The sequence below is a fragment of the Geotrypetes seraphini genome, chromosome 5, assembly GCF_902459505.1.
Source record: "Geotrypetes seraphini chromosome 5, aGeoSer1.1, whole genome shotgun sequence".
NCBI classification, from domain to species: Eukaryota; Metazoa; Chordata; class Amphibia; order Gymnophiona; family Dermophiidae; genus Geotrypetes; species Geotrypetes seraphini.
This window is the reverse complement of record NC_047088.1, coordinates 23,318,221-23,390,309: the sequence shown is the minus strand read 5'-3', so window position 1 is coordinate 23,390,309 and position 72,089 is coordinate 23,318,221.

The following is a 72,089-nucleotide window of genomic DNA, read 5'->3' as shown; positions in this document are numbered from 1 at the left end:
ATGATTAAATTAACTTGTCTCTTCTTTGATATTTCTGGGTCACAGACTTTAAAGTCTACCTGGTATTGTCCTAGGTTCTAAATGCTGAAGTTGCCATCTAATCAAGCCATTGTGACATCACTGCTGAGGTTGGCTCTTAGGCAACACGAGCAGAAGCCAACAGTAGGGAGAAACGAGCAAGGAAGGAGGAAGGAGCGGAGAGAGATCTAGGGGCAGCGGCGAGAGTACGCTCCGCCCACCCCCACCGCTACATCTGAGCTCCCCCTTGAAAGGAGAGGAGCCAATGGCCAACTAAAGGCTCGGCAACACGAGCAGGAGCTAACAGTAGGGAGAAACGAGCAAGGAAGGAGGAAGGAGCAGAGAGATCTAGGGGCAGCGGCGATAGTAAGCTCCACCCATCACCACCGTGTTGGAGTCATCATCCGAGCTCCCCCTTAAAAGGGGAGGAGCCAATGGCGCACAGCCGTTTGGCGCGCGGCGAATGTGAGCGTCAAAGGAGCTCGCCTTAGCGAGAGCGCCTTTGCGAAGGGCCTCAAGAAGGGCAGAGTCACCACACCCAAGGACACCAAGGAAGGGCAATCAAGGTAAGGAAGCCAACAAACAGCCAAACAAGTGCACATACATACATACCAACAACAGGACACACTCATACATACGTAACAACAGCAGGACACACTCAATCAAGGTAAGGAAGCCAACAAACAACCAAACAAGTGCACATATATACGTAGCAACAGCAGGATACACTCAAACTGCTATCCTAAGTTTAGGAACAGCAACCAACACATAACACCACAACACTAGTCAACAGTAGACAAACGTGGCATGTTAGGAGTGGATACAGGAAAAAACATATAACTGGGGAATAGGGAAGTAGCAAGCAGCAGGCACAGAAGAGAACACATACTCATACAAGCAAAAAGGAACCGGTGAAATAAGGCAGTCATATGTATGCGGTCGGTGTCAGCAGCTGAAAAGCTTGAAGAGGGAAGTCAGGCAACTGAAGGACAGGATACATGAACTGAAAGGACTCTACATCACAGAAGACCCACTCAGGACTTCATGAGAGGGAGACACATTGAGGAAGAAGTCAGAGAACTTGAGGAATTCATTGAGGAGGCCTAAAAGGAGGAGGGTAGAAGAACACGAACATCAGAGGAAGGATGAAGACACACCAACATAGAAGGGAGAACAAGTGGAAGATGACTCCAAGGAAGATACCCACAGAGGAATCCCGCAGGAAGGGGAGGAATGGTCTAATCAATGCCCAGAAGAAGAAGCAGTTAAGCACACTGAGGACATAGAAGAAGAAGCAGCGAAGCACTCCAAGGACTTAGACCTGCGACCAAAGCGAAAACTGAAGAAGGGAAAGTCTGCGATCCTAGTGGGAGACTCAATCCTTAGGCAAGTAGACAGCCACATAGCAGGTGGGAGAAAGGATCGAGAACAAAGGACATCGTGGACAAAATTGGAAGGATCCTAGTAGGAGCGGAGATGGAAGAGACTACAGTAATGACCCACATCGGGACAAATGATGTCAGCAGGAGGGACTACAATAGAAGTGCACTGATAGAACAGTTCAAGATTCTGGGTAATAAGTTGAAGATGAGGACTCAGAAGATAGCATTTTCAGAGATCCTACCAGTACCGAGGGCAGATGTGAAGAGGCAGATGGAACTACAATCAATAAATGCATGGATGAGGAGATGGTGTGAGGAAGAAAGGTTCCACTTCGTGAGGAACTGGACAATGTTTTGGGGCAAGAGCAAGCTCTTCAGGAGAGATGGACTCCACCTAGCAAACAACGTCAGGAGAGGAATAGAACAGGCTTTAAACTAAGAAGGGGAAAGCCGACAGTTGAACAAGTGTCGACGATTCAGAAGAAGGTATCCTGTGAAGATACTAAGTGGGAAGAATGCTGGGAAGAAACAACGGGAAAAACACAGGAATCGACTGATCCAGAAGAGGAGGATAAGAGGATAGTAGCACAGGAGAAGAAAATAAAGATCAAAGCACAGGGAAAGGAAACAAGGACAAAAAAAATACCAGGACTTAAATTGCATATATACTAATGTAAGAAGCCTAAGGAACAAAATGGGGGAATTAGAAGTCATGGCTAAAACTGAGAACCTAGACATCATTGGGGTCTCCGAAACATGGTGGAATGAAGAAAAAAAAATAGGATATAGCACTGCCGGGGTACAAACTCTATCGCGAGGACAGGTCAGGTTAGAAAGGAGGGGGAATAGCCTATATATAAAAGAAAGCATACACTCGATCAGAGTGGACACAGCAGCGACGACCAACAAATTGGAATCACTATGGGTTAAAATACCGGGAAGGAAAGAGCCCGAGATAAAGATGGGCCTATACTATCATCCACCTGGGCAAACCGAAGCTACTGATGAAGAAATGGAAGCCGAGATGAAACAAGAATGCAAAAGCGGTAACACAATTATTATGGGAGACTTCAACTATTCCGGGATAGACTGGAGTCTTGGAATCTCAAAATGCGCCAGGGAGACCAGATTTCTGGAGGCTATACAGGACTGCTTCATGGATCAGCTTGTCAGAGAACCGACGAGAGGGAATGCCAGTCTGGATCTAATCCTTAATGGGCTAAGAGGACCTACAAAGGAAGTGGAAGTAGTGGGACCGTTGGGAAACAGTGATCACAATATGATCAAGTTCGAAGTTGAAGTAGGAATACCGAAGGGAAAGAGAACCACAGCGACAACTTTTAACTTCAAGAAAGGAAATTATGAAGCGATGAGGGTAATGGTAAGGAAGAAACTTAGGAACAACTCAAAGAAATGGCAGACTGTAGAGAAAGCCTGGTCTTTATTCAAGGACACGGTGAGCGAGGTGCAAAATCTATATATCCCCAGATTCAGAACAAGGGTGCAAAAAGAGCCGAACAAAAGACCCGGCATGGATAACTAAAGAAGTGAAGAAAGCGATAGGTGATAAGAAGAATTCATTCAAGAAATGGAAAAAGGGCAAAACCGAGGAGAACTGGAAAGAACACAGGAAGTATCAAAAAGAATGTTACCTTGTAGTTAGGATAGCAAAAAGAGAATATGAAGAGAGGCTAGCCAGGGAAGCACTAAATTTCAAACTGTTCTTCAAATATGTTAAAGGGAAACAGCCGGCTAGGGAGGAGGTGGGATCATTGGATGACAGAGATAGAAAGGGAGTGGTGAAGGAGGAGAAAGAAGTGGCGGAAAGACTAAACATGTTCTTTTCATCAGTATTTACAAAAGAGGACACATCCAACATACCGGAACCTGAACAAATCTTCAAAGGAGATCAGGCAGAAAAATTAATATCCATGGAAGTAAGCATTGAAGACGTACACAGGCAGATAGAAAAATTAAAAACTGACAAAACACCGGGCCCAGATGGAATCCACCCCAGGGTACTGAAAGAACTAAAGGAGGAAATAGCGGAACTACTACAGCAAGTCTGTAATCTATCCCTGAAAACAGGCATGATCCCGTAGGATTGGAAGATAGCCAATATTACGCCCATCTTTAAAAAGGGATCAAGAGGTGACCCGGGAAACTACAGACTGGTAAGTCTGACCTCGGTTCCGGGGAAAATGGCGGAAGCACTGATAAAAGATAGCATCGAGGAGCATCTAGAAAGGAATAAACTTATGACAACAAGCCGACATGGCTTCTGCAAGGGAAGATCGTGCCTGATGAACTTATTGCACTTCTTCGAAGGAATTAACAAATGGATGGACTAAGGGGACCCCATAGACATCGTATACTTAGACTTCCAAAAAGCCTTTGACAAGGTACCCCATGAACGCCTATTTCGGAAACTGAAGAACCATGGGGTGGAAGGAGACGTACACAGATGGATCAGGAATTGGTTGGCAGGTAGGAAACAGAGAGTAGGAGTGAAGGGTCACTACTCAGACTGGAGAAGGGTCACGAGTGGTGTTCCGCAGGGTCGGTGCTTGGACCGCTACTATTCAATGTATTTATAAATGATCTAGAAACAGGGATGAAGTGCGAAGTAATAAAATTTGCAGACGACACCAAACTATTTAATGGGTCTAGGACTACAGAGGACTGCGAAGATTTACAAAGGGACCTGAACAAACTAGGGGAGTGGGCGACGAAATGGCAGATGAAGTTCAATGTAGAGAAATGTAAAGTCTTGCATGTAGGAAACAAAAATCAGAGGTACAACTACACGATGGGAGGGCTGGTAATGGGAGAAAGTAGCCTAGAGGACTTGGTGGTACTGGTAGACAAGACAATGAAACCGTCAACACAGTGTGCAGCGGCCTCTAAGAAGGTGAACAGAATGCTAGGTATTATCAAGAAAGGTATTACAGCCAGAACGAAAGAAGTTATCATGCCGTTGTATCGGGCGATAGTGCACCCGCATCTGGAGTACTGTGTCCAATATTGGTCGCCGTACCTTAAGAAGGATATGGCAATACTTGAGAGGATTCAGAAAAGAGCAACGAGATTGATAAAAGGTATGGAAAACCTTTCATATGCTGAAAAATTGGAGAAACCGGGGCTCTTTTCCCTGGAAAAGCGGAGACTTAGAGGGGACATGATAGAGACTTACAAGATCATAAAGGGCATAGAGAAAGTGGAGAGGGACAGATTCCTCAAACTTTCGTAGACTACAAAAACGAGAGGGCATTTGGATAAATTAAGAGGAGACAGATTCAGAACCAATGCTAGGAAGTTCTGCTTCACCCAGAGGGTGGTGGACACCTGGAATGTGCTTCCAGAGGGTGTGGTAGGACAGAGTACAGTATTGGGTTTCAAGAAAGAATTAGATGTTTTCCTGAAGGAAAAAGGGATTGAAGGGTATAGATAGAGGATTAATATGCAGGTCCTGGACCTGATGGGCCGCAGCGTGAGTGGACTGCTAGACATGATGGACCTCTGGTCTGACCCAGCAGAGGCACTGCTTATGTTCTTATGAATGAGGCATTATGACATCACAATCTCAGCTCTGGAATGTTGCTACTCTTCGGGTTTCTGCCAGGTAACATAGTAATAATATAGTAAATGAGGGCAGATAAAGACCTAAACAGTCCATCCAGTCTGCCCATTAGTTATACCCATTAAAAATACATGATTAAATTAACGTGTCTCTTCTTTGATATTTCTGGGTCATAGATTGTAAAGTCCACCAGGTAATGTCTTTGGTTTCAAATGCTGAAGTTGCCATCCAAGCTCACTCCAGCCTATCCAACCATCCCGTTGTTTGCAGGATATCTACCGTAAAGTCTGGCCAGTAACATCCTCATGTTCCAAGTTAGCAGAGTTCCCATTGATGCCCTCCCCAGCCCATCCTACCCCCAAATCACCACTAACGCCGCTCGATGAATTCTCCCCCTATTGTATTTAAGTGTATATTTTGTCATTTTCGTTTTGTTATGCTGTTAATAAAACGTAGGGCTCTTTTTAAAAAGCCGTGGTGGTAGCTGTTGCCGCGTTAATTGCTCCAACGCCTGTAGCCCTTAAGCTTTATGTGAAACTGCACCTGCTATAAACGCCTTGGGAGAATCTCTTCAAAAAGGTGGTTAATAAATCCCAATGCATAAATACAGTAAATATGCAAGGATTTTAGTACAGTGCACAAAAGCTTTTACATTTTCTCTCATTTAAGAGATGCTTATCCAGCAAATCATCTTCCTTAAGGGAGACTAAAGGGGTGTGTGTGTGTGGGGGGGGGGTCTGGCGTTCTGTGATTTATATCTCCCAAGGTTTAGGCGTTACAGGATGGTGTCTTGTCTTCGAAGCATCGGAGGGCTGACACGAGATACAGCAGATGCACTGCAGCTCGAAAGATCAGGGGACTTGACTTCGTGTGGATTTGGAGCCGGTTATCTTCCTATCTTCCAGCTCAGAACTATAATGGCGGTGCACTCGCACGTCTACATTTGCGAGCATGGGATTTCTATAATGTATGCACGCACACCTGCTACACACATAAATGTACCCTTGTACAGGGCTCAGGAAACCAAGTGAACAGCAGCAAACGTGAGATGGATTTCTTGTTCCCTGATGGTTGCTATGATGAAAGATTGCTTTACAGCCAAAGAACAGAAATAACAGAAGGAAAACAGTGTTTGTGTCCAAAACGTATCTATTTGGAAAAAAAAAAAATACCGTGACAGAGAAGATCAAGTGGGAAAATAACAAAGGCAGATAAAGAAAGAATATATTGCAGAGAAAGGATCTTCGCACACTGAGAGTGGGGAAGGTGCTTAACCCGCGAGCACAAAAGCGCAACGGAGTCTGACACTGATTAAAGACAAGCATCAGACTGACCAAAAGAAAAAAGGAACCTCAAGGGTTTAAAATAATAAAAAAAAAAATCTTTATTCATTTTGAAGCCAAAAATAAGTGCAACAATATTATACAATCATATTACACTATGGGGTCCTTTTACAAAGGCGCGGTAGCGGTTTAACACACGGAATACCACGCGTTAAACTGCCTTACGCGCTAGTATCTAGCGCCTCCATTGATGAGGCGTTAGGATTTTAGGCTGCTGTGGGGGTTAGCGCGTGATGAAATGTCCGACACGCTAACCCCCGTATTGCGCCTTGATAAAAGGAGCCCGATAATAGCACCTAAATTTAATCAAAATTGTAATCCATGACAAATACATATATCACCCCCCCTCCACACACACACACACACATCTTCATATTCAAAAATTGCACTCAAATTAAAAATATTTGCCAGCCCCCCCTCCCACCCACCCACCCTGGATGTGCGTGATCAAGGGCCAAATTCAACAATCACTCTTTGCAAAATTTTGTCAATGGCTCCCGAATATCCAGAAACTTCTTATAATGCCCCTGTTGTACAGCCATAAGGTTTCAGGGTTTATTAAAATTTGATTCTCCGCTGTATCCAAATTCAATGCGGATTTACAAAAGTAAAATAGCATGTTTACAGCAATAAATAAAAAGTGGACAAGAACTGACTCAGCAGAGATGGACGAAAAGCCGCGAAGACTAATTGGAACGAGAGGAAAAAGGGGGGGGGAAGAGCTACAATATTTAGATAGTAAAGAACAATTGAGGGGGAAAAAAAATGAAAAGGATGGGTAAACAGGAGGAGCAGCCTGAAGGCCAGAACGAATATTGTCTTCACCTGTCCTTAAAAGGACGGTCAAGTTTCGAAAGCGTCTTTCAAAAGAAATGCTTTTAGACTGGGGACCTTAGGGGGCCCTTAGATCCATTAATCAGAATTTACTGACACTCCCCTCAATCAAGGACTTCTATTATACAAGAAACACCATTTATTTTTTCACAGTCACGCCCTCGCTTTGGAACGCAATGCCACCTCACCTTCGCACTGAAAATTCTCTCAAGTTTAAAACACACCTTAAAACATTCCTTTTCAAAATTCCAATTAAGAACCCGAAAAAGGAAAAAAAATAACTAATAAATAGAGAAACGCTTTCAGGAAGTGACACTCCCCTTCTCCTCTTGTTTTATCCCATCTCTCTTCAAGTTTCAAGTTTATTGTGGATTTGATTAATCGCTTATTCAAAATTCTAAGCGATGTTCAAAACAGAAAAATTACAAGTTTTAGGGAAAACAAACCAAATAAATACGACTGACCTGACAAAACATATAATACGAAAGGGAAAAAAGGGGAAAGAAATACAAGTTATTGATAGTAAAGAAGACGAGTAAGGGAAAGAACACTGGGAGAGGGGAGAGAAGTGAACTTAAAATAAATTAGGAAATAAAATTCATTTGATGCTCCTAATCTAATTTTCTAGTACCTCTCATCTTCAACCCGTCTTAATTTTGTCCTTGTCTCAATCTCGCCTATTTTTATTTCAATTTATTATTTTTCTTAAGTGATTTTAAATATTTTTTTTAATTTTTTACTATTGTAAACCGACCACATACTTGTGATGGTCAATATATCAAGCTTTAAATAAACTTGAAACTGGATTTAAAGTTATTGAGATGTTGCCTCTCTTAAATGCCTTCCATCTGGATTGCCTCACATAGAGCCAGTGGCGTAGTAAGGTGGGGACAGTCTGCCCCGGGCGCGATCTTTATACGGGGTGCATGCACCTGTCCTCTTCTTTCCCGCTCCTTCCATGTGCACCCCCTTTCTCTTGCTTCATACCTCTTGCGCTCGCAGCATTAATGAACTTGCTGCCTGCATCGGTGTCGTCTCTCCCCGATGTCACTTCTAGGCCCCCGCACCTAGGAAGTGATGTCAGAGGGATGACCGACACAATGCGGGCGGCAGGTTTGTGATGTTGCTCGCACCCAGAAAATTAAAAAGGGGCGGGGCAAGGGAAGGGTGCGTTCATGCGGCAAAGGGGGGTTGGGAAGGATCACCACCGTCCCGGACGCCATTCACCCTCGCCACGTCTATTCAAAGGGATGAGAGGAAATTACTATGACACAATAAAAGTGTTTAGCAAAAAAATAAGGAAAAGACGTCAAACACCCAACCCCCGCCTTCCAGGGAGAGTCTGACTGGGGTATGATTTATTTTAATCTTTTAATATCATTTGTTACAAAAAATTAAGTGAATAATTTCACCAGCAATTAATGCTACATATTCTTAAATAAACCAAAAAGAACTTGTGATGGTCAAAAGCCGATGGCTATCAGAAAACCTTGAGGAATCTATTGGACAGTCCTTTTGAAGTCCGACAGTGGCTCAACCGTTTCACAAATCGAATGCTTCATCAAAAAAATCGAACATGTAGATTTTATGTCAATGTCTCCGCTTTTCAGCGATTTGTTATGCCCATACAGAGCATGATCCTGCACACTTTGTTTTCTTAATGTTTTGTAACAAATAATATTAAAAGTTTAAATACTTGATACTTGACGTCACCTTTCATTCTAGGCTAGGGTGGGAATAGGTGGGATGATAGCAATATGTATGGTATTATTTGAATTGTATTTTTGTTTAATTCATTTTGGTGTTATAATTATAATTAAAACAATGGGGGGGAAAAGGGGGGGAGGTTAATGGGGGAATGGGTAGGGGGAAGGAAACAGGGGGTGTGTATTGAGAGATGTAATGGTTAATATGGAAATACATTTTGAAGGAACGATAGACATATGAAAATTTATTTGGTGAATTTAAATGTAATGACTGTTTTATTGTATTATTTTATTGCATATTTATTTGATTCCTTCAATAAAATGTTATAAATCATACCCCAGTCAGACTCTCCCAGGAGGGCGGGGGTTGGGTGTTTGAGGTCTTTTCCTTGTTTTTTGCTGAACACATTTATTGTGTCATAATAATTTCCTCTCATTCCCATGGGAGATTATTTATTCAACTGAGGAATTTTTTTCTTCTCATTTGATAGCTAGAAAGCTTGATTAGGAGCCTCAATTGAACCCTATTTCCCAACTTTTCTGAAGCACACTGCTCTCTCCCTTCCTGTTGTTTTTTCCCCATACGTGTCTTTTATTTACTATCCAAGTAATTCTTCAAACTCTTGTGAAACACACTGAAATCTTTGAGACTTGGCTAAAACACAAGTCTGTATCAACCCAAACTAGGTACTGTAGAGAGGTACTGGGGGGTCTCTAGTGCTCACAGCTATAAGCCCGACATTCTTTTCAAGGCTAATAACCACAAAGTGAGCTATCATCGGTCCCATACACTCTCTTCTTAGGTGATTTTTATAAATTATATATTTTTAAATAGTTTAGTGATCTTATTTAGTGATCTTAATTTCTTAAGCAATACTCTCTCATTATGGAATATAATCATGAAGTGCTTAGCTCTCGAGACTACGTTGGGAACTCCCTACAGCCAATTCCTGATGGCGATCTGCATGGGGCAGGAGCATAGGAAGATCGCTCCTGCCCCAAAAGCCCTCTAGACCACCGGGAAGGCGGCAGGGAGGTGGGGGTAGGTCAGAGCCAGATAATCACGGCTTTTCGGCATTCGCGGTCCGGCTCTGCCCGTATCCCCCGCGAATGACGAGGGAGAAGTGTATATTTCTGTATCTTGTTGGCCACGAATTTGGACTAGGAAGTTGAAATGTACAGCGTCAGCATCTATGAGGCAAACATGGTTATTTTTATTACATATGATTTTCTGGACCCTAGTTCGTTTGCAAAAATTAGATAGTTCCAAATCTAATAGATGCTGGCACTATATAATGCAGATATAGGGACTTTAGATCATTTGTTAATTTTTTGTCCACTGATATTTAGTTTCTGGTAGTCAATTTGGGGACAAATAAACATTGTTTTAGAATTGGATATTCCCTTAACGTATGAAGCCATAATTTGTGGTACTATGTTACACGTTAAACCTCCCCTTGATAAATATAAAAGCTGTCTTTTCCTGGTTTTGACTGGAATAGCTGTTCAATTGATCACGAAAAATTGGAAAAGCCATGATAGATTAAACTATACATTTTGGTGGCAAATGTATGTAATGCATACAAATAGGAGACAATGAATGCAGAATGTTTGGGGTCAAGTGCTTCATTTAACAAAGTATGGAATCCATAGTCTTTATTTGCTGCATCACATTAATGATTTATGCATTTTACTCTAAGTTTTTCCTTACACATCCGGGGTAGGGGAGGGAAAGGTAATTGAAAAATTGATATTAATTCTTTGTATCAATGTAATAAAGTTGTCTTGTATTATTAATAATTGATAGAAGGGTGGGTGGGTAAAGTTATGGTTCTATATACTAAGAGGGGCATAATCAAAAGGGACGTCTATGTCCGTTTATGTCCATCTCGCAGGTCGTCCAAAGTTAAAAAGAGCCTACGACACATTTTTGGAAGATACGTCCAACTTTTTTTGACCTTCGAAAATCGTCTAATTATACGTCCTGCCGATCTGATCGTCCAAGCCACTAAATCGTCTATCTTTATACCACATTACCATCCAACTATCCGTCCAAGTCCAAAACGCCTAGAACAAGCCCTGTTGGACGTGGGATTGGTCTGCAAAGTGATGGACTGCACACCCAGACATGCCACCTAAATAGTGGGGTACCTTACAGGGCACTGCTGTGAACGTCACAAAAAGGGTGCCATGGGTTCCCCTCACTACAGCTCCCTTACAGGTTATGGTGAGCCCCACAAACCACTTCCAGAATCCCCTAGACCCACCTATCTACCACCCCAATAGCCCTTATGGCTTCAGGAGCCACTTATATGCCAGTAAAAAAGGGTTTTGGGGGTGTATAGGGCAGTGCACATGTGTAAGTATCAATGCAGTGATTACAGGGGCTTATGGGCATGGGTCCTCCTCTCCATGGGTCCCTAACCCACCCCCAAGACGACTTCAGCTGCCTCTGGGCTGGACGACTAGGCTTTCCTATGCCAGGCGGCCAGGTGATGATGGTCTGGAGGCTAAAATTTAAAGTTGTGAATAAAATTTTTATGAGGGTGGAGGGGGGGGTTGGTGATCACTGGTGTAGGTTGTGTGGGTCTGTGTTATGTGTTTGCAGTGCTTATCTGGTGAGTTTAGTTAGTTTTTTGTGACTTAGACCATGTTTTACATGGTCTAAGTCACAATGTCCAAGTTCCATCGATCTGGGCTGTATAACTTTCGGTTATACATGCTGTACAACTAAGTCTAAGCCAGCCCACGTCCCGCCCAACTCCCACCCTCACAACGCTTCCCGAAATGCCCCATTTAGCTTTGGACGTTGAGCGGCACTATGAAGGCCTAGGTCGTTTAGAAATACGTCCAAAACCCAGTTTTATTATCGGCGCTTGGACGTTTTTGAGAAATGTTCATCCAAGTGCCGACTTAGGCCGATTTTTGGACGTTTTTCTCTTTCGGTTTTGAGCCCCTAATTGTATAAAATGGTGTAATCTCTGCAATATTTTTATGTATTCAATCAAATGTATTACACTGTTGTAGTTTATAAAATAATAAAATTTTTACAAAAAAAAAATAATATGCAAAATGAATATTCATGGGATAGGTTTGCATGCAGTACCTCCACTGTATGCAAAGATGCGTATTCACTGTGCACATCTTGAAAGTCAGACTGAGTCGGGGTTCCCAGAGGAGTGGGTAGAGAAAGGCTCTCTTCTCGAAAAGAGTTCAGCCTAGGCGGTTCTCTTGGTGTTTGGGAGGGGCTGGGGTTTAAAATCTGGCACTGGGAGAGCGAAGGTTATCAAGATCATTCTAGAAGGCTCTAGATTTGAAACAGGATGACTGCCCTGCACTGGCTTTCCTAATTCAAGACTCTTACCCCCTCTTTCACTAAGGTGCACTAAACGCTAACGCGTCCATAGGCTAACATGCGCATGTTAGCGGTGAGCGCACACTAGCGCACCTTAGTAAAAGAGGGCCTAAAACACAGCACCTGAAGAATCAGAGATCAGGAAAGCTGCTTTAAGTCTAATGGTCATCAATACTAAGTAGAACCTCTGTGGGTCATATGCACAAGGGGAGCAGGCAAGTGGTGGGTGCACAGGGAAGGGGGGAATGCTGCTGCTGCACAGGGAAGTGGGTGGGAATGCTGCTGCTACATAGGGAAAGGGGGAATGCTGCTGCACAGGGAAGGAGGGAATGCTGCTGCTGTACAGGGAAGTGTGGGGGAATGCTGCTGTACAGGGAAGGGGGAATGCTGTTGCTGCTACACAGAGAAGGAGGGAATGCTGCTGTTGCTGCACAGGGAAGTGGGGGAGGGGGGAAAGGGAAAGGGGGCCAGGGAGCAATCTTGGTTTGCTTTGGGGGGAGACAAAAGGGGGCCATGGAGAGAGACAGAAAGATAGGCAGGCAGCGCACGAGAATGAAAAACAGACACACAGAAAGACAGCAGGCAGGAAGAGAGACAGAAAGAAAGAAACACAGACAGACAAAGGGGGCCAGGGAGAGAGACAGACAGAAAGAAAGACAGACAGTGGGAGGGAGAGAGACGAAGAAAGAGACAGGGGCAGGGAGAGACACAGAAAGAAAGAAAGACAGATAGACATATTCTAGCACCCGTTAATGTAACGGGCTTAATGACTAGTTAATAATAATGAGCGAATAATCATTCTATTATACTGTCATTTGCATTCCTCTTAGTACGTTCTACTGGCAGCAATGCTAACACAGGTGCAAACAATAAGCCTTCTACTGGCAATGAGGACATTACTTCACATTTAATACAGGCACTAATTATGGACCCCTTATATGAAGCCGCATTAGGCTTTTTTTTTTTTTTTTTTTTTAAATCACCGGCCACGGCAGAATTAGCTCGGATGCTCATAGGAAGTCTAGGAGCTTCGCGTCCGGCGATAAAAAAGCCTAATGCAGTTTCATAAAAGGGGGAGGGGGGTGTATCGCCACTTAATTACATAGGCCCTAAATTGCATAATCGTAATGTATTATTCTTAAAGATGGAGTTCAACAGTATTCAAGGCTGTGGACTTGAGTCGAATCGCAGATACCATAATTAAAGGAGTCGGAAGGTTTAGCCCTGATAGCATTCCTAATGTTGAGACTAGAATCTCAGGTTCCTACTGATTGTACAAACTAGTAAATCAGCTTCTCTCCTTTATCTAAGGGACATGCTTTTGTTCCGTGTCATCGTCAATGACTAGCAATGATTTTAGCTGCCTTCTCCCCCCCACCCCCCCCCCCCCCCCTTGCATTCTATAACAATACAGGTTCAGATTCACCTTGGGAGTTTTCCCCTAAGCACAGAATGGGAAAAATAATGCTTTGATGAATCCGGTCTATAGCTAGATTAATACCCTGTCACACCGTAACTATGGACAAATCTACCATATACTCAATGCATTCTCCAAGGGAGATTTCATTGGCATAAGCATTAAACGTATTGACTTATGAGGCTCACGGGAGACATTTTCTTCTGTAACACGTATCCCTTTGTAACACAGGCAAACAATCAAATAATAATCAAACTGAATGCAAAGATACGTTAAAATGAAAGCTTGTCCAATTAAACAATTTGCTGACGCATCTCCTATACACGGCGATGCAGACACTATCCATTTAACACCGGCATGGCTAGAGAGTGTGAGGCGTAGCGTTCCGCGAACACGCTGGATTAGGGTGACCCGATGCCTGGATTTCTCCGGACATGCCCTCCTTTTGAGGCCATGTCCGGGGATCCGGACTGTGTTTCAAAAATCCGACACTCTGTCCGGATTTTGGAAAAGCTTCTGGCAACGAGCGAGGTCGGGACGGCTTTCGCCCACGGGCGGACGGAATGCGGTGATATCATGCACATCCACGTGACGTCATCGTGTCACACCAGTGCATACGTGAATGCCGTTCGATGTCGCTTCTTGCTCGCGCAGTTCGAAGGGGGTGGGGGTAGAACGCGGTGTGGGGCAGGCCTGGGAGTGGGGCCATAGGTCTGAATTTTCCATTTGGAAAATCGGGTAACCCTACACTGGATGCTAGTGCTGTCAGCTTCCTACCCCACCCAGTGTGATCTTCCTCCCCCTGTCTTGCCAAACTCAGGAATCCTTTTGCCAAGCTGTGGTAGGTCCCGGTGAACACTTCCATAGCCTAGGTGCTCAGGCTTCCTGCACATTTTTGGGTTAAAGGGAGCATGTCCGGGAATGGAGAGTAGTCATTCCAGCGCTAATCAGCATGTCTCCATTACTGTGCGCTAAACTGTTACAACAGGGGTGGACAACTCCGATCCTCGAGGGTCAGAATCCAGTCATGTTTTCAGGATTTCCCCAATGAATATGCATTGAAAGCAGTGAATGCAAATAGATCTATTTATTTAATTTATAACATTTTATTGAAGGAATCCAATAAATAGACAATAACATAATACAACAAAATATTCATTACATTTAAATTCACAATATTAATTTCCATCATATGTCTATCATTCCTTCGAGATATATTTCCATATAGCCCATAACATAACTCAATACATTCCCCCCTGTTTCCTTCCCCCCTTCCCTTTCCCCTCTTCCCCCCCCCCATTGTTTTAAATTTAATTATAACATTGTAATGAATGAATTAAACAAAAATACAATTTAAATAATTCCACACATATTATTATCATCCCTCCTATACTTACCCCTACCCCTCAATGAAAGGTGACACCAAGTATTAGAATGCATAGAATGTTTCCAAAGTTTCAATGTAAAGTATTAAGAATCATACTTCTTGCTCTAGAGCAGTGATTCCCAACCCTGTCCTGGAGGAACACCAGGCCAATCGGGTTTTCAGGCTAGCCCTAATGAATATGCATGAGAGAGATTTGCATATGATGGAAGTGATAGGCATGCAAATTTGCTTCATGCATATTCATTAGGGCTAGCCTGAAAACCCAATTGGCCTGGTGTTCCTCCAGGACAGGGTTGGGAACCACTGCTCTAGAGGACAAATTTTGTATATAAGGGTCCCAAAATTTTTTTTTAAAACCGAGTTCGTCCAGGAAATTTATGAACCTCCCAAACCTCAAATAAAATTAAACGATGAAATTGGTTTCTCCAATGCCAATAACTAGGAGGATCTTTCTGTAACCCATATTGAAAAATGCATTTATGACCAATCATTCATGCCTTTTGAAATAGAATACTTCTTCCCTGTCCAAAACCCCCACAATCCGCAGCTTTGCCAAATATCACCCCCCCCTTGGAGATTCCACCAATTGACAATTCCATAATGAACCTAAAAATAATAGGATGGCAGACCAGAAGGATTTATAAGATGGCATTGCCACAATGCATGAGATCTATTTATTTAATTAAAAATTTATATATGGCATAAAAACTATGCGGTTTACAAAATTACATGCATACATTTTTAAAATGTTTCGACACGACAAACACAATAAAACATTAACTAACGATATCATTATTAAAACCTTGGGGAAATCCTGAAAACCCGACTGGATTCCGGCCCTCGAGGACCGGAGTTGCCCACCCCTGGCCTACAAAATAGGTGTCAGTTAATGCTGGCACAGTAATTCTCGTTAATGGTCACATGCTAATGGCAATATAAGTGCACGGCAATGTTTAGAGAATCCAGCCCTAGGGGCCCTTTTACTAAAGCTTAATTTATTAATTTATGCATTTATTTAATTTGTTTTCTATTCCGTCTTCCCCAAAGAGCTCGGAATGGGTTACAGGTTAACATATATAATACACAGTTAACAGGTTACAATTTGCCATAGTTATAGTACAAGAGTTTTTGGTTTTTTGGGGGCACATTTTTATCCTAACTTGACACATACTATGGATCTAATGCCAAAATATATAATATACAGTTTTACAGCAGGGGTAGGGAACTCCGGTCCTCGAGAGCCGTATTCCAGTCAGGTTTTCAGGATTTCCCCAATGAATATGCATGAGATCTATTTGCATGCACTGCTTTCAATGCATATTCATTGGGGAAATCCTGAAAACCCAACTGGAATACGGCTCTCGAGGACCGGAGTTCCCTACCCCTGCTTTACAGGTTGCAATTTGCCATAGTTACTGTGCAAGATTTTTCAGTACATGTTTTTATCCTAACTCGACACATACAGAGGATCTTCTAGATCGCTAGACTCACTAATGACCTTCCGTAGAGCAGTAAAGACCTTCCACTTCCGCCAATTGGGCCATTAAAAACTGCCTCCTCAATATATTTCTCCTAGTACTCTTCGCTATGACCAGTCTGGTCTCTACAATAAGCTCTGTTACTGTCTACTGTAACCTATTTGTTGTAATGACTAGTCCGTCTTCAAACGATTGTGAATGTCTACTTGTAACCCGTTCTGAGCTTCTGGGAGAACGGGATAGAAATCGAAATAAATAAATAAATATTAATATACATTTCTTTGTAATCTATCTGTCGTGGGCAGGGAAGTTAAGTGACCAGTTAAGCTATGACCAGTCTGGTCTCTACAATAAGCTCTGTTACTGTCTACTGTAACCTATTTGTTGTAATGACTAGTCCGTCTTCAAACGATTGTGAATGTCTACTTGTAACCCGTTCTGAGCTTCTGGGAGAACGGGATAGAAATCGAAATAAATAAATAAATATTAATATACATTTCTTTGTAATCTATCTGTCGTGGGCAGGGAAGTTAAGTGAACAGGTATGTTCTTATTGCTTTACTAAAGTTGAGTAGTCCTTCAAGGGATCTAAGCTGTGGGGGCAGTCGATTCCAGTGGTTCAGTACGAAGTGGAAGTAGGAATGTCGTTTGGCGGTTTACAGTTGAAAGGCACGACCAGGGGGCATTTTGAGGCGTATTTCATCCTGGGAGCAGAGGGACGTACAGAAGAAGCTTGGCCATCATGGAGTCTGGCACCATGTCATGCAAGGATCTGAACGCTAGCATCAGGCACTTGAAGACACAATGTTTGACTATGGGCAGCCTGGAAGACAGAGTTGCAGGGATGGAGTTTTTTTAGAAGTCTGATTGCCACATTTTGTACATGCTGGAGACGTTGAACGTTCTTTCCTATGAGACCGTTGAATAGCACGTTGCAGTAATCCATGTGGGAGAGGACTAGGACGTAGAGTAGCTGGGTGAATTCAGACTCAGAAAAGAAGTTCCTTATTTTTCGTAGCTGTCACAGGCAGTAAAATGAGGAAGATACCACCTGAGAGATAAGACTGGAATGCGATAGATAGGCTGGCGTCACGGAGTATTCCTAGGCTGCACGCTTAGTCTTTTGCAGTTATGGTAGTTGAGTCCCAGCATAGCGAGGGACGGGCACGGTTGCAGTGTTCTTTGCAGATCCAAAGGAGATCCGTTTTGGAGGCATTTAGGCCCGCTTTTACAAAGGCGCGCTAAGCGTTTTAGCGTGGATTTAGCGTGTGCTAAATCAATGTGTGAACTAACCACTAACGTATCCGTAGGATATCATGCTCGTGTTAGCGTTTAGCGTACGCTAATATTTAGCGTGCGCTAAAACGCTTAGCGCACCTTTGTAAAAGAGGGGGGTTAGTTTATTAGCCATGCTAATAAGCATTAGTGCGCACACTGAGGCCCCAAAAACTGGCACTGAAAAAAGCGCTATTGCATAAGCCGCAGTTAAAATTAGGCATGGTTTATAGAATGACACTTATACCCAGGAACCTGACTAAATTTAGGCGTGGTCATTTGCACCATGAGGCAAATGTCTGTTTCAAAATGTAGGCGTGGATGTTAGATAGCATCAATATAACATCTTAATATTAGAACTCAGCTCAACCAGAATACATATTTCCATTTAGTCCTGGCCATCTAGATGCTCGGAATCCATTCCTGGCATCGTAACACCTCTTGGCATCTCCTGGCCTAATCCAGAGACCCAGGGGCAGGTCATACACCAAGCTAGTCTGAATTCATGCATTCCTGGCAGGGAGGCACACGGGAATGATTTCTTTAAATGTTGTTTTGTTTTTGCATTGTTTTACTATTCTATTGAAGGAGAACACTGGATTTACTTGTTTGTTTTTCCTAATATAGCACGTTTTAGATAAGAATCAAAGTTTATACGGCACAGCTAATGTAAGCATTTATTTTTTTCCTCAAAACGGGACATCTACTAATTTTTAGGTAATAACATTGCAGATATCTGTCTTTCTTTCTTTCTCTCTCCCTGCCCCCTTCCCTTCCCTTCTTTCTCTCTTCCTGCCCCCTTTATTTCTTTCTGTCTTTTTTCTCTCTCCCTGCTCCCCTAACTTTCTTTCTCTCCCTTACTCCACCCCCCCCCCCCACCACTGCTGACAATTTCTCCAAGCCACTGCTGCTGATTTCTTCCTGCTTCCCCGACGCCGATGCAGCAACAGGCCAGGTGCGTGCAGTGACTTTACAAGCAGCGGGCCCACAACACTTTCCCCCCCCCCCCCCCCAACATAAATTCTGATATCTGAGAAGAAGTTCCAGGCCAGCGAGGCAGAAATTGGCTGGCCCGAACTTCCTCTCTAATGTCAGAATTGATATGGGGGAGGGGAAGGCTTGTAGGCCCGACGCTTGTAAAGTCACATCCCGTCATCTCCAAGCACAGCGCCTTTTTTGACATTGTTACAGTGGGTTGCTCTCTTTCTGAAAACGGGACATTTCGGCGTCCTGAAGCTGTGCTTGGGGACAACAGGATAGGCCACCTAAAAACGGGATGGTCCCGTTCAAAATGGGACGTATGGTCACGTTAAGCATAGCACATGTTATTGGAAACAACTGCCCAACTTCCAAAATGCAAGCCTTTTTTTCTTTTGTTTTTTCTTCTGCCGTTTTAAAAAATATGAAATGACAAATCAACAAAGTGGAACATTCTGGAGTGTGATTATTTTATTAGCTACAGCTCATTTTCTGTGATTAGTTCTCTTTTTGAACTGTGTTCTAAACATCAGTTGATATTAACTCGACCTCCGAGTTTGTAAGGTAGGGGTGTCAAAGTCCCTCCTCGAGGGCCGCAATCCAGTCGGGTTTTCTGGATTCCCCCAATGAATATGCATGAGATCTATTAGCATACAATGAAAGCAGTGCATACAAATAGATCTCATGCATATTCATTGGGGAAATCCTGAAAACCCGACTGGATTGCGGCCCTCCAGGAGGGACTTTGACATCCCTGTTGTAAGGCATGCTTTCCTTCTCCCTATAAAGGCTCAAAACCCGAAACACGGCCGTGTTGAGAGAAAGAGACTGCTTTGAACTGAGCTTATTCTCCCAGAGAGCAACTTGTTATTTGGACTGTTTTATGCTTTATTAAAGATGCTTTGGACTTCATAGCGTTCCACGTTATTTGTTCATTTGTTGACATCCCGTGAAACTATTTCTGCTCCTTTTGTTTGTTGGATAGAATATGGTGTCAACATTTCCTACATCGCTTCAAATGAATAAACCTCCGGAACAATCCATGGATCTGTAAACAAGACACCGGAATGAACTAGGCCAGGGGTAGGCAATTCCGGTCCTCGAGAGCCGGAGCCAGGTCAGGTTTTCAGGATATCCACAATGAATATGTATGAGATGGATTTGCATGCACTGCCTCCTTGAGATGCAAATCTATCTCATGCATATTTATTGCGGATATCCTGAAAACCTGACCTGGCTCTGGCTCTCACAGACCGGAATTGCTTACCCTTGAACTAGGCAAACCTCAATACAAGGGCAGCTGTAACATCCTTTACCCTTAAAGCAGACATACTTTTACCTGTATGAGCAGCAACACAGAATCGCTGTAAAGTGCATGCTTCTCCCTAGAATTGCAATTCCACCATCCTCCTCGTATGAACTTAGCATATTTACAGTAAGCCTTCCCAGTGAAAAGAGTAGGCTTTTGGGAATGCTGCTTAAGGCAGACTGTCTCCATATTAGCCAGACTAAGCGATTATCTGAACCAGTGTTGTACAATTGTTTTGCATCTGAACTGAACTCCATGCACCACAGGACATTTAGAACAATGAGTGTAAAATATCTGATGATTGTGGTCTATTAAAATACTCTGCTTTGCCTTAACTTCTGGGAACCAGGCTTGGATTCAGCAGTGGCAGTAAATCAGCCTGATCTCTGCACAGCTTGTAAGTACACAGGGACGGCCCATAGGAAAATGAAGCAGTAAACTCTGAACATGAATTAGCTATGTAGCTGAAGGCAGGACCCCCTCCCTGCTTATCTTCCTCGTTATGCTAGAGCTGTAAAAGCAGGGAGAGTATCAGCAGTGCTGTAACTCACTATTTCCTCATACTCAATGTACAAATACAGAGCTAAATGTATAAATGTGAGTAAATGTGTTATTTAGTGCAGGTCCCATGTAAGGAAATTCTTTATGGAGAGGGTGGTGGACGCCTGGAATGTGCTCCCGAGAGAGGTGGTGGAGATGAAGACGGTGACGGAGTTCAAAAAAGCGAGGGGATGAACACAGAGGATCTAGAATCAGAAAATAATAGTAAATATTGAAGAACTAAGGCCAATACTGGGTAGACTTGCACGGTCTGTGTCTGTATATGGCCGTTTGGTGGAGAATGGGCTGGGGAGGGCCTCAATGGCTGGGGTAGGGAACTCCGGTCCTCGAGAGCCGTATTCCATTCGGGTTTTCAGGATTTCCCCAATGAATATGCATGAGATCTATTTGCATGCACTGCTTTCAAAGCATATTCATTGGGGAAATCCTGAAAACCCGACTGGAATACGGCTCTCGAGGACCGGAGTTCCCTACCCCTGGTTTAGATGGACTGGAGTGAGCTTTGACGGAGACTTCAGTTGTTGGAACCTAAGAACAGTATTGGGCAGAGCTTTGGATTCTTGCCCAGAAATAGCTAAGAAGAAGAAGAAGAAAAAAAACCCCTCCAACAAATTTTTAGATTGAATCAGGTTGGGCAAACTAGATGGACCATTCGGGTCTTTATCTGCCGTCATCTACTATGTTACTATGTTATTGTCAATAAGGACTTTTTACTAAACAATACATGTAAAATCCAATTAAGAGATATTAATATGCAATAACATACATTAATACATGTTAGTGAATCTAACCCACAATGGAGGGAATTATATAATAGATGCTCAAAATTGGTACTGGAAAAGATCAGCGGTAAGCTGTTCTGTAGAAAAATGACAGCAGATAAAGGCCGAATAGCCCATCCAGTCTGCCCATCCACAATATCCACTATCTCCTCCTCTCCTTAAGAGATCCCACATTCCTGTCTCATGCTATCTGGAATTCAGATAGTCTTTATTTCCACCACCTCCATCGGGAGACTATTCCATGTATCCATCGCCCTTTCAGTAAAGAAGTATTTACTTACATTACTCCTGAGCCTATCACCTCTTAACTTCATCCTATGCCCTCTCCTTCCAGAGTTTTCTTTCATTTGAAAAAGACTCACCGCCTGTACATTAACACCACAGAGATATTTAAATGTCTCTATCATATCCCCTCTCTCCCATGTTTCCTCCAGAGTATACATATTAAGGTCTCTAAGTCTGTCCCCATATGATTTATGACAAAGACTACTAACCAATTTTGTAGCAGTTCTTTGGACCAACTCCATCCTCTTTATATCTTTTTGAAGGTGGGGGTCTCCAGAATTGCACACAGTATTCCATATGGGACCTCACTAGGAACTTATACAACGGCATTATCACCTCCCTTTTCCTACTGGCGTTTCCTCTCCGTATGCACCCAAGTGCCTTTTCTACCTGTTTTGCTACCCTGAGATCATCAGACATAATCTCCCCCAAGTCCAGCTCTTCTTCTACGCATAGAAGTTCCTCACCTCCAGTTCTCCTGGATTTTTGCAGCCCAAGTTCATGACCATGCATTTTTTAGCATTAAATCTTACCCCCTTTTTTAAAAAATATCATGTTTATTGAGACAAAGGACAACTGGACAGCAAGAGCCCATGACAAAGCATCAATATAAACATGGCGGCAAACAGTAGCAGAATGGTACAAGAAATAAGAAAGAACTCACAAAGCACTCAAAAAGTGCACGCCTAGTAAAAAAGGGGGTGGGTTGATTGCCCACCCCCTTTTTTACTAGGCATACACTAATCGAATTAGCGCACACTAAACGCTAACACATCCATAGACTAACATGCACGCATTAGCGTTTAGCACACACGAATCGGTTAACGCACCTTAGTAAAAGAGGGCCTTAGTTGCCAAATTTTTCCAAAAGTTTTGCTTCCTTAAAAAAAACCTGTCGATTATGATAGACCCGTTCGAAATAAACACAAATATATTTTCCCACCGACTGTATCACTTAAGAATTTTGAGGAACACGATGGTATCTTTAATTTATTACGACATGTTTTAATGCACAAAGTTTCTGATACGCTGTGATAGTTCGCCATGGCTAAAAGTGTTTTCCTGCTGATTTTTGTTTGCCCTCAGTGTCCAACAATAGCCGGCATTGTTGGATTCCAGTTGCCCTGATATCTTTTTTCCATGGTGGCAATGTCCTGGTGGAACTGTTTCAAAACAAAAAACAACTCGGAAATGTGAAAAGCCAATAATATTGAAATAAACACTTTCACCAATGCAATAGAATGGAATGTCACAAAGATCAGTGCTGCTGCAGTTTCAATATAGGGAGTGTCAAATGACTGGAGGAAAAAGCCTCAGATTAGAACCCTTCCACCACCACAATGGTGGTCCAAGGTGGTTAGGCGAACACCACTGGCAAAAAAACCTCCAGACTAACTCCCAATAATAGTAAACTTGAAGCAGGGCTGTTGTGCAAAAGATAGAGGAAAAATCCACTTATCTATTTTCGATCGGTACACCAACGATGGCCAGCGTTTCACATATCTGCTGCCTCAGGGTGTAGAACAATCCGATCACACTGAAACCAGAATTGAAGCAAAGCTTTAAAGTCAAAAACTGGACAGTTGCACGGCTTCACAAACTGAAAAAGAAGCCATAGGGACATACCTTTAAGCTGGACGCAAACCGCATCTCAAGATCAAAAGATGGCTGCACCGCGACTGTACTGGGATATTTATAGCACTCCCGGGTGACAAACCCGGAAGTGAATACGTGGCAAGAATTAATGCTGCGGTGGTAAATGCTGACACATGAAAAAAAACTGTTTGCCATGTTTGTCGCTGACAGCACCAAGATTTGCGGGCAAGAAGTCCAAATGTGAATGTAGAAAGTGCCTTTTCAGTGACTTATTGCACTTCATGGTTTTGTATGCTCTAAGAAGTTTGTCAACCAGTTGAATATAGTTCGGTGCTCTGCAACAGCCAAGAAAATTCTCAATGACATCCGTGAATGCTTTCCAGGCAATTTTCTCTGGCCCGACAAATCTCTCGCCATTGATGACATGTGTGATCTGTGAACCAACAAAAATGCCTTCCTTAATCTTGGCGTCAATTATTCTTGGAAACATCTGTCTTAGATAAAGAAAACCTTTGCCTTCCTTGTTCATCGCTTTTACAAAATTTTTCACCAGTCCAAGTTTAATGTGAAAAGGAGGCAAAAACATCTTTGTTGGGTCAACAAGTGGTTCATGTACCACATTTTTCTGTCCTGGAACTAAATTCTTTATGGAGTGCCCAGTTCTTTTGAATGTAATGCAACTTCTTAGCATGGCCGTCCCATTCACAAATTAAGCAATAGTACTTGGTATATCCAAGCTACATTCCAAGTAGCAGAGCTACTACTTTAAGGTCACCGCAGATGTTCCAGTTGTGCTTTGTGTATTGGATATGCTTTAACAGCAGTTCCATGTTTTCATATGCTTTTATATAGCCTTTTCAGGCAGCATCCATCATGAGCATGTACAAGCATGCCCAGGAATGCCCATCCTTCTTCATTTCCATGGACATTATGCAACCTGCCCTGAATGTATGCCTGGGCATGCCCACACTATATCCAGCAAGGTATAACATCAGCCATAGGCAATGGAACGGGAGGGGGGTCACAGGGGCTGTGGCCTCCCTAAAAATTGGCACTGCCCCAGCCCCAGCCCCCTTCCTTCCCTCCCCTGTCAGGCTCTTCACCCGTGGAATCGGGTTTCTTCTGCTGCAGAGTGGCAACGAGTAGCCCCAGCCCCCTTCCCTCCCAACCTCTGTCAAGGTCTACACCCACGGGATCGGGTTTCTTATGCCGCTGAGCGGCAACGAGCAGGAGCACATTTTGGTGCTCCTGCTTAGCACTGAGCGGCTTCCTGAATGGTTCTGCAAATTCTCGTGAATCGGCAGGAAGGATTGGGTACGAACTGAAGCTATTTTCTGGTTCTCTAGCTAGAAAACAGGTATCATTGAAAAGCTACGCGAGAAGCAAGGGGTACAATAAAGATTCATGGAGCTGCAAGGCAACCAAAACATACTGTTTAAAATAGGGTTAAAAACAACTGGAATATCTTGCAAGCATCCCCGAGCGACATCATAAACCAAGAGAAATTGTGACAGATTGATAGAAAAAGTGCCAAATGTTTTATTACAGTAATTTTATCCATCTCATTAGTGGATGGCACTTTATTACAGTATAAATCAACAGAAACAACACCAATTTCAAGGAAATTTTTGAACAGGAGGGTCATATTGGCAACGCCAGTTTTAAGAAAGGCTTAAAAAAAAAAAAAGAAACCTTTTCAAAAAACCTAAACCAAAACAGGATCCAGGAACATGCTAACCTTTCTTTTCATCCAATTTTTCTTCCTGGCCTTATATTGTGCATCTGCACACATTCAAAATGTTAATGCAAGAAATTGGGTCCTCTCTCTTTGAAAAGATAGATTTTTCTTTCACTTAATTTGCTTGCAATATGCCTTTCTATGCCTGCAACCTGATGAGTCCAATAAATATAACGTACAGGCTAATCAAGTTCTCAACCTATCAGCTTCTAATGTTCTTAAGTGACAGCTGCTCCGTTAGGTTTCTTTGCCCTGTTTTAAAGATAAATATCTATGCCATTGCTGAATGCCACACGTAGCCTACGAGGGGGTGGTGAAAAGTTCTCAGCCCAGCCAGAATGACGTGGGTATCGTTCAATGAATGATCTGAAACAATGTCAAAACAGAGAATTTTGTCTCTGCAAATCGGCACTTAACGAAATAAGATAACATTCTTTTCAGCTACAGTGGAAAAATAATGCTCCGAATTTAGGAAGTTGGTTGGTTGGGCTGAGAATCTTTCAGCACCCCCTCGTACTATTTGGGTTTCTGCCAGGTACTTGTAACCTGGATTGGCCACGGTTGGAGACAGGATACTAGGCTAGAAGGACAGTTGATCTGATCCACTATGGCTGTTATGTTCTTGCGTGAGCCAAGTATAGGACAATCCAGCCATTGTGACATCACTGATGAGGTTGGCTTTTAGGCATTGGTGGAATGAGGCATTATGACATCACAATCTCTGCTCTGGAATGTTGCTACAAGGGGGTGCTGAAAGGTTCTCAGCCCAACCAAGAAGAGAATGACGTGGATAGGGTTCAATCAATGAATCTGAAACAATCTCTAAATTTAGAATTTTGTTTCTGCAAATTGGTACTTAATGAAATCAGATAACACTCTTTTCAGCTACAGTGGCAAGTGGTTGAAGCTACAATCTCAGCACCCTGAGGTTGTGGGTTCAAACCCACGCTGCTCCTTGTGATCCTGGGCAAGTCACTTAATCCCCCTATTGCCTCAGGTACATTAGATAGATTGTGAGCCCACCGGAAGAGACAGGGAAAAATGCTTGAGTACCTGAATAAATTTATGTAAACTATTCTGAACTCCCCTGGGAGAACAGTATAGAAAATTGAATAAATTAAAAAAAAAAAAAAAAAAATTTAGGAAGTTGGTTGGGCTGAGAACTTTTTAGCACCCCCTCGTATATTTTCAATATAATTTATTTTAGGCCCGCTTTTATCAAGCTGTGCTATAGGTTTTTCATGTGGGCTGGCACGGTAAATGCTCTGACGCTCATAGAATTCCTTTGAGCATCAGGGCACTTATCTCGCTAAAAACCTCTAACGCGTATTTCCCTGTAAATCATCAGATACATAGAAAATAATCCAGGCAGAGCGGGGTTCGCTGGAAGGAGCATGCACTGATTCCGTGGGCTCCCCTATGGCAGCACTTCTCATTGGCTTCCTGGACAAAGAGCCAATCCTGGAGGCGCTTCCTTGCCAAGCAGCCAATCACAGGAAGTCAAGCTGAAACAGAAAAGGAAGGGAAGGAGAAGAAATGGCGGCTATGTGGGGAGTTAAAAATTAAAGGTAACTTGAGCAATTAAGTTTATTAACCATGATTAATAAATATTGTATTAATGCCCTAATGTATCTTTAAAATGCTTCCAGATAAATTTGACTAATCTTAACATGCTAATGTAATTTGAAAGTCTTTTTTGTAACATCGCTGTCTGTATACAGTCTCTTCCTCTGTAAACCGCTCTGAACTGCTTGTGATATTGCGGAATATAAAAAAAAAATAAAATAAATAAAGTAATCTTGAATACAAGAGGGAGTTAATGATTTTCTCTAGCATACTTATTTACAGACGTCTTATGTTATATTTTTTCTCTTTCATCGCACACTGATATCTTTACAAATAATGCTGTCTTCACAAACCTTTACTATGAATAAGTTTAAACATAACGTAGGAAAGAGGTTTTTCTCAAGAAATTAAAGCTGTGGATTATGGAGAGCTTTGTCCAGGATTTGCAAGCAAGGTCGCCTCAGCAGGGGAGAAAAGAGATGTGCAAAGTATTAAGATTCATGTCTTTCCAGTCTTCCGGTTGAGAACTGCATTTCATAAGGTGGCTCAGATTGTGCAGGGTGGTTTCCGATCACAGCTTTTGGATGGAACAGCGGATTTTAATTACCCATATGATACATTTTAAGGTGAATAGAATATTGTAGAAGAAATTGCTCATGAAGTATCACTAATAATAAAACCCTAAGTGCGCATGAGCACTCCTACCAGCGTGATCCGTGCTCTGTAGCTCCATGGCTTCGCATGTGCAGTAGGAGTCAGCGGTGGTTTCTTCTGCACATACGGAGGCACCTGAAGCAGGGATGCACGGAGGCGACTCCCCCCTCCCGCCCTGACTCCATCTAACACAGCGCAGCCCGCGGTCTGGCCGGCTCCCTTACAGTCCCTTGCCAAAGTTATTTTTAAGTTCAAAGCCGCCGCCGCGGCACCTCTCACGAATCGCACCTGCATCGGAAGCCTCTCTGACGTCACACGGCGGCAGCTTTAAACTTAAAAATAACTTTGGCAAGGGATTGTAAGGGAGCCGTCCAGAAACAAACAGAAATGATGCTGCACAGGGAAGTGGAGGGGGAGGAAATGCTGCTGAACAGGGAAGGGGGGGGAGAGGGAAATACTGCTGGTGAGAAAAGGGGGCTGGCGCTGGAAGCTGAAAGGGAAAAGATGAGAGAAGGGGGCTGGGAAAGGGGGGGTAAAAATGGGGTTTGGAGCTGGGGCTGAAAATAGGGGACATGTGAGGGAAGAAGGCTTTACTAGTTAGGTATATAACAATAAGGACCACAGACTCAAATACATTAAATAATACAAATGATAAAATACACTCACATGATTGCATATAATGTTCATACTTATGAGGTAATAACATTCAGAATTCATTTACAGTGGTACCTAAGAATCCGAACGTCCCAGAACTCGAACAACTTGGAATCCGAACTATTTTTTTAAATTAAATTTTGCCCCGGAATCCAAACGTACGGGAACTGCAAGCATTGCTCAGCCCAAAGCTTCCCCTCCGACTCAGCTTCCTGATTCCACCTAGACGGTTCGCATCAGAGGGAAGCTTTGGGCCGAGCACTGCTTGCAGTTGCCGTTGCTAATCTTGCTGTCTATGCTGGTTGGGGTGCCCGATCTTGTTGTCTATGCCGGGGGGGGCCTGATCTTGCCGTCTATACCAGGGGGGCCCGATCTTGCTGAGTTTGTGGGACCAAGGAATGGATTAATCCAGTTTCTATTATTTTCAATGGAAAAACTGTCTTGGAACTCGAACGCTTTGGAACTCGAACGGGGTTCTGGAACGGATTAAGGGCTCCTTTTGCTAAGCTGCACTAGCGGTTTTAGCACGCGCGAGACGCTAACGCCACCATTAAGCTGGCATTAGTTTTTGGCATGTAGCGCGGGGTTAGCGTGCACGGCAATGCAGCATGCGCTAAAAACGCTAGCCCACCTTAGTAAAAGGAGCCCTAAGTTTGGATTCCGAGGTACCACTGGATTTAAAACTGGATTTCTGTACTGCCCATCCACCATACTACCAACAAAAAAAAATCTTAATTGCTGCCCTAGAAGCTCGAAAGAGCAAGAAATAAGCAGCAGTGCCAACGACCGGCGTCCTGCACCTAGAACTAGCCCCAAAAATTACTTATTTAATAATTCAATAATAATAAACAGAAATAATAAGAATTTATGTTTCACAAACCCTCAGTGTGAGCTGTCAGCAAAAGGAGACAGCAACAAAGTCGCCACGCCAAGGCTTAAATCAGACAGAACGGAGAAACTTCCTAACTGCCGCCCACCATCATCGGGTATGTGAGTGTGCTACCATAGTGCAAATAAATAGTGTAATAACACTTAGGGCTCCTTTTACTAAGCTGCGATAGCAGTTTTAGCACGCGCTTAGCACACGCAGAATTGCCGCGCACGCTAGACGCTAATGCCAGCATTGGGCGTTAGTTCTTGGCGTGTAGCACGGGGTTAACATGCCCGGCCATGTAGCGCGCGCTAGAAACGCTAGCGCCCCTTAGAAAAAAAAAAAACCCTTCATTGAAAAGTAACACAAAATTTTGTGGAGCAGTTCAAAGACAATTTTTATTTAAAGGCAAAATTCTCTCCTGTCAATTTTATAAGCAGTGAGCGAACGGGAGCCAGCCCAGCCTCCTCCGTGGACGTAATGGCACAAAGTACTTGAGCTTCTTCAGCTGTTCAGTCCGTTAGCGCTGAAATGACGGAAGTTGCTTCGCTGAGAGAAAAACCTCACAGAAAGTTCAGCCAAGCACCGTTTCAGGAGCTACAGAGAGCAGTTAGGGAGTTTCTCCGTTCTGCCCGATTTAAGCCTTGGCGTAGCGACTTTGTTGCTGTCTCCCTTTGCTGACAGCTCACAATGAAGGTTTGGGAAGCATAAATTATTATTATTTCTATTATTATTATTGTTGATTTATTAAGTAAGTAATTTGTGGGGCTAGTTCTAGGTGCGGTGTGATGTCATTGGCACTGCTGCTTACTTCTTGCTCTTTCATCCACCATACTAGGCAGATTATAATAAACTTAGGAAATTATTTAATAAAATAAAACTATAAAATAGCAATAAACCAACTAACAAACACCCTGATTCTCTAACCGGCACCGATTTTTTTAAGGCGCCAGTAGGCACTCAAACTCAGTTAAAAATGCTGTTCGAAAGACGCTTTTAACTGAGTTTCAAGGCGCCTATTGGCACCTCATAAATTCCTACATAGGCGCTCTGGGCCGCCCAATGCCACTATGGGTGCGTCTAATGCTGGAAGTGGCGTTAGGCAGCCTAAAGCGCCTAAGTAGGCATGATGGACTGCAAAAAATAGGTGCCAGAAATGTAGGCCCAAAAAAACCCTGGCCTACATTTCCGGCGCCTATCTTTCACGGCGGGGCAATTCTCTATATGGCGCCGTCGCGTGATTGACACACAATTGGCGGCCGCTTTTTAGGTGGCTGCCGATGCCGGCACCCTATAGAGAAAGTGGACCAAAACCCGAATACGTCAAACAAACCACACACACCTACCACCAGCTCTCTTTCAAAGACAAAAACATGGAGGTTTGATATTCAAAGTGATGTAATCAGCCAGAAATGACTCTTTGCTGGTTAAATCACTTGTGCAGAGCTATCCACTGATATTCAGCAGTATTTGCACGATTAGTGCTATTCACTATCATCACAGATTGATAAACTGGCTATTTTGTGGGTGATCTGAAGGTAGAGTCATCCCTTATGCGGTTAAGTGACAAAATTCAGGTCTTAACCACCTAAAGGCACCATTTATGAAACTTCGGTACAGTGGTACCTTGGTTTGCGAGTGCACCGGTTTGCTAGTGTTTTGCAAGACGAGTAAAACATTCGCAAAATCGGCGCCTCGGAAACCGAGCGTGCCTCGATTTACGAGCGCCCCCTCTCCCCCCCCCCCTCGCACGATCCGACACATTGTGGATATTCTGAAAATCTGACTGGCCAGGGGGTACTCCAGGACCGAGTTGAGAAACGCTGTTTTTAGGTTACCTGTTTGCGGTAGGACGTTGCCTTCTATCTCATGACGTTTCAATTTTCCGAAGTGGCTTTTATGAGTAATTTACCAAATGTCTTATGAAAATCCAGACACTTTCGCACATATATATTGATGCCTGCATTAACGTGAACCTCATTTCCATTTCATAATCAGCTGGTAACATATTTTAAAGACAATGTTAATGGTCACGAGCAGATGGTAAAATCAATTTAGCACATTGTACACTGTGCGACAAGTGTTTATTTCTTATTAAGATCAGTTCTCTCCTTTCCAGTGCCATTCCGTTTATGTCATTTCTTGAGAAGGAGGCGTACATCTTGCTTTCTCCGTGGCGAGCAACAAATGACTTGATTTACTGAAATTCCTTTTGGCCTCTGGAGAGAGAAAATGGGAGGGGGGGGTCAAAATTCAAGTCCCATCAATGCTCCATATGACCTTAGTCACCTGGGGTTCCTTTCTGCAGTGCTGGTCAAAGCACATAAGTAAAAAATAAGCCTAAATGTGTATTTTAATACTTAAGTACAGTGAAGAACTCATTTAAAAATGTATTTAAGTGAAAGTAAGAAAAAAGTTATTGCCTAATACTTGTGAATAAAAATTAAAGTGCTACAATATGAGCGGCCTCTGAAATGTTCTCAGCCCAACCAACAAAGTTGGTGCAGTCTCCATTGAGGGCTATACACTTAGGGGGAAATTCAATAAACGGCATCCAGATTGTAGGTGTCCTACTGCTGTCTAACCAGCCAATTAGGATGTATGTTTTTAAAAAAACACCCTAAGGCAAACAGCCTACATTTGACACGCAGCTCCTGATTGGTGAGGCCTGACTTTAGTGCAGGAAGAGGCGGTATGAGCATACAGCGAGTGATTTCCTTCACTCGCTGGTGCTCTGGCTGCTCTCTCCTGCCTCTCCAGTTGCCCTCTCCTGCCCGGTCATTTGCAGTTGGAAAATACCACGAATGACCGGGACTGTGAATCGCAGACTGCGAATGACCGGGGGAGCACTGTATACTGTATTAGTACTGTACTTTTAGTCTGTGGCCCGGGTATTTACATAGGGGTTATCTGTGTTCTGCATGTGTGACCAAGGCCAGGTGTTCTGGTAGGAATGAATGTTGAGAAGCATACAGCGTGCTTTGTGTAGTTTAATTTTGTGGTTAACCATTTTGTGTTAACAAGATTATATTGTGTGTATATTGTGGGACCGGGATCCTGGCGAGGCCTAGTAACTCCACAGAATCCCAGTCTTGGCTCGAGCGTAACCGTGGTGGGCCACAGCTGGCCTGGTGCCTCCCATAAACTGCACACCACACTGGCCGGGTTTTTGTCCAAATATATCACTTTTATTTATCCACAAGAAAAGTTTCCAACAAAAAAAGGTCAAAATTTGGCATTCAAAGTAAAAACCCAAAACATTCCAATTTTCTCTTGTTCAGCTTTCTTTCTCTTATGTGCCAGTTCTTATCACTGCACCCTTTAGTGCTGGCCAATTTAAGTTCACAAATTAAGAACATAAAATACAGTTCCTGTTAGGTAGTATTCCCACAAGCAGTGCTAGAACCTTGCCTTGGCAATAGTTAGGCTACCTGGTTCTAAGCACTAATTAGGCTTCTGGTAGATTTGAGTGGCAGTTCCCTTTTTCCTAGGAGCAGAGGGACTTGTACCCCCACAGGTGTGGCCACTGTTCCACTTATCTAACCCAACAGTAAATTCAGCAGCTTCCAGCCCAGGTTGAAAACAGGATACAAAATCCTTCACAAAACATAAAACTCAAAAAGGAAGAAACAAAACCAAAAACCCTTTTACCAAGGAAAAAGGACATTCAGGTTTTCCTAAACCTATTCCCATTCCATAGGGTGTTCTTCCCCAGACATAGCATTACTCTCTAACCAGTCCATGTCACAAACCTCAGATTGTGTTTCAGGGTTTTGCATTTCCCTATCCTGGTGAGAACTTCTGAAGGCTGGCCAAAAGTTAGCTGCTGTAGCTGGTTTCCTTCTCAGCTTCCCCTGAGCTTCCAGTCCCAGCTGTCCCTCCCCTCTCTCTGACGAGGGAGCTTCAGAAAAAGGGAGACTCGGCACATAACCACGCCCCCCCACAGCAGCTTTAGCTAATTCCTTAAAGAGCCCTGTCCTTCCCGTTCCAGCCTGAGCTCTGTGAGCTTTTAAAGGGACAGGCTCCCTCTTAACCCTGTGCTCAGGATTTTCCCTATACTCAGGATATTTCTTCTCCTTAGTCCCTGGCACATTATCAATGCTTCCCTGCTCTTTTCCCTGGGCTTTTCCCCGGGCTTTATTAGGACTAGCCAGATCCCTGTCACATTCCCCCACCCTCAAAATCTTACCCCGGGTAAGAGAAGGATTCTGTGACGATAGTTCCGACAGACGCGACAGAGTGTCTACATTAGTATGCAGCTTCCCTGGCCTGTGAACCACCTGGAATCGGTATCCTTGTAAAGCTAAATACCATCGCGTGAGCCTAGTATTGTTATTCCTCATGGAGTCCAACCACCGTAAAGCAGCATGATCCGTGACCAAGGTAAAAGCTCGTCCACTGAGGTAATGGTTGAGACTGGTCACTGCCCACTTTAGGGCCAAGCACTCCAATTCGACCGTAGCGTAATTACGCTCGTTTGGTAGCAACTTCCTACTAAGGTATAACACTGGATGTTCAATGCCCCCTCGTTCTTGTGACAATATAGCTCCTAAACCTGACCCCGAAGCATCAGTTTGGAGTACAAATGGTTGTCGGAAATCAATGCCCGCCAAAACAGGCTCCTGACACAAATCATTTTTGAGGCTTTCCCAGGCTCTTCTCCCTTCAGAATCCCATTGTAACTTCTCAGGGCAATTCTTTCGGAGCATGTTGGTCAAGGGTGTGGCCCTGGTAGCGAAATTAGGAATGAAGCGCCGATAATATCCTACCAGACCCAGGAATCCCCTCAGCTGCCTTTTGGATTCAGGAATAGGGAAGTCCCGTATGCATTGCACTTTGTCCATTAGAGGGCGCACCTGACCATTCCCTACCACGTAACCCAAATATGCCACTTCTTTCTGCCCAAAAGCACATTTCTTCGGATTCACTGTGAAGCCTGCCTCCCGCAGTGCTTCCAAGACCTCCCGTAAGTGCTCCACGTGCTCTCCCCAAGAATTAGAAAAAATGACCACGTCATCCATATATGCTGCCGCATGCCCTTGCTGGCCCCGTAAAACCTCGTTCATTGCGCGCTGGCAAGAAGCCGCTGCTCCATGAAGCCCAAAGGGCATGCGCCTGAACTGGTATAAGCCTTGTGGTGTCTGGAAAGCTGTTTTGGGTCGGGCTGCATGGGTCAGAGGGATTTGCCAATATCCCTTAGTGAGATCCAGAGTGGACAAGTATTGGGCCGTCCCCAATTTGTCTAGCAAGTCATCCACCCGCGGCATGGGAAAGGCATCAAAGGCCGACACCTCATTCACCTTACGAAAGTCAATGCAGAATCGCGGGGTCCCATCCGCCTTCGGAACTATAACAATAGGGCTGCTCCATGGACTGCAAGATTCCTCAATAACTCCTAGGCTCAGCATCTCTTCCACTAATTCCTGGACTAGCTGCTTTTGCTCCTCCGACATCCGATACGGACGCACCCTCACCACCTTCCCAGGTTCAGTCTGGATATCATGATGCACCAATTCGGTGCATCCTGGAATAGGGGATAACACATCCTGAAACTCTGTTACTAATCTCTGCACACTCTGAGATTGACTACGAGTCAAATTTGGGTTAACCCCCACTTCCTCCTTCTGCAAGAAGTCGTCTAGCTGTGGTCCAAAATCTTCCTCCTCCTCTTCCTGCACCTGAGCTGTCAATGTCTGCCGTTCTCTCCACGGCTTCAACAGATTGACATGGTATGTCTGATGACGTCCTCTAGGATCTCGTACCTCATAATCCACCACCGTACGTTGCTGGGTAACCACGTAGGGACCTTTCCATTGAGCCAGGAATTTATGTGGATCATCTGGAACCAGTACCAGAACCTTTTGTCCCGGGCTCAATTGTCTAATTTGCGCCCCTTTATCGTAATATCGCTTCTGACGACCCTGACTTTGCTCTAACCCATGTTGACCTTTTTCCCACAGAGCCCCCAACTTCTGTTTTAAGTTTGCCAAATAAGATATAATATTGGAGGATGGCTCTTGGTGGCAGTCCCAGCTCTCTTTGAGCAAGTCCAACAGGCCCCTAGGAGACCTGCCAAACATTAATTCAAAGGGACTTACCCCTAGGGAATCCTGGACTTTCTCTCTGGCCGCATACAAGACCAAGGGAAGGTACAGGTCCTAGTCGCGAAGGCACTTTTTCCCTAGCCTTTGCAACATCCCTTTTAGCGACTGGTTGAAGCGTTCAACCAGACCGTTACATTGAGGGTGGTACGCCGCGGTCTTCAGATGACGAACCCCAAAAGACTCCCAAAAACACTTCATCTCCCGAGAGAGGAAATTACTGCCCTTATCCGTAAGGACCTCCCTCGGGAAACCTACCATACAAAATAATTTGATAAGTTCACTGATGATGTTGCGAGTGGAGATATTTCTTAAGGGAAAGGCCCATGGAAATCGTGTCCCAAAGTCAACTATCACCAAAATATACCGAAACCCTCTAGATGTCTTCTCCAGGGGTCCTACAATATCCATTCCTACCTTACACAAGGGAGCCTGGACCACTGGAATGGGTATTAAGGGAGCTTTGTTCGGGCCCTGATGTGAGAGCTTTTGGCATAATGGACATGAAGCACAAAAACTCGCTACATCCGCCCCCATCCCTGGCCAAAAAAAACGACGAGCCACCTGGATACGCGTGGCCTCTTGGGCTTTATGCCCTGCCATGGGGTGATTGTGAGCAATCTGGAGGACCGTATTCCGAAAACCCTTCGGCACCGCCAGTTGCTCTACTACAGCCATCTCCCCTTCTTTCTGGGTTTCCCTATAAAGCAAACCCCTTTTCTCCACCCACTTGGTGCCTTTCTCGGGACCCTGTCCTACCTGCTGCCAAGCCTCCCTCAAGGAAGGGTCCCGCCTTTGTTCTTCCTGAAAGGTAGGGAAGGTCTCTAAAATCTCCCCAGGTACCCATGGCATACAACCAGCTTGCTGGACTTCTCTTAACCCCCGGCCCCTCTGGCGTTTCACGTGTTTCCTACCCGCTCGGGGTCTCCTGGGTTGGGCCCGCGTACTTTCATCAAAGATCTCCTCCTGAAAAGAAAAAGGGGAAGGTTCTTCTACCTGGGAAATACTTCCCCTTTCCACTACTTGGCGTGTCTGAGCCCGCGTAGAAACGAGCCCCTCTCTATGTGATAACATGGATCCCAGGCCCTCCCAATCCCTCCCCAAAATTACGGGGTATGGGGCCCTGGGTACCACTGCTATTTTTAACCTATGGAACCGTCCCTGGTATTTCACCCTAACTTCCCTTAAGGGATAACGTACTGTGGCCCCATGAACACATTTAATTCCTACCTGTTCTACCACTGGAGGTTCCCGCCGCCCTTGCATGGCCTCCTGCCACCAGGATCGGGCCACCATAGACTGATTAGCCCCAGTGTCAAGTAAAGCTTCCACCCTTTGTCCCTCTACTTGGACCAGGTGCTTGTAACCCGACTTGTTTGTGGCATTATCACCTACCAGGACTTGCTTTCTCCTTCCCCTACAATCTTTTTGTAAGTGTCCTACTTTTTCACATCTATAGCATATCACCTCCCTCTTAGGCCCCCCTCGCTTATTAGGCAAGGTTTTAGGCACTATACCGGGAGCTGCTATTTGTCTGATCTCATTCTCCATATAAGCACCCTTTGAGGTTTTAGCCCCACTTTCTGTACCCGGGTAGGAAGCCGTGGCATCCATAAAATGTTCTGTTGCTTCCACCACTTGTGCCAACTCATCTCCTCCCAGCTTTTTGACCCAGCCACGAACCATCTCTGGTAGTGCTTCAATAAATTGTTCCTTTAGGATCTCAGCAAATAATGCCTTAACGTCAGTTAAACAAGACTGTAGCCACCTCTCCGCCATGCGTTGCAGGCGCTGCAGTAGTGTTTTAGGGCGCTCCCCTTCCAACATATGGGAACCCCGAAATTGCTGACGGTAATATTCTTTCGTGAGACCTAAAGTTTCCAAAATGTGGGTCCTAACTTGGTTATAATTGGTAACATATTCAGGATTTAAAGTTTGGTATGCTGACAAAGCTTTCCCTGCCAGACAAGGTGCTAATCTTACGGCCCATTGGCTCTCTGGCCATCCAGCTGCCGTAGCAACACGCTCAAAAGTATTAAGAAAGTCATCAGCCGCATCCTGCGGACCCATTTTACATAGCGTTAGAAATTGTAAAGGTTGAGGTCCCACCAAACTCTGAACCCTAGCACCTGGCATACTTGCGTCCATAGGTGTCTGTCCACCCGCAGGTCCCAGACTAGAAGTTCTTAACTGTGTTGAAAGTACTTTCACAAGTTCCTCATGACGGTGTTGTGCCGTCTCCTGGGTAGCTCTCCAGATTTCTTGGTTCGCACGAATCACCGCACGCAGGTCCTCAGTCAACTGTTGTCTCCCGGCATCCATCACCGCCGCCAACTGCTTGACATCCATCCTGAAATAAACCAAAAAGACAGGAACACCAAGTGCGGCTCCTTAAATCAGAGATTCTCCCTCCCTGGCTAAACTGGGAGACCACTTCCCTTTAGGAATCCTCTTCAGTTTCCCCCCTAGGTACCTCTTACCTCAGGGACTGAAGAGTCTACGCCTTTGGGATCTCAGGGCGTCCCAAAACCACAATCCTGTCGTTCCTCCGTCTCCTGGATCTGCACTCTCGATCATTCACGCCTCAGCCTGCTGTTGTTCCCACGTTGTGATTCTCCACCGACTCCGCCCAAGCGTTGTTTCCTCAGGAACATAAATCCTCTTAGCTGATAGTTGTTAGGCCCCAGCAGACTGATCGCTCCTCAAAAGAGTAGCAGGAGAGAAAAGAAAGCCAAAAACCAAAAAAAAAAAAAAAATTTTCTGTGTCCACCTGGAGGCAGTATAATCCCCTCTGATACCACTTGTGGGACCGGGATCCTGGCGAGGCCTAGTAACTCCACAGAATCCCAGTCTTGGCTCGAGCGTAACCGTGGTGGGCCACAGCTGGCCTGGTGCCTCCCATAAACTGCACACCACACTGGCCGGGTTTTTGTCCAAATATATCACTTTTATTTATCCACAAGAAAAGTTTCCAACAAAAAAAGGTCAAAATTTGGCATTCAAAGTAAAAACCCAAAACATTCCAATTTTCTCTTGTTCAGCTTTCTTTCTCTTATGTGCCAGTTCTTATCACTGCACCCTTTAGTGCTGGCCAATTTAAGTTCACAAATTAAGAACATAAAATACAGTTCCTGTTAGGTAGTATTCCCACAAGCAGTGCTAGAACCGTACCTGCCTTGGCAATAGTTAGGCTACCTGGTTCTAAGCACTAATTAGGCTTCTGGTAGATTTGAGTGGCAGTTCCCTTTTTCCTAGGAGCAGAGGGACTTGTACCCCCACAGGTGTGGCCACTGTTCCACTTATCTAACCCAACAGTAAATTCAGCAGCTTCCAGCCCAGGTTGAAAACAGGATACAAAATCCTTCACAAAACATAAAACTCAAAAAGGAAGAAACAAAACCAAAAACCCTTTTACCAAGGAAAAAGGACATTCAGGTTTTCCTAAACCTATTCCCATTCCATAGGGTGTTCTTCCCCAGACATAGCATTACTCTCTAACCAGTCCATGTCACAAACCTCAGATTGTGTTTCAGGGTTTTGCATTTCCCTATCCTGGTGAGAACTTCTGAAGGCTGGCCAAAAGTTAGCTGCTGTAGCTGGTTTCCTTCTCAGCTTCCCCTGAGCTTCCAGTCCCAGCTGTCCCTCCCCTCTCTCTGACGAGGGAGCTTCAGAAAAAGGGAGACTCGGCACATAACCACGCCCCCCCCACAGCAGCTTTAGCTAATTCCTTAAAGAGCCCTGTCCTTCCCGTTCCAGCCTGAGCTCTGTGAGCTTTTAAAGGGACAGGCTCCCTCTTAACCCTGTGCTCAGGATTTTCCCTATACTCAGGATATTTCTTCTCCTTAGTCCCTGGCACATTATCAATGCTTCCCTGCTCTTTTCCCTGGGCTTTTCCCCGGGCTTTATTAGGACTAGCCAGATCCCTGTCACAATATATGGAAAACAAATGGAGAAAATGGTATTACAATTAGTACTATTTTGGGGGTGGCATCTGGGGTGGAGCTTAGGTGGGGTCTGGGCGGAGCTTTTAGGCCCCCCAAACAAAAAAAATGTTCCACTGCCTTTATCCTGGGAACTGGGTTTCATTCCCACTGCCACTCCTAGTTACCCTGGCCAAATCATACTCCATTGCCCCAGGTACAAAAGCTTGGATTGTGAGCCCACTCTGAACAGAGAAAGTACCTACATACAATGTGCACAGCGCCGAGTATGTCTAGTAGCACTACAAAAATAATTAGCAGTAGTAGCAGCCGTCTTATTTGGTCACTTAGCTAGGCGGGCACTGGCACTGAATTCTTCCAGCACTCGCAGAGCTGCCAGCTCCTCCCCCCAACTCCGCCTTCGCAACGCCTCTCTCCAGCCTACTTCAAACATGGCTGCTCAGAACCGATACTCAGCGGCACTGCCCTGCTTAAATGGTTTGGAAACGGACTGGATCATTTTTACCTCTAAGAAACAAAAGATATGCGGCAAACATTCCATCCATGCATAAAGGAGGAACCTTTTTACCGTAAGAAGCCCTGTCTTAGAATGTTACTTACTTCACACTAATGCGTTTTCGGAACTGAAAGGGAAAAGCACTCCAGGGTAAGAAGCTGACACAGCACAGTCAGCCTGAGTCATTGCATCTCAGAGCATAGGTGCGCAATCCTTTCAGGTAAAGAGACGAGGGATTGCTGCACAAACTCTTCTTATATCTAACCTCATTTATCATCGGAAATAGAAAAGCAAAGGGCACTGGTACAATGATAACAGTCTTCCAAAAACCAACGGAGCCTTAAGAGCTCCGACCTGAAATTCATTTTTTTTTAGTTATGTATTATGATTTCGGCAATTTCTAAATAAAAAGCTACACTTTTTTCCCATGATTAACAAATGATGTCTGGATTGAGCCATAGAGAAGGCTATTATTATGATACAAAAACAAAGGCCAGCAGTGTAAGGGTGAACCCTTACTTCCGTTACTGTGATGGTGGTCTCGATTTGGTAGGTAGAAAATGTTTTATGATATAAATGAATGCTAGCCAGAGGAACATTCACCAGTGCTTCCAGAGCAAAAAACAAAATGGCATAGCATCCCTCCGAATGACATGGGGACAAATTTGTCACCATCCCAGTGGGATCTCAATGTCCCCGTCCCATCCCCATGAGTTCTGTCCTGTGCCTGTCCGTGTCCCATTCCTGCAAGCTCAGCCTTAACCGCACAAGCCTCAAACACTTATGATTTTAAAGTATTTGAGGCTTGTGCAGATGAGGACAGAGCTTGCAGGAATGGGGCAGGGACGGGATAGAGATTCCACAGGGATGGGGGAAATTTGTTCCCATGTTTCCCCCCTTATTCCAGAAATGTCTAGCAAGCAGTATTAAACAATGGAAATTGGTCTATTTTAAGGACTTCATCTCATCAGGGCTTGCAGGTCTCAGGTATATCAGGAGTTATTCTATAAAATAGACCCGACCATTTATGCATTGATTACGCATATAAATGTTTATAATAATGGCATATGCACCCTTATGCATAGAAATACTGAAAATCCAAGTGCTAGTCTGTAAATGTGGTGTCCAGACAAAAATGGACCCCAACATTTTTCCAAATAACCCCCAAAACATCCTACTGCAGCAGAAATTTCTGCCTGAAATTTGAGATGAGATATTTGGGGAATGTGTGGTGCAGTGGTTAGAGCTATAGCTTTGGCACCCTGAGGTTGTGGGTTCAAATCTCACAGTGCTCCTTGTGACCCTGGGCAAGTCACTTAATCCCCATTGCTCCAGGCACATTAGTTAGAGTGGGAGCCCACTGGGACAGTTAGGGAAATATGCTTGAGTACTTGTAATCTAATCTAATCTAATCCTTAGGTTTGTATACCGCATCATCTCCACGTTCGTAGAGCTCGGCGCGGTTTACAGTAAATGAAATAGGAAGGAACTACAACAGAGGGTTAGAGGTAGAAGTGTGAAGAAAATTTACAGGACTTGGGATGCCAAGATATGAGAGTTTCCTTGATTCCTAAGTTGGAGGGAGACTTACATTTTTTGAGAAAAGCCAGGTTTTCAGATGTTTGCAGAAAACTTGGAGAGAGCTCAAGTTCCAAAGAGGGGAGGTAAGGTTGTTCCAGAGCTCAGTGATTTTGAAGTGGAGGGAGGTCCCTAGCTTTCCTGTGTGGGAAATGCCTTTTAGCGAGGGGAAGGATAGTTTTAATTTGTGGGAGGATCTGGTAATAATTTGTAATCCACATAGAATTGTAGGATATGCGGAATATAAATTATTAAAACAAAACAAAACAGGATTGAACTCTACTGCATCAAGCTCGCTAAACTGTTGAGCTCTTAATTAATGAAACTCCCAAATTCACTGAGTCAGCTGCTCGGTAGTATCTTCGTGAATGACATCAAGGTTATGTCAAGACTTTTTGAACGTCCACAGTGACTCTAACGTAATCTGTGCTGGTTTTGCTGCAGGAGGTTAATGACTAATTTTAGCCAGGTCTACCGTAGCCGATGACAAACGAGCAAGTCTTACCCCCATTTGCATTGAGCTCCTCTCTCCTTCGGGGCAAATTTTCACTTCAAATTGGGTAGCAACGTCCCCAGCATTCACTTCACTCTTTTGTCCAAGGTCGGGAGCAAAGACCGCAGTACTGCCTCCGTTCATCTCCTCCCTCCAGTCCTGAGAAACTGAAGACTGTGGCTCAACAGCTGCAGTTCCTGGTTCAAAATGAGAATCTCTGTTCCTCTCTTCTGGAGACATTGACTTCCAGCTCTGGTCAGGAGGGACTCCCTTAACATGCCACGACAATTTTCCTCCGATCTTCGATTCCGACCTCTCATTTTCTATGCACATCGAAAATGGTAGGAAATTTGCGCTAGAAGACTTATGAGGACAGACTGAAAGCCCTGAATATGTATACCCTAGAGGAAAGGAGGGACATAAGAGATACGATTCAGATGTTCAAATACTTGGAATGGTATTAATGTAGGACAAAATCTATTCCAGAGAAAGGAAAATGCAGAGGGCATAATTTGAGGTCGAGGGGTGATAGATTCAAGAGTAATGTTAGGGAATTCTTTACAGAGAGGGTGGTGGATGCCTGGAATGCACTCCTGCGGGAGGTGGTGGAGAAGAAAATGGTGACAAGCGTGAGATGAACACTGAAGATCTCTAATCAGAAAATAATGGTTATACATTGAAGGAACTAAGGCCAGTAGTGGGCAGGCTTGCATGGCCTGTGTCCCATATATGGACATTCAGTTGAGGATGGGCTGGGGAGGGTTTCGATGGTTAAGATGGGCTGGAGTGAGCTTTGATGGAGACTCCAGTAGATGCAACCTAAGCATGCTTCTGGGTTTCTGGCCCAAAAATATCTAAGAAAAAGGACCATTTAAACGAAATAATTAATTTATGGGGCAGATCTTTATCTGCCGTCATTTACTATGTTACTATGTAACAAGCTGCTAAGATCTGTCGCTTCTTTATTTTCAATATCACCAAAATTTTCTTCTTCCTCTCTGGGAACACTACCCGGACCCTTGTCCATGCTCTTAGATTACTGCAATCTACTTCTAACTGGTATCCCGCAGTGTCACCTCTCCCCCTTGCAATCTGTGCAAAACTCTGCTACACGACTCATCTTCTACCAACCTCGCTATGCTCATGTCACCCCTCTCCTTAAGGCACTTCACTGGCTCCCTATCTGCCATCGCATACAGTTCAAGCTCCTATTGCTGACCTACAAGTGTGTTCATTCTGCTGCCCCTCAATCTCTCTCCTCGCTTCTCTCTCCATTCCTCAGATAAGCTGCTCTTAACTTTACCCTTCTCCTCCACTGCCAATTCCAAACTTTGTTCATTTCATCTAGCTGCCCCTGTGGCTGGAATAAATTACCCGAGTTTGTCCGTCAGGCCCCTTCCCTTGTTTAAAAGCAGACTGAAAATCCACCTTTTTGATATAGCCTTCAATCCTTAACCCTACTCCTCTGCCCTCCAACCCAGCCTGCTGATTAACTGTTCCCCTTAACTGTATCCATGACATCCTATTTCTCTGTCTTGGCTGTTTAGAAAGTAAGCTCTTTTGAGCAGGGACTTCTTTGTGACTCTGTGTAGCGCTGCGTGCGTCTGGTAGCGCTATAGAAATAATTGATAGTAGTGGATAATCCAGCAGTGCCGGCAAAGTGCTTGTTTGCCAAGAGGTACTCACAGCAGGACTAGGAGGTATTTCTTTAATTTTCCCCTTCCTTTTTGGTATATCTTAGACCAGGGAAAAAGAACAGTATTTTAAAGAAAAGAATACGGTACAAGGATTCAAACAGGGATTGGATGGATTCCTGAGGGATAAAGGGATCGTGGGATACTGAGGGAGGAGCTGGGAGGTAACACAAGTATAGGAAGTAAATCAGGTAATGAGTATAAACTAACCTGGTCGTGCATGTGCAAGACCGGAGGGCTAGGACTTCGATAGGAAGGCAGGACTTAAATGGGAAACCAAGGTGGCAAGGGAGCCCCTTCTGATGATTCAGACAGGTCTTGACCTGTTTTGGGCCGCCGCGGGAGCGGACTGCTGGGCGGGATGGACCTGTGGTCTGACCCAGCGGAGGCACTGCTTATGTTCTTATGTTCTTAAACCAAGACTCGGCATGCTGCAGAGCTCCTGTTCACACCTTCTTCATGCAGCCATATCCCTTTAAAAAAATTATGCACATATCGCTATTATTTTAATTCCAACAGGCATAACCTGTCTTTCTGTGCTAGAAGGTAATTTAATCACTTATTAATGACACACAATGAAGACACATACACACAAAAAAAATCAAGATTGGAAAGTCCAATATTAACAGTACAGCGCAAACACTGTTTTTTGGGGTTTTTTTTAAACTAATATTATAACATGGGAATAGTGAAATCTATAAACTGGCCATATAGGGCTCCTTACTGTATACAAAACTGTAGAAACCAGGAGGCTTTCCCCCACCATTGATTGGACTTTTTTTTTTTTTCATTCTCGCTCCTGACCATGCTCTGTCAGTCAGTACCGGAAATAGCTGCCAAAACTTCCAGGGGCAGTCTCGTTAAGCTATGAGTAGCCTCACGAGACTGCCGCTGGACATCTCGGCAGCTATTTTCGTCACTGACAGCGCATGAGCAAGAGTGAGTAGGATTGCTCCTGCCCCAGTGCTGCCGCTAGACCACCAGGGAAACAAGGTAGGCCTGGGATCTTTCTTCTGGGTCCGGGAAGGGGTGGGTGGAGCCTGTTCAGGGAGGGAGGGAGGGAGGGGGAATGCTGCCTTTTGTTGGGGGGGGGTTGGTGCATTGAAGGTATTTTTTTTATTAACAATTACTAAAACCATAGAAAAAAAATTAATGTCCAATCATCTGGATTTTTGATTATCCGGACTACCCCTCTGCCGAGGATAGTCCAGGTAATCAGCATTCCAATATATATACAGTAAAATCTTGGATTGCAAGTAACTTGGTTTGGAAATGTTTTGCAAGACAAGCAAAACAATTTATTAAATTTTAACTTGATATACAAGCAAGGTTTTGCAATACAAGTACATATATATCACCACTGAGCCGATGGTTCTTCTCTCTCTGATTGCAAAAGTGTAGTGACTTTACAGTCTACAGCCCAGAAATAATGCATTTTTTTAATGAGTATAACTTATAGGCAAACTGGTCTTTATCTGCTGTCATTTACTATGTTATTATGACTGTTCTAAACGAGCAAAGTCTTGCAATACAAGTACATACAGTATACACACGTCACATCATCACAACTGAGCCGATGATGCTGCGGGAGTATACTGACTGTTCTAAATGAGCGAGGTCTTGCAATACAAGTATAGTATTTTGGGTTCATAGACAACGGCGCGAAAGACAAAAGCACACGCCGACAATTGAGCGCAGCGCGCACCGTCGCACCGCTCTAAATTACAGTTTTTAGAGGCTCCGACGGGGGGTTTTGTTGGGGAACCCCCCCAGTTTACTTAATAGACATCGCGCCGGAGTTATGGGGGGTTTGGGGGGTTGTAACCCTCCACATTTTACTGTAAACTGAACTTTTTCCCTAAAAACAGGGAAAAAGTGAAGTTTTCAGTAAAATGTGGGGGGTTACAACCCCCCACACCCCCCACAATGCCCCCACAACGCGGCGCGATGTCTATTAAGTAAAGTGGGGGGGTTCCCCCCCCACGCCTCCCCCGTCGGAGCGCTAAAAACAGTAATTTAGAGTGGCGCGGCGGTGCACGCTGCACTCAATTGTCTGGGCGCGCCTTTGTCCCGGCGCGCTTTTGACCTGACACCAGTATTTTGTTTAAAAGTTTTTGGAACGAATCATCTGAGTTTCCATTAGTTCCTATGGGGAAATTCGCTTTGATATATGAGTGTTTTGGATTACAAGCATGCTTCTGGAACAAATTATGCTCGCAAACCAAGGTTTTACTGTATATATATATATTCTAGCTAATTTTAAAAAAAAATGACCAGTTTTTTTAACGGCCTATTAACTAATCATTTCACTCAGTACTGTGCTTCACTTTTCAGGAGGGAATCACTTCTCTTAGGTTTTCTCAGCCTGTCCTTCCAGAAACAAGTCCAGGGCTGCTGTAACAAAGTGTGTTAAGAATTTCAGGCTTGTTCTAACAATATTTAGTGCCAGGAAGTGCTATAATCAATTCACTGCTAATGTTTGCAAGGACTTATTGCAGCCTGGGTTCCAAGCTTGAATTTCCTAACAGTGAACTGAATTGAGGATGTATTGGAAGCTGCAGGACTCCTTTTATAAAATTCATTTTAAAATGGTTGAAATGCTGAGGAAGATAAACTAGTCTGTACTGAAGTATCTGCATCCCCAAGCAAGCCAGTTAAAGATCCCTCTCTACTGCAGCCCGGTTGTTCATTGCTTTCCCTTTATTACCTCACTGTCATAACTCCATTTACACTGGAAGCTGTAAAAGTTATTTAAGCTGAAATGGAATCGACAACATATTTTCTCCTTCGGGGTGTTGAGGGTAAGTTTCTAGGCTTGCATTTCACAACCTGAAATGTGTCAGCATGAAACTGGTCAATATAATCGGTACTTTCACTACAAATGCCCAAGCATCTGAATCTGTTGACTACACTTTGGTATGAAAAAAATCCTTTTGCTCAAGTCGTCCAAAAGGGCAGCCATTAAAATACAGTGCAGCTCTGATGGTAGGAATTAGAAAATCAAATAGTGTCCAAAAATATAAATGTTGAAATTAATCAAATGTGATGGAACACCAATAGTGTATATAATGCAATTTAAATCAAGGGAAAAAAGACCTCAAAATACCCCAAGAATGCAATCAATGAGTCACAATCATATTGGGGTTGGGTATCATCATAGGTCAAAAACCCTTGAATTTTTTATTTTAATTCATTAATAATTTTATGTGATAATTTTATATTATTTTTATAGTTGACTTTTCATTATCTCAACTTTCTTCTTGCCAATGAGCATTGAAAAACCAGCAGTTGTATATTCAAGATTTTTAACTGGCTTATCCAAGAAAATATCAATAAGCACTTATCTTAGTAACCCGACGGAGGCCCGGTCCGTTTCGCACCATGAGGCTTCTTCAAGGGTAATGATAGGGCTTAATAATTCGCCAGTGGAAATTCAAAACGGCTCATTGCTCATTTCGCAGACTGCTGCTCCTATACAATTGCTGGTTTTCAATGCTCATTGGCAAGAAGAAAGTTGAGATAATGAAAAGTCAATTATAAAAATAATATAAAATTATCACATAAAATTAAAATTATTAATGAATTAAAATTAAAAATTCAAGGGTTTTTGACCTATGATGATACCCAACCCCAATATGATTGTGACTCGTTGATTGCATTCTTGGGGTATTTTGAGGTCTTTTTTCCCTTGATTTAAATTGCATTATATACACTATTGGTGTTCCATCACATTTGATTAATTTCAGGAATTAGAAAATGACACGGGGGAACAAATTTTTCCCCGTTCCCGCAAATTCTTTTCCTGTCCCTGCCCCATTCCTGCAAGCTCTGTCCTCGTCTGCACAAGCCTTGGACACTTTAAAATCATGTGTTTGAGGCTTGTGTGGTTAAGGCAGAGCTCACAGGAATGGGACAAAACTCGCAGGGATGGGATGGAGAAATTGCGGGGACGGGGAAAAATTTATCCCTGTATCATTCTCTACATTGCACCACTCTAGAAATCAAAATGTAGTAAAAGTGAGCCAAGTAAAGGACAATCCAGCCATTGTGACATCACTGATGAGGTTGGCTCTTAGGCATTGGTGGAAGGAGGCATTATGTAATGTAATGTAATTTATTTCTTATATACCGCTACATCCGTTAGGTTCTAAGCGGTTATCAGAAAATATACATTAAAATTATAAATAAGAGATAAGAAAGGTACTTAAAAAATTCCCTTACTGTCCCGTAGGCTCACAATCTAACTAAAGTACCTTGAGATTACAAAGAAGTGAAAATAGAGAAGGGGGATTAAAGTAAAATATATATTTTGACAAGGAAGGATTGGTCTAATTAATTTGGTAGGTAGAAGAAATGAGAGAAAGGAATGTATGTGGAAGGAGGAACTGTTAAACTATAGAACTCTGGAGAGATTTAAAAGAAAGAAGATAGAACTTAAATAAGATAGTGGACAAAACAATAAATAAGATTAAAGATAGATCATATGTTGGTGAGAGAAATAAAATAAAACTAAATTATGATGTCACAAAGCCAGCTCTGGTTATCAGAGACTGAAATTTCTTACACTATTTATTTATTCAATTTTCTGCACTGTTCTCCCAAGTAGAGAACAGTGTGGTTCTCCTAAGTAGAGAACCACACAAGCCTCAAACACTCATAAGTGTTTGAGGCTTGTGTGGTTAACGCAGAGCTTACAGGAATGGAACAGGGACAAAACTTACCAGGATGGGACTGGGAAATTGAGTTCCTGTGGGGACGGGGACAGATTTGTCCTCTTATCATTCCCAAGTAGGAATCCCTATTCAAACAAAAATTAGAGTGTGCTTGACAAGGCCGTAGAGTTTTTCTCTTGCCTGATGTCTGGGTTTTCTCTTTCACTTTCTTTCTGTGACTGGAACTGTGCTATGCTCTGCAACCAATAACGGCTGGTATAATTAATTAGGAGAAAAGATATTATACTGCCAGAATTTCCCATGGGAAAAGGAACTTCCTAATAAAAAGACACTTATCAAGCGCTTAAGTAAGCTTGATAACAAAACAAAAGATCTAACAAAGCATGTATTCTTCCCTAATTGTGATTGGTGAATGTCTTCCAGCATTTATCAAAAACACCTTTTTCTCTTAGTGCTGAAAAATGTTTTTAACGGTCGGCTAAGATGAAAGCAGTTGTTTCATCTCATCGTGATAAATGGGTGTTATCTATTCACGGTTGAAAATGAAAGGGCAGAGTGAAATTAGTGCACTGCTCTTAAAGATCCCTGATACACTCATATCAGAGCCTTTCGGGTTACCCAGTTCCAGGAGGGAGATTTTTAGGCAATCTTATCCCGATGCATTACGGAACCCGCAGAACCGATTGCAATGAATCGAATCAGGGACATGCAAATTTCACAGTGCTTTGGAATCTGAGGATAAAACCAGGACCGGCCCAAAAGCCTCCTTCCTGAAACTGGGTAATTTTGCAGGTTTGCTCCACAAAATTGGGGAGGCCTCACCGGGTCACCCTGCTCTGCCCCTTCCCACCCCCTTTTGTCCTCCTGATTGCCACATTCCGTATCTGCCCGATAAAAAACAAATAAAAAAATTAACAAGCCCTGACAGCAGTGACAGGAAGCTGCTTCTCCTGTCATTACTGTCAGGGGCTGTGCATGAGCGAGGATCGCACATTTGCGATCCCTGCTCGCTCATGGGGGCGTTCCTCCAATCGCCCCCATTTGAATATGACTGATTTGTGAATCAGTCGGACCTGCCCGAATCAGAAACGGATTGTTCCGATTCAGGCAGGTTAGCGAATCTAGGCATGTGTGTGTTTTTCCTGTATTTCCTTCCTCTTCATAATTAATTATAGATATGAATGAACAAGAAGAGATGCAAGTGATATACCAAGCCAGAGCGAACAAGCAAAAATAACATTTGTATTTATTTATCAAACTATATCAAACGTCGCTTTAATTGCTGGCTTGTACAGGTATATGTAACTGTGTTGCTCTAGACCAGAGTTTCTCAACTCGGTCCTGGAGTACCCCCTGGCCAGTCAGATAAGAACATAAAAACTGCCATCTCCGGATCAGACCTTCGGTCCATCAAGTCCGGCGATCCGCACACGCGGAGGCCCTGCCAGGTGTACACCTGGCGTAATTTATAGTCCACCATATCTTTATATGCCTCTCTTAAGGAGATATGCATCTAGTTTGCTCTTGAAGCCTAGGACGGTCGATTCCGCAATAATCTCCTCTGGGAGGGCATTCCAGGCGTCAACCACTCTCTGAGTGAAGCAGAACTTCCTGACATTAGTCCTGAACCTGTCCCCCCTTAGCTTCATTACATGTCCTCTAGTCCGTGTCAAATTGGACAATGTAAATAATCTTCTCTGCTCTAATTTGTCGATTCCTTTCAGTATTTTGAAGGTCTCGATCATATCCCCACGCAGTCTCCTTTTCTCAAGGGAGAACAATCCTAGTGTTATAAGTCTATCCTCGTATTCCAGTTTCTCCATACCCTTCACCAGTTTTGTTGCTCGTCTCTGCACCCTCTCCAGCAGTTTTATATCCTTCTTTAGGTAGGGAGACCAATGTTGGACGCAGTATTCCAAGTGTGGTCTGACCATTGCCCTATAAAGAGGCATTATAACTTTCTCCGATCTACTCGAGATTCCTTTCTTTATCATGCCCAACATTCTATTTGCCTTCTTTGCCGCTGCCGCGCATTGTGCCGACGGCTTCAGGGATTTTCAGGATATCCACAATGAATATGCATGAAAGAAATTTGCATATAATGGAGGCAGTGTGTGCAGTTCAAGTGTATGCATGATCATTGTGGATATGCTGAAAACTTGACTGGCAAGGGGGTACTCCAGGACCGAGCTGAGAAGCACTGCTGGATTTGGCTGGTAAGGACGCGCACCTCTGTATCTAACGAAGCCATTCCCACAGATGTGAATTGCATTATTGTATTCACAGAACCACAAGGCTGCTAGAGGTGTCACGAGGAAAAACGAGGTTAGCTAAAAAGCTGCATGTTAAGTGTGCCTGAAGCTCGTCAATCTTGGAAAGGAGGCAGAGAAAATTTGCATTAATACTTATCCACGGTGCCGCACAGTTTTTTGGGGGTTTTTTTTTTTAATTTATTTTTTTAACACCAGAAATAAACAAGCCACGACTGGGTAGACTGTGCCTGGATTGATCGTTTTTAAAAGAGGGGATTTTTGTCACTCAGCCGTTCACCGGCAAAGTACAAGTCATATTGGAATCCGCAATACTTTACTGATCGATCGATCAGTCACCCTAAATCACGCCGAAGCAGTTCACAAATTTAATACTGAAAGAAACAACCAGAATGAAAGGCAAACTGAATTAACTACCCTATAATATAAATGGGGAAAAAATAAAAATAAAAAGGTTGATACTGAAACCAATTTAATCAGCCAGAACTGGCTCCTGGCCTGTTAAATCACCTGTTTATAACTATGGCGGTCTTTTACTAAGGCGCGCTAGCCGATTTAGCGTGCGCTAAATGCTAATGCATCCATAGAATATAATGTGCGCGTTAGCATTTACCTTGCGCCAAATTGGCTAGCACGCCTTACCCTCTCTTTTACTAAGGTGCGCTAACCAATTAGCATGCACTAAACGCTAACACGTCCGTAGACTAACATGCACACGTTAGCGCAGGGGTAGGGAACTCCGGTCCTCGAGAGCCATATTCCAGTCAGGTTTTCAGGATCTCCCCAATGAATATGCATTGAAAGCAGTGCACGCAAATAGATCCCATGCATATTCACTGGGGAAATCCTGAAAACCCGACTGGAATACGGCTCTCGAGGACTGGAGTTCCCTACCCCTGCGTTAGCGCACCTTAGTAAAAGACCCCCATGCAAAACTGCCATCCTCTGTTTTGTCATACAATGCTCTTCATGTTATGCTTTACCTTTCTTTGTCATGTATGTAAACTTGTAACCCTTTCTAAGCTCTCCTGGGAGGACAAGATATAAAACCAAATAAATAAATAAGACATAAGAATATAACATAAGAACATAAGAATTGCCGCTGCTGGGTCAGACCAGTGGTCCATCGTGCCCAGCAGTCTGCTCACGCGGTGGCACCCCAGGTCAAAGACCAGTGCTGTAAATGAGTCCAGCCTCACCTGCGTACGTTCCAGTTGAGCAGGAACTTGTCCGATTTTGTCTTGAATCCCTGGAAGAGCATTCCGGTTTTCTACCACTCTCTGGGTGAAGAAGAACTTCCTTACGTTCGTACGGAATCTATCCCCTTTCAACTTTAGAGAACTAGGAAACAACTGAGACCAGTTGAAGTCGTTAAGACATTATTAAGATGAACTTGGGAAAAGCCACTGCTTATTCCTAGGCTATGAAGCATAAGATCTGTTTTATTCGTTGGGTTGGTGATTTTGTGCCAGACTTGGCAGTGTGCTACCACCCCAGCCAGCAATGAATATCGAGTTGCTCTCACTGGCTTTGTTTCAAATCAGCCAAAATAATAATAATTACTGAGGTGGCCAACAGGAAATACAGCTTTTTTGGGGGACTCCTGACACAGGCAGTACAGTTGAAACACGACCCCTGGCACTGGCATAGTAAAGGGGGTGGGGGGTGGAGCGGTCCGGCCTGGGCACAGTCTTTGTAAAGGGTGCAGGCACCCATCCTCCTCTTCACCCCCCTCCTTCCCCCCCCCACCACACGCATGTGCTCCTTCTCTCGTACCTCTTTAATTTTTCCTGCATGAACATCACTATGAATTTGCTGCCCGCATTGGTGTCATCTCTCTCTGACATCACTTCCAGGACCTGTACCTAGAAAGTGACATCAGAGGGATAGCCGACACTACACAGGCAGTAAGTTTGTGCTGTTTCTCTCGCCTGGGAAATGAAAAAGGTGTGGGGGAAGGGAAGGGGGCATGTGCTTGGCGGGGGTGGGGGGGACGGTGGAAGAAGTGGGGGGGCAGAGAAGTGGTATGGGAAGGGCACCACTTATCCTCACTATGCCACTGGCCCCTGGCACGTTCTTTGAGTAGAAATGTGCTCTTCAGTGTATGTTATGTGAGTTGTTCTTAATAAAGGACCTTTTCACAGACTTTCCTTGGGTAAGGAAAAGAATGTGCTGTGTGCCTGTGAAGCCCTTTTTCCTGATGCAACAGTTTGAATGTGAAACAAGACTCTTATAGAAAGAGGGTTGTTGTTTTTTTTGTTTTGGCCGTGAGTACAAATGTGGGAAGAATGTGAATGGTGTGCTTGGGCCTCCTTAGGGAGTGGCCAAAGAATTGTTTGCCTCTGGGGCTGAGGTATTGCAACATACGAAGTTAGACTCTATGCCGGACTGTGTTGAAGCACGGCTTGCTCCTTGTATGCTTGCTGTCTGAAGCCAGTTGTTGTGAGACTGGACGGTGTGCTACCAGAACTGAGATAGTTTCTGGACTGGCCTGGAGGAACTACTCCTGCTGCTATTTTTTTCTCCCAGCTAAGTACTTGGCTTTTTTGTGTTATGTGCATTTTTTGGTTTAACTTTGTGGCACACTGCTGTGTGACTGTACACTGTTAATTATATTTATTGCTCTACAGTCGGGTGGGGTTCAGGTTTTTCTTGGACGTTGTCTGAATTTTTTTTACTGAACTTCTCACCCGACATGTAAGAGGAGCCGATGATTAAGGACATGTTGCCTTATTGGCTAAAAGTACCCGACTTGAAATTGTATATTCTGTCCAGTGTGTCCAAGGCTCGTTTGATTAACTTTTTGTATACAAGAACAGTTCACAGGGTAGTGATTTTTTTGTCCATTAGTCCTTTTAATCATTTCCGTTGTTTGTTGCCGTGCTTCGAGGTATTGTTCTTTTTTTCCTAGTAATGTGCCCAACTATGGGCATGCTTCTGAAACAGGCACACAAATAAATTGGATAATGAGATCTGAACCATTAATAACTGGGCTAACAACCGACTGTTGTTTTAATTGGAACTAAACAAAATTTGCATGTGCCTCTGGATACTATTCTTTAAGACCTGAATGAAGATAATTAGATTCTATAAGACCTGGCATCTAACTTTCATGGTCCATATCTCAGAATCCAGCTAGTCATTAGAATATTTCTCTTCAGAGACCTCAGAGGTGACTCGTTTCACACAAGCATACTGCCCGTGATTCACCTAAAGCAGGGGTGTCCAACCTTTTGGCCGAAAAAAATGTTTCTGGGGCCGCACAAACGCTCAAAACAGAGGAGGGAACCGGCAAGATGGTAAACATCCGGGGGCAGCAGAGGAAAACACTGCATCGCCCTCGAACGGGGTCGCACAAAATAGTTCACAGGGCCACTTGCGCCCCTTAGGCCGCAGGTTGGACACCCCTGACTTAAAGTATCATCGGTCTCGCTACAACTGTTATTTTCAAAACGAGTGTAAACTGTGTTCTCACACACGTGAAAGTATTTAATTTGTAGAATTTTGTGTAACTGCCAATCTGGAACCACAACAGCTGACATGGGCCATGTTTTGCTCACGCCATTTCAAAGATGGGTCTCATTAAACTGTTAGACACCATAACTTAACGCATTTCTGACTATAAGCGGTGTCTAAAATCTAAAATAAAAATATTTTGGGAACGCTGAGCATTTAAAGCAGTGTATCGCAAACTGTGTGCCGTGGCATGCAGCGGCACACTGGCGAGGAGGAGAGTCGTCCACGCCGGCTGCCCGCCTACAGGACGTGCCTCTCGCAGCGAGAGGCACGTCCTGTAGGAAATCAGCCGGTGTGGATGACTCTCCTCTTCTCCCTGTACCTCCCAGATCCCTGTAACGGCGGGGTAGCGGCAAGACGGGCCTCCGCGCATGCGTGGATGTTGACACAATGATGTCATGCATGCGTGTGACATCATCACATCGACTTCCGGGTGCCTTCCGGCTGGGGCACTGATTTAAAGCAAGCTGCATATCTCAGAATGGCACAGGGCCACGGGCGTGCTGGGGCATCCCAAAAAGTTGGGCATGAAATTGCAAAATACTTCCTAACCATGCCTAACTTGGGCGCCAAACATTGACGTCAGGTTTCAGCAAGCATAAGTCCAGCACCCAGTTGAATGATCCAACAAATGCTTTGTCTTGCACGGCAACTATGTGGAAAAGGGATATGTCCAATTGCTCACAATTACTTCTATTAAAGCCGTTAAATGTGTTTTGCCTTTATTTTTTTGGTTTACCCTCGTATACATTTAAATTAGCATAGTTGATAAAGATAAGGCACTCAGTGTAAAAATGTTTTATGATCATGTTACTTGTCTCTGTTGGGCTAATTCTTTTGTATATAAACCTTTCAGGCAATGAGCAATCTACGTTCCATCATACACATTTAATAGCAGCAGATGTCTTGGGACATAAAGGTGCATTAATTTGCTATCATATGTAGCAATTAAAGTCATGATTATACACAAAGTAGCAACTCCGTTTCCTGTTATGTATCGTCCTGGTTTTGTTTTCGAGGTTTTTTTCAAAGTCATGTATCTTCCACCGTCGGTCCTTAACATTTGCACATCGATATTTCTGCGCAAATACCTTAAAATTTTTTTGTATTTTTTTTTTAAAGCACTGCAGTGAGGAAATGTTTGTAGAACATGCCAGTTTGTCAGTAAAATGCAAGCTTCATTACCATAAAACTCTAACAAATAGAGCCCACATCTCATTAACTTAAAGCACAATATGAGTGCAAACACATCCATCTCCCTGAAGAGTGCTTATGCGTTGAAAAAAAAGAAAGATAAAAGTTTTGCATTATCATTATTTATAACAAAACACACACACATACTTATTTTTTATTTTTTTTTTTGGGGGGGGGAACGTGTATTGCTTTCTTTTCACCTTCTTCACCCTCCATGTTCTTGTAATGAAAAGGTATATTACATAAGAACATAAGAATAGCCTCACTGGGTCAGACTAATGGTCCATCAAGCCCAACAGCCCGTTCTCACGGTGGCCAATCCAGTCCCTAGTACCTGGCCAAAACCCAAGAAGTAGCAACATTCCATTCAGAATCCTAAAGGATAGCAAAATTCTGGAATCCCAAAGAGTAACAAAAAATTCCAGAACCCCAAAGAGTAGCAACATTCCATGCGGAATCCCCAGAGTAGCAACATTCCATGCTACCGATCCAGGGCAATTATAATTGAGCCAATGACGAGTTTAGATGCAAATCTTAGCCGCTATGAAAGTCTGTTGAGCGGTGGAGTGGTAATGCTGAGGCTCTAAAGATAAGATTTAAAGCTGGTTCAAATACCTATTGATATGCACTTGGAGACAATAATTTGAAAATGGCAATTTATTGGGAGTCTCTGCGTTTAGATTTAGAAATTGAAAATCATCTTTATCTGAACATTGTGTTTCAAGCACCTACTTAGGCATGATGCACGCAAAGATAGGGGCCAGAAACGTAGGCCTGGAAAACCCTAGCCTACATTTCCAGTGCCTGCCCTTGCCAGGGAATCCTGAAAATAGTCCACTGCTTGCCATCAGCTCATCACAGCAGGGGAATCCCCGATCATTTGAGCCAGCAGGACTCCACTAAATTGTGGCTTTGGGGACTCCTGTCAGCTCAGCTGATTGGGGATTCCCCTGCCGCAATTAGCTGAACAAGCAGGGAGATCCTTGATTCTTCTCTCCCTCCCTCCCTCCTACCCACCCACCCACCAATTCCCCCAACACTCTTCCAAGGAGAGCCCCTGCCTGCTGAGGCCGACACCCCACACACTCCTCCACACACCCCAACATCCCCACACACTCCTCCACACCCCTCTTGTACCTTTGGATGGAAAACGGGCAGGAGGGATGCCCATTCCTGATCAATAGATCGTGGGACCACAAATTCAGTGATTACTATATAATGAGTGATTAAAGAGACTATAGCAAATCTGGTGCAGAATCACTCCAAGAAAATCAATAGTAGTTCATGAAAATAATATCAACTTATAGTGAAACCATGCTCAGAGACATGGAGGTGAAAACAAGGGGCGAACCCCTGAATTATCACCTCACTACCCAATCATCACCACTCAATCATCGCCACCCATCGCCAACCAATCATCATCACCTAATCATCGCATATTCAATATAGTTTCAGTTGATATTTTAAAAATCTTCATTTAACTGTGTGCCCACAGGTCAATGCTTTTTCATATTATAATAGTTCAATAAGTGTTAAAAAAAAAAAGGACTTATCTTAAATCCCAGGTTCCAACATGGCCTGTTTTGATCCTGCATCAGGGAACCAAAAAGTTTAACTCATGATAGTGCTTCAAGGGTGGAAATGTCTCTGAAACACAAGCAAATTTTCAAAAGTAATTTATTTAGAAAACGTATTTAAAACTTACATTTAAATCCTAATCGAATAATCATGGCTGTTATAGAAGGCACATTCCCTCCAGATGGCAGACCTTATTCTTCAAAATGGTAGGCTTTCCCCTTCCTGGTGTACCCTGGTATGCACTAGGAGGGGTCTAAGACTCTGAATGGCCAAGGAGGGGGCCTTAGGCACCTGGGCCAATTAGGGCCTTAGGACCCTTCCCAGATAACTAAGGCCCCATAGAAGGAATTTTATTTTTTCACTCAGAGAATAGTTAAGCTCTGGAATACATTGACACAGGACGTGGTAACAGTGGTTAACGTAGATAATAATAATAATAACATTTATTTATATACCGCAAAACCATGAAGTTCTATGCGGTTTACACAATTTAAAATATATTTGAAATACAATAAAAGCAGAAAGAAATTAAAAAGTAAGAACCAATGGCTAAAAACCCTAAAATCTGATAATTACATAATATAAAATTTTTTACAAATTAACTACCTAAGTACTTCAGAAATAATGTGTTTTTAAATGTTTTCTAAATTCCCCATAAATTTCAGTAAAAATGAGCAATTGATCTAGATCTTTGCCCCATGCGGCTGCTTGATATGAAAGAAGATGCTGATGATATTTTTTGAGTTTGCATCCTTTAACAAGGAAAATTAAAAATCAAATGTGAGCTTCTTTTATGTCTATTAGTTGTAAAAAAAAAAAAAAAAAAAGTTCATTTATATATCTAGGAGTCAGATCAAATAGAACCTTAAAACAAAAGCAACTGAATTTAAAATTTGCGCGCGCCTAGATGGTTTTTTTTAAAAAAAAGGTTTGGACAAGTTCCTGGAGGAAAAGTCCATAGTCTGCTTTGAGACAGACATGGGGAAGCCACTGCTTTCCCTGGATTGGTGGCTTGGAATGTTGCTACTCTTTGGGATTCCAGAATCTTTCTACTCTTTGGAGTAACGGAATGTTGCTACTATTTGGGTTTCTGCCAGGTACTTGCGACTTGGATTGACCTCTGTGGAAACAGGATACTAGACTAGATGGACCATTAGTTTGGCCCTGTATGGCCATTTTTATGTTCTTATTTTTGAATACAGAACTTTCCCACGTGCTAAGCCCATTTCTTTTTTTTTTTTTAATACTTTTCAATCATTACATTATCATAATGAACAAAAAAGGGGGAAAAAAGGCATTCATTAACATTTAACATTATCATAATCAATTCCATACCTAAATTCGTTTTCAAGCCCACATTAATGGAGAGACATAGTACAATTTCAAATCAAAAGTTATAAGTAATTAAAAGGAATAAATTTGAAATCCACCCTTATGGATTTTGATGTATTCTTAACTTGATAGGGATTATTCATTTGTTCCTCTTATCTCAGTAGTGAAACAAAACTCATCACTCATAAGTAATTAAGGTATTTCTTTTCTCTGGCTATTAAAAATTGTTGTAACTGTATGGGATCCCAAAATACAAATTCAGTGTCTTGTAACTTAACAACTTTAATGTAATACCAGTGTATCGATAGGTCTAGCACCAACCCTCTCAACCAAAATAAATCAATGAGCAGCTAGGTTGGTGAATTTGCATGTAAGTATTTTTTCTGAAATACCTCAGCCCCACCACTCCACCGCTAGATTGAACTTCAAAAAAGCGGGAGATTAACGTGGTAACTCATCATAGGTAATTCATTTCTTAAACGCTGTGGGACATGTTTTGCACACACAGTGCTGTCTCAAGAGTCTCCCTATGTCAAAAAACAAAATGACAATACTTAGGGAAGATGCAATGAAGTATTTTACACACTACCTCCCCCTGCAGAGTAAGTTCACAACCAATTAGTCCCATCTTCATGGAGAGATTGACTGGGTCACGCTGATTGGTTGATGAATGGTCCAATGGAATCCCTGGGGGGAGTGGTTATTACTTGATTTGAATACAAATGGGAGCCGAGAACGCCGGCGCCATCTTTCACAGAATCTGTACTTGTGAGTCGGATGACAACGGCGGCCTCGGTAAGCATTCATTGAAGATGGGACTAATTGGTTGTGAACTTACTCTGCGGGGGGAGGTAGTGTGTAAAATACTTCACTGCATCTTCCCTAAGTATTGTCATTTTGTTTTTTGACATAGGGAGACCCTTGAGACAGCACTGTGCGTGCGCGAAACATGTCCCACAGCGTTTAAGAAATGAATTACCTATGATGAGTTACCACGTTAATCTCCCGCTTTTTTGAAGTTCAATCTAGCGGTGGAGTGGTGGGGCTGAGGTATTTCAGAAAAAATACTTACATGCAAATTCACCAACCTAGCTGCTCATTGATTTATTGTAACTTAACAAGGCATTTACACGGAAATTTTAAATAAAATGATGCCTCAAAGAGCTAAAACTCTAACTTTTAATTTCAAAAATTCTTTTCTCCTTAATTCAGTAGCTCTAGAGACATCCGGAAAAATCCTAACTAAGGGCTCCTTTTACAAAGGCAGCCCCCGCGCTGGCCAAAATCTACCGCCTGCTTAAAAGGCGGCGGTAGCGGCTAGCGCATCCGGCGGTTTATCGCCTGCCTTTACGTGCGTTAAACCGCTAGCGCGCCTTTGTAAAAGGAGCCCTAAATCTCCACAAAATTTCGCTAGCCGCTAAGGCCATTTCTAAAATAGGGCTTTGGCCTTTTTTCAGTTTTGCAAATTTTTCCATCAGCGCATGAACTTTGCAAAAAAATTTTGCGCAAGTACTTACCACCCTCCTGGTTAACTGTGTGTTCGCTGGTTAGCACATGCTAACGCAAACACACTGGCTGGATAATACTTCCATACCCATTTCCTACCCTTGAGCTGCCCCTTCCCAAAATCCCCTCCCCCCCAAAAAAAGGTGTGACTAACATGCCCTGATAGGCAAATTACCAAAACACAGGTTTTGAAAATATCTTCATCAGGGGTCATACACAACAACAACGTTTATTTATTCATTCAATTTTCGATACCGTTCTCCCAAGGGAGCTCAGAATGGTTTACATGAATTTATTCAGGTACTCAAGCATTTTTCCCTGTCTGTCCTGGTGGGCTCATAATGTATCTAATGAACCTGGGGCAATGGGGGGATTAAGTGATTTGCCCAAGGTCACAAGGAGCAGCATGGGTTTGAGCCCACAATCTCAAGGTGCTGAGGCTGTAGTTTTAACCACTCTAGAAATTAAAATGTCGCAAACATGAGCCAAGTAAAGGACAACCAAGCCATTGTGACATCAGTGCTGAGGTTGGCTCTTATTGGTGGAATGAGGCATTATGACATCACAATACCAGCTCTGGTTATCAGAGGCTGAAACTTTTTCACACTGTTTATTTATTCAATTGTCTCTACTGTTCTCTCTAGGGAGCTCAGAATGGTTTACATGAATTTATTCAGGTACTCAAGCATTTTTCCCTGTCTGTCCTGGTGGGCTCATAATGTATCTAACGCACCTGAGCAATGGGGGGATTAAGTGATTTGCCCAAGGTCACAAGGAGCAGCATGGGTTTGAGCCCACAATCTCAAGGTGCTGAGGCTGTAGTTTTAACCACTCTAGAAATTAAAATGTCGCAAACATGAGCCAAGTAAAGGACAACCAAGCCATTGTGACATCAGTGCTGAGGTTGGCTCTTATTGGTGGAATGAGGCATTATGACATCACAATACCAGCTCTGGTTATCAGAGGCTGAAACTTTTTCACACTGTTTATTTATTCAATTGTCTCTACTGTTCTCTCTAGGGAGCTCAGAATGGTTTACATGAATTTATTCAGGTACTCAAGCATTTTTCCCTGTCTGTCCTGGTGGGCTCATAATGTATCTAACGCACCTGAGCAATGGGGGGATTAAGTGACTTGCCCAGGGTCACAAGGAGCAGCGGGGGTTTGAACCCACAACCCCAGGGTGCTGAGGCTGTAGCTTTAACCACTGCGCCACTCTCTCCCCTCGATGTAGTACTTGAAAGAACTCTTGCTAATAACTGAGCATTGTCTTCTCCCTCCCTCTCGTTTTTTCCCATTTATGTATTTTTCAATATAGAATGAATTGTAACTTTTCCCCCCTTTCCTTCTTTGATCATGTCTGTCTTTAATCTGACTGCAAGAAAAATTGTTAGTTGTTATATTTATTACTAGTCTTTAAGCCCGTTACATTAACGGGTGCTAGAATAGATGTGTGTGTCTGTCTTTCTTTCTTTCTCTCTCTCCCCTTGGCCGCTATCTGTCTGTCTATGTTTATTTGTTTTTCTCTCCTTGGACACTGGCTGTCTCTCCTTGGAAGCTGCCTGAATGTCTTCCTTTCTGTCTGTCTCAATGGCCCCCTGTGTGTCATTCTTTGTGTCTGTGTCCTTCCCCTGCCCCCCCCCCCCCCGCCCCCAGAGCTAAGCTGTCTGCTTCCAGCATACCCCTTCCCCCAAAGCAGCCCCCTTTCCCTCTCCCTGACCCCCTTGTGTCTTCCCCCTCCCCCCCCCGAGCAAAGCTGTCTACCCCCCAGCACACCTCTCCAACAAAAGCATCCCCCTGTACCTGCAGCACTGGCACGACACCCTTTAGCCAATCGTGAGTGCTCAGAGCACAACAGGGAGCGGGGCCTGCAGCTTCTTTGGCGTCGGTGAGGAAGGAGAGGTTGGCCCAACTCTCCGCTATCTGCACTCAGCACCAGAACAACCCCCTTTCCTGCCTGCTCCATGGCCCTTCTTTTTCCTCTTCCCCTCCCGTTCTTCCCCTCCCTCCAGTCACCGCTGCCATTCCTATTTAAAAAGGCCTGCTGAGGTTCGCGGCCAGCTGTAGCAAACCTCACAGGCTGCTGTTCACCTCAGTAGCATGTTCCCTCTGACGCGATCGCGTCAGAGGGAACGTGCTACCACGTGGAGAGCGGCCTGCGAGGTTCGCTACAGCCGGCCGCGAACCTCAGCAGGCCATTTTAAATAGGAATGGCAGCGGTGACTGGAGGGAGGGGAAGAACAGGAGCGGTAGTGGTTGTTGCGGGAGGGGGTGAGTCTGGGACGTGCAGGCCACTGTGAACAGGAGCGGCAGCGGCGGCAGGACCATGAGCGCTTCTCCTGCCATCCGCTGCCAGAGCCGCTCCTGTCGCCCGATGCAGCTAACTGACGCATACGCCTCAAGCCGCAGCCAAGGCTGGGGACTCGCGCATGTGCACTCCTGCGGCCACAGACCTACACCGCACAGAACACGCAAATAGGAGTGCGCATGCGTGGCTAGCTCTTTATTATATAGGATGTACGTTGTCTTTTGTACCCTATTATTTGTTTGACCACTAACTAGTGGCTTTTTAAGTTGTTCATCGCTTAGAAATTTTATATAAGCGATTCATCAAATGGTAATAAAACTTGAAACTTGAATAATTATATTAACAGGCACCAGACACTAGCAAGAAATGCAATATACAAAAAAAAAAGATTATTGCTAATCCAACACTTCATCACTACTGACCCTTCAAAAGAAGTATAAAAGCAGTGCTAAAAATCTTCCAAACAAGCAACTTGACCAGAGTCTAATACCCCTCCCCCAGCGACTAACTCAGCCACCCCAATTAGAGACCCGACACCCCCAAGCCGAAATCTTATTGCAAAGCTTCGGCGTAAGCCTCACAGCTGACGGAGACGAGAAAGACAACAGCTGCACCATTGCCGTTCCCGACGATGTGTATCATTTCCCGTTCCTTATTACAATCATTGCCACGAGAATGGATTCATGGTAGGCTATTTATTCTTCTCATTATAACTCTCGTCAGAAGAATGCAGTGCTACGGCCAGGATGCCTCATATATTTTGAAGGCGATAACAGTAAAACGTACTGCTATGACCTTTTCAGTGCTCTGTAATTTGATGCATTGATCATTCCTCTTTTCTTACTGTTTACAGTCTTTGTAGCATTAGAAGATGTGGTAGAATGGACATCTAATCTAAATACAGAATTTTGAAAAGGTTAAACCAATGTTTAAAAATTTATAGTCTTTCTTTATATACAACCTTTTCCATTGAAGCTAATATGGCTTTTTTTTTTTTTTTTTTTCGATCTTGCAATCAAAATTACATCCAGCACTGGTCACCGTACCTGAAGAAGGACACGGTACTACTCGAAAGGGTCCAGAGAAGAGCGACTAAGGGGCTGGAGGAGTTGCCGTACAGCGAGAGATTAGAGAAACTGGGCCTCTTCTTCCTTGAAAAGAGGAGACTGAGAAGGGGACATGATCGAAACATTCAAGATACTGAAGGGAATAGACTTAGTAGATAAAGACAGGTTGTTCACCCTCTCCAAGGTAGGGAGAACGAGAGGGCACTCTCTAAAGTTAAAAGGGGATAGATTCTGTACAAATGTAAGGAAGTACTTCTTCACCCAGAGAGTGGTAGAAAACAGGAACGCTCTTCCGGAGGCTGTTATAGGGAAGACACCCTCCAGGGATTCAAGACAAGGTTGGACAAGTTCCTGCTGAATCAGAACGAACGCAAGTAAGGCTGGTCTTTGACCTGGGGGCCGCCGCGTGAGCGGACTGCTGGGCGTGACGGACCACTGGTCTGACCCAGCAGCGGCTGTTCTTATGTTCAAGGATGTTAAAAGCTATAAGATTATGATTCTTGCAGACATGAGCATCTGCTCTGATTTTAAACAATAAGAAACCGCTTCGAACTTCATGGTATAGCGGTATATGAGAAATAAATTATTAAATTATTATTATTATTAATGTACAGTTTCACTGTCACTGAGACTGTCATATATAAAGTGCGGTGTCAGGTCAAAAGCGCGCCGGGACGAAGGTGCGCGCCGCAGAAAATTACTGTTTTTACGGCTCCGACGGGAGGGGCGAGGGGGGGGGAACCTTCACTTTTTCCCTGTTTTTAGGGAAAAAGTTAAGTTTACAGTAAAATGTGGAGGGTTATAACCCCCCAAACCCCTCACAACGCCGGCACGATCTCTATTAAGTAAACTGGAGGGGCTCCCCAACAAAAACCCCCGTCGGAGCCCCTAAAAACTGTAATTTTCTTCGGCGCGCGCCTCCGTCTTGCACTCCGTTGTCGGCGCGCACCTTTGTCTTTCGCGGGGTTGTCTATGAACCATAAAGTGCAGTGGTTTCCAAACCTGACTGGGTTTTTCCAGCCAGCCAGTTGGGTTTTCAGGATATGCAAAAGCAAATATGCAAGCTATGTATACAAATATACAAGAAAACAGGGAACAGGATCTCCACAACTTAGAAAAACGAAAGGACAAACAGTGCATATACTGCATGCCAACTAACATGCATATTCCTTTCAAATATCCTGAAAGGTAGCCTGGCTATTAGGGGCATGAATCAGAAAAAAACAAAAACAAAAAAACGGCATAAATCGGCACTTGGATTTTTTTCTCGCCAAAACATCCAAGTGCTGATTTTTGAGACCAGTTTTCTGGACATCTTGTGAGGTATCCTAGCCACTGTGCATTCAAACCTAAAAGGGGGTGGGTGTTGGAGGTGTGTTCTGGGTGGGCTTTGGGCATGATTTGAGTGGGCTTAGACTTGGATGTCTTGCAGTAATAATCAAACCTTTTCCAGGATGTCCTGGACGGAACTTAAGACGTTCTGAGCTAGACCTGTTTTAAAAGCATCTAAGCACCAAAAAGGTTCGCAAGCTGACCAGATGACTACTAGAGGAATTAAGTTATGACCACACTCCCACTCCCACAGTGGTCACTAACCCCCTCCCACCCTACAAAACGTCTGAATGAAGCAGCACATACGAGAGTACTTGCATTTGATGTGAGTTTTCATGGAAAAAGAACCCAAGAAATAGCACGCCCAGCTAATTTCCCATGGGAAACTTTTTCATTTTCAAAATTCGGTGACGGGATAATCGCACGGCAGATGCCAGCGCGCCGACAATTTGGCGCAAGATAGAAGCGTGCGGGGGAAAAAATTAATTTTTAAAGAGCTCCGACTGGGGCTTTGGGGTGGCAACCACCCCACTTTATTGGTTAGTGTTCGCGCTACCATTGCGGGGGGGAGGGGGGGGGAGGTGAAACCCCCCCCCCCACATTATAGAGAAAACTGAACTTTTTCCCAAAAAAATCAGAAAAAGTTCCGTTTTCTCTATAATGGAGGTTTCCAACCCCCCCGAACCCCCCTCCAACAGCAGCGCAAACACTAACCAATAAAGTGGAGGGGTTGCCACCCCAACCCCCCCCCCCCCCGTCGGAGCTCTTTAAAAATTACTTTTTCCCCCGTGCGCTTCTGTCTTGTGCCGAATTGTCGGCGCGCTGGCGTCTTGCGCGCCACTGACTATGAACCCAAAATTCATATAAAGTTTGTAGTTAAAACTTGCCCCATCTGTTGTTTAACTGTTATGTACTGTTAACAATTGATGCATTTTTAAATTGTGTGTATTATAATTGTAATCTGTCTCAAATCTTTTTCTGGGTATGGAGAACAATAAGGCTAATTTAAAGTAAAGAAATAAAATACTAAAATAGGACACATTAAGCATCAGACCAGACTTTCTAATTCATATTCCTTTGACTGTATATAATGATTCCAATTGGATGAAATCTTTTTAATTTCTTTAATCAGTTTCTATTAAGAATAATATATTGGGCAAATGGAACTGGGCATAATGAAAAAGGATAACACATTTAAAAATAAATGTAAACCAGCTCATTCTTTCATCCTTAGCTTCTATAGAACCCAGACTTCTTTTTTCTTTTTTGAACTTTATTTAGTTTTTAATGCCAACAAAAAGTGCAATACAATTTATATACAAATAATGATAATCAATCATGTATCTATGCAAAAGATAAAAATTCCCTCCCCTATCCATCATTACCATCAGGAATAATACCAAAACAAAAGACATACCCCCCTCCTGCTCCCACCCCCCTAGATGTGTGGGTGAAAAACAACGGAAAATAAAGATAAAGGACAACTATAGCAAATCTAGAAAAGACGTCAATGGACCCCAAACTAATTTGAATATCTTATTATGCCCCAGCATGTCAGCTTTCATTTTCTCATATTTATAAGTTAAACATAAGCTCGCCCACCAAAAAGGAAAACTAAGGTGATCCCAATTCTTTCAATTGCGAGTAATCATTTGCATGGCCATCCCGGTCATAATAAGGAAAAGTCAGACTTCTTTTTTCAGTATTAGCCATAACTTTACATGTAGAGAGTGGTTTTAGATCAGTGGTTCTCAACCTTTCTTCTTTTGTGACATACTTGATAGACTATTAAGGGCATTTTCAAAATTCTGATGTCTAAAAAAAAATGACATAAATCGACATTTGCCAGGACGTCCAAGTGACGATTTTCAAAACTGTCTTTCTGGACATCTTGTGAGGCATCCTAGTCTCTGTGTATCCAAAACTAAAGGGGGGCATGTTGAAGGCGTGTTCTGGGCTGACTTTGGGTGGGCTTGGACTTGGGACGTCTTGCGGTAATAGTTGAACCTTTCCCAAGATGTCCTGGACGGAACTTAGACATTCTAAGCTAGACCTGTTTTAAAAGCATCTAAGTGCCAAAAAGGTACCCAAAATGACCAGATGATCACTAGAGGGATTAAGTTATGACACCCCCACTGCCCCAGTGGTCACTAACTCCATCCCACCTCCCAGAATCTGAATGAAACAATACATACCTGTCTCTAGAAGAGCAGTACCTGGTATGGGAAAGCCTAGTAGAGCATCACACTGGTGTCTTAAGTAGTCTGATCAGTAGGCTAGTGAGCCATAAGAATAGGGCCACGAAAAAGGTTAATCAGAAAAGCCAAACAGCTAGATGGTCATAAAATTAATTGACCAATATATTTTAGTCTACATGAAGGAAAATGATCTCAGATATGCCACTCCTGCGGATTATTTTATTATAGCCCACATATGGATTAGTGGCGTTTTCTTTCATTGATCTATAAAACCTTCATGATAAACCTATGACTAATTTTGTCTGGATTATCAATGTTTAACAATTACTCTTAATATTTAAATTTATTACTTATACAATAATATTACGTAATTTTTTATTTATAAAAAATTTTTTTACTTTTTCTTTGTGCAAATTTAGCAAAAATATTTTCAAAAAAGTGCAGCAAGCATAAATCTATTTGTGCAAATAAGCAATTCTCATAACTGTGCAAACTTGCAAAAAAGTAGAATAGCAGCTAATTTATCATCACTGGAAAAGTGTAAACCAGCAAAAACTCTCGTATAGATAAACACCAACGAGATAGTGCAAGTAAAGGAAACACAGAAAATAGCAACAAAATAGTGCAAATACGCAATTTATAGCAAAAACACTATTTGTGCAAATAAGCGATAATTATGACTGTGCAAACTTGCAAAAAAATGAAATAGCAGCTAATTTCTACACTGGGAATGTATAAACCAGCAAGAAAGTCTCTTGTGCAAATAAGCAATTGAAATTGTGCAAGTATAGAAAGCACAGAGAAAAGCAGCAAAGTAGTGCAAATACGCAAATTATAGCAGAGACATATCAAAATAACACTTATCTTGTGTAGTGGTATTACAAGATAAGGAGCTTTATCTCCCAAAGTTAATAACCAACGGGAGCCCGTTTCGCCGTGACATACGGCTTCATCAGGGTTTTTACCATTATACGGGCTGGGAAAAAGCATAAAAAACAGGTATTAGTATAATAAATATGTATATAAAACCTTATATACATTTGCAAATCGCGTACTTACTTTAAATATTTGTCTCTCAGGTTGTTATCACACAATCCTGTATTAGAAAATGGCGCTTATAAGCACAAGACGCCGGTACATGCGCAATCGGCATAAGCCATTCAAGCACTCTGATTGGATATCAGAAAAACTACCACGTGAGAACAGCATACGGTTTAAATAAATACTGACCAATCTGTTGCTGTATTAAGACCAAAGGGATAAATACTATTAAGCCTATAGATCCATCTGAGTTCACGCTGTTGTAATCTTTTTACTCGATCACCTCCTCGCAATAATCTGGGTTCATGGTCTATAGCTAAAACGCGCAGATCATTAAAAGTATGTTTCATTGTGGTACAGTGTTCGACAATAACCTCTGCACTTCTGTTGCGTTTAAGATTTGATTTGTGTTCACAAATCCTGGTTTTTAAATCCCTCGTTGTCATACCTATATATAACAGATTGCACGGACAGATGATTATGTAGATTATAAACTGGCTCTTACAGTTTGTAAAATGTCTCAATCTGTATTGTTTATTATCTTGTGGGTTTGTGAAAACTTTGGTTTGCAATGTAATTCCACATATAGTACATGATTGACATTTAAAATGACCAATGATGTTCTGCTTTGATGGTCCAGTAGATCGAATATTGGAAGGACATAAAATTTCTTTGAGATTGGAATTCCTTGAAAATGCAATTCTAAGGTTCTTATCCTCGAATAAGGGATTAATTTTCATGATTTCCCAGTTATTTCTCATTATTTCAGCTATTTTATGACTATTTGAAAAATAGCGAAGTACACAAGTCTCTACATCATCTTCTAGGATATTTTTCCTTTCGGGGTCTAGAAGATGTTCTCTATTGACAAATTTTGCACGACGTCTTGCATTCTCTGTAATATTCTTTGGATACCCTCTAGAAATAAATTTTCTTTGTAGAATTTTAGATTGTCTATTATATTCTTTAATATCAGTACAATTTCTTCTTATTCGTAGCATTTGTGAGAATGGAAGGCTTTCTTTTAATTTTCTAGGATGACAGCTATTGAATTTTAAAAACGTGTTCTTATCAGTAGCTTTAGTGAAAACTTTCATTACAAAAGAATCCTTAGTTTGTACAATATCAACATCCACGAAGTGGATAGATTCTTTAGAATAAGTTAAAGTAAACTGAATATTTTCATCACAGGAGCCTAACCAAGTGTGGAATGCAAGGAGTTCTTTTTCATCACCCAGCCATAGCAAAAATACATCGTCGATGTATCTGTGCCACGAATATATTTTGTCACTGAAAGGGGAATTCCTAATCCAAGTTTTCTCAAAATCCATCATGTAAAGGTTAGCGATGGAGGGGGCAAACGTAGCCCCCATCGCTACACCAGATAATTGTAGATACATATCATTATTAAACAAGAAAAAATTTTCTTTCAAAGCCAAAATGGTTAATTGGAGCAAGAAATCCGGAGGGATCAAAAAACGGTCGCTGGGTAGAGAGAAGTGCTTCTTTAACAATTTGAATAGCCGAATCTTGAGGGATAACTGTGTAAAGTGATGTAACGTCTAGAGTTACCATGACAAAAGGAAAACTCGTCTTTTGAACAGAGGATAAAATATCCAAAAAATGTGCCGTATCTTTAATGAATGACTCACTAGTACTGACCAGATCTTTCAGAAAAAAGTCCACAAATTTGCTTAAAGGTTCCAATAAAGATTTATTTGATGAAATAATAGGGCGACCTGGTGGATGGTCAAGTCTCTTGTGTACTTTTGGTAAAAAGTAGATTACTGGAACTAGTGGATTAGATACATACAAAAATCGTGCATCTCTGGACGTAAGAAAACCAGCGTCTGTACCCTCTTTAATGAGCCTTTTAATTCTCTTTTGTAGTCTTTTTGTTGGATCCATTTTTATAACCTAGCTGTCTTAAAGCTTCTTCCATATAATCCACTTTGTTTTGAATGACAACAGCTCCACCTTTGTCTGCTTTTTTAATGATGATAGTTTGGTCGTGTATCAAATCATTTAATGCCTTTCTTTCTAATGCATTTAGATTATTGAAGCCATTTTGTTCTTTTGAATTAAAAGCTTCAATATCTCTTAAGATTTTATGTTTAAACACAGTCAAAACATTATCCATCGGACCTGGTGGGGACCAATTCGAATGTGGTCTCATAATCGCTCTACTATTCAAAGTTGGTTGTGTATGAAAGAACAGCTTAATATTTAATTTTCTAATAAATCTTTCGAGATCAATATTAAATTGAAAATAATCGAACTTTTTTGATGGAACAAAAGATAAACCGCTATTAAGTACCTGTTCTTCTATTGATGTCAAATTTCTATCCGAAAGATTAATAATAACAGAATCGGCTTGTGGGATTATGACATTAGTGCTGGCACTGGACATTGATATAGAGGTGACATTTTCTATGGGTATTGTTGTTGTTGAGATCTCGTAACTGGTCGACCTCTTTGATTCCATCTGTTGTTTCCTCTTCCTATTAAGAGTAATTGTTAAACATTGATAATCCAGACAAAATTAGTCATAGGTTTATCATGAAGGTTTTATAGATCAATGAAAGAAAACCACGCCACTAATCCATATGTGGGCTATAATAATATAATCCGCAGGAGTGGCATATCTGAGATCATTTTCCTTCATGTAGACTAAAATATATTGGTCAATTAATTTTATGACCATCTAGCTGTTTGGCTTTTCTGATTAACCTTTTTCGTGGATCTATTTAGTTAGAGGAAACAACAGATGGAATCAAAGAGGTCGACCAGTTACGAGATCTCAACAACAACAATACCCATAGAAAATGTCACCTCTATATCAATGTCCAGTGCCAGCACTAATGTCATAATCCCACAAGCCGATTCTGTTATTATTAATCTTTCGGATAGAAATTTGACATCAATAGAAGAACAGGTACTTAATAGCGGTTTATCTTTTGTTCCATCAAAAAAGTTCGATTATTTTCAATTTAATATTGATCTCGAAAGATTTATTAGAAAATTAAATATTAAGCTGTTCTTTCATACACAACCAACTTTGAATAGTAGAGCGATTATGAGACCACATTCGAATTGGTCCCCACCAGGTCCGATGGATAATGTTTTGACTGTGTTTAAACATAAAATCTTAAGAGATATTGAAGCTTTTAATTCAAAAGAACAAAATGGCTTCAATAATCTAAATGCATTAGAAAGAAAGGCATTAAATGATTTGATACACGACCAAACTATCATCATTAAAAAAGCAGACAAAGGTGGAGCTGTTGTCAATCAAAACAAAGTGGATTATATGGAAGAAGCTTTAAGACAGCTAGGAGATAAAACCACATATAGATTAATAAAAATGGATCCAACAAAAAGACTACAAAAGAGAATTAAAAGGCTCATTAAAGAGGGTACAGACGCTGGTTTTCTTACGTCCAGAGATGCACGATTTTTGTATGTATCTAATCCACTAGTTCCAGTAATCTACTTTTTACCAAAAGTACACAAGAGACTTGACCATCCACCAGGTCGCCCTATTATTTCATCAAATAAATCTTTATTGGAACCTTTAAGCAAATTTGTGGACTTTTTTCTGAAAGATCTGGTCAGTACTAGTGAGTCATTCATTAAAGATACGGCACATTTTTTGGATATTTTATCCTCTGTTCAAAAGACGAGTTTTCCTTTTGTCATGGTAACTCTAGACGTTACATCACTTTACACAGTTATCCCTCAAGATTCGGCTATTCAAATTGTTAAAGAAGCACTTCTCTCTACCCAGCGACCGTTTTTTGATCCCTCCGGATTTCTTGCTCCAATTAACCATTTTGGCTTTGAAAGAAAATTTTTTCTTGTTTAATAATGATATGTATCTACAATTATCTGGTGTAGCGATGGGGGCTACGTTTGCCCCCTCCATCGCTAACCTTTACATGATGGATTTTGAGAAAACTTGGATTAGGAATTCCCCTTTCAGTGACAAAATATATTCGTGGCACAGATACATCGACGATGTATTTTTGCTATGGCTGGGTGATGAAAAAGAACTCCTTGCATTCCACACTTGGTTAGGCTCCTGTGATGAAAATATTCAGTTTACTTTAACTTATTCTAAAGAATCTATCCACTTCTTGGATGTTGATATTGTACAAACTAAGGATTCTTTTGTAACGAAAGTTTTCACTAAAGCTACTGATAAGAACACGTTTTTAAAATTCAATAGCTGTCATCCTAGAAAATTAAAAGAAAGCCTTCCATTCTCACAAATGCTACGAATAAGAAGAAATTGTACTGATATTAAAGAATATAATAGACAATCTAAAATTCTACAAAGAAAATTTATTTCTAGAGGGTATCCAAAGAATATTACAGAGAATGCAAGACGTCGTGCAAAATTTGTCAATAGAGAACATCTTCTAGACCCCGAAAGGAAAAATATCCTAGAAGATGATGTAGAGACTTGTGTACTTCGCTATTTTTCAAATAGTCATAAAATAGCTGAAATAATGAGAAATAACTGGGAAATCATGAAAATTAATCCCTTATTCGAGGATAAGAACCTTAGAATTGCATTTTCAAGGAATTCCAATCTCAAAGAAATTTTATGTCCTTCCAATATTCGATCTACTGGACCATCAAAGCAGAACATCATTGGTCATTTTAAATGTCAATCATGTACTATATGTGGAATTACATTGCAAACCAAAGTTTTCACAAACCCACAAGATAATAAACAATACAGATTGAGACATTTTACAAACTGTAAGAGCCAGTTTATAATCTACATAATCATCTGTCCGTGCAATCTGTTATATATAGGTATGACAACGAGGGATTTAAAAACCAGGATTTGTGAACACAAATCAAATCTTAAACGCAACAGAAGTGCAGAGGTTATTGTCGAACACTGTACCACAATGAAACATACTTTTAATGATCTGCGCGTTTTAGCTATAGACCATGAACCCAGATTATTGCGAGGAGGTGATCGAGTAAA